The following is a 72,089-nucleotide window of genomic DNA, read 5'->3' as shown; positions in this document are numbered from 1 at the left end:
GGTAAATTTGTTTGCACTGTCATGGACCTTATCATGCCTAATAGTATTCTATTTCTCCTTTCTGCTACAACATTTTATTGAGGTGTGTAAGGAATAGTTAACTGTCTCGTAATGCCCTTTTCGTTACATAATTTTTCAAATTCTTTTGATAGTATTGATGTCCTCTATCGGTTCTTAAGATCTTAATCCTTTTGTCTAATTGATTCTCAACTTCATTCAAATATTTCTTAAAGCATTCAAGTGCTTCAAATTTATGAAAAATCAAATAAACATGACCAAAGCGCGTGAAATCGTCAATGAACGTAATAAAATATAAAGTACTAGACATAGCCCTTACATTCATTGGACCACAGATATCAGAATGATTTAATTGTAATGGAACATCAGCTCTCTTAGCCGTTCCAAATGGTTTACGTGTAATCTTTCCGGCAATACAATTTTCATAAGTTAGTATTTCAATTTTAGAGAAAGAACCTAAATTTCCTTCCTTAGCTAATCTATTCAATCGATCCTGCCCTATGAGACCTACTCTTACATGCCATATAATAACATCAATACCATTTTTACAATAAAATATGTCATACCACCACGGTCAACATAATTGTTATACGTAGAAGGATTATGTCACGACCCCAATTTTCCTCCGTAGGATATCGTGACGGCACCTAGTCCCTAAGACTAGGTAAGCCTAACCACATGCGAAAATTAGACTGAACATCTCTATACATTAGAGTCTAATAAAGGATAAGAAATAAAATAATCTAGGTAGAGGGGGACTCCAAGGCATGCGGATGCTGGCAGGTATATCCTGAAGTCTTCGCTTACGAGCTCAACTCACTACCTGGGCTGGTAGGAGGTACCTGGATCTGTAAAATGATGTGCAGAAGAGTAGCATGAGTACACCACAATAGTCCCCAGTAAGTGCCAATCCTAACCTCGGTAGAGTAGTGACGAGGTCAGGTCAAAACTCTACTGGAATAAATAAAAGACTGAACAAGTGTAAGGCAGTGTAATAATGGCAGTACATTTAAACAACAAGTGGCATATCAAAGTTGACTACACGGAACTAAAGCAATTTAATGCATCACAGAGAAAATAATTAATAATATGCTTAGGAAACAACAATCAAGAACAAGTGCAAAAAAATGGAGAAATGCCAACAAGAGCCATTACCGAGGTACCTCCTCGAAGTCTCAAATCACAAAAATAAATTACACTCTTTCCTTATATCATCGCGAGAGCCTTCATATTTAGTTTTAAAAATTATTTTTTCAAAATAGCATCCTGCGTTTTAGCCCACCTTATCACACTACATGACTTCTAGTAGTTCCCCTACTGGCTACGGGTATCAAGCCCACCTTATCTCACTGTATGCGTTTCAACCCCAAAACTTTATACCATCGCATGCGTATCAATATCATAATGCACTACAGATCACACCTCAAGTGCCCAATATCACAACTTGCCAAAAGAAAACAACAATAACAGTATTTTCACAGTAAGGAGCCCTGGCTCAATCACAATGTACACTGAAGTCTCAACAATAACAACCGAAAATGAAAAGCTCAACAGAATGGCATTTCACAACTTAACATTTTGCCTCAAAGTAAATCACAGCATTTATCTCAATACCAAATTCAACAACCCGGTATTCCAAGAATGACAACTTCAAGTAAAGAGTCCAACAGTCAAATAATGAATACAAAATAAGGAAGTAAGAACTTCAACTAAACACATAGAACAATTAGCAAGTAAGAGATTAGACAAGTAGAATATGTAAAAATAGACTAATGATGAAAAATATAATATGATATGATAAATTAATTAAGGCATAAAATAAATTTACATAGCTAAAATCGGCAATTTCTACATTTAGCTTATGTACACACTCGTTACCTTGCGTACACGACTTTCACATATCACAATTATCACAACCAACACAATTCCTACAAGTCACTTACCTCCAATCACACTAACTCGGTCGACTAGTAGGTCTTTCCCTCGATTATCCAACTCCAAGTGGCTCGAATATAGTAAAAAATAATTCAATAACATAAATAAATGCTAAGAAAATAATTCCATTCGATAATGCCACAATCTCTACAAAAAACGAGAAAGTCAACTCAAAAATTCAAATCTGGGCCCACACTCTGGAACTCGACAAAAGTTACAAATTTCAAACACCCATTCCTCCACTAGTCCAACCATACCAAAATTACTAAATTCCGACGCCGATTCGGCCTTCAAAACCTCAAATTAAGTTTGAAAAAATTTCTATTCTAATCCCCAAATCACAAAAATAGGTGCTGGAAATAGTGTTAGATTCATGAATAACGGACCAAATCAAGTTAATATTACTTACCCCAGTCCAATTTGTGAAGTCTGTCTCTGATAATCGCCCAAACCGAGCTCCCAACTCTAATTATGTAAAAGTGGTGAAACCCCCATTTTTAGAAACCTCTCCAAACAAGTTGCATTTGACATCTGAGATTTATAAATCGCACTTGATACCTGAGACTTATAAATCACATTTGACACCTGCGATTTGCCTCTGTTCCCTTAAACACCAAAAAAATAACAGTTTTTTCTGACACGAAAATGGGCATAACTCTCTCATACGACCTCGAAATGCGACCATTCTTGTTGCTATGGTTCTGCAATTACGATACGGATCTGATGGTTCAATCGAATCACCAATAAAAGGTCATTTGCACTATTTGATATCGTTTATGCCAAAAGAAATGATGCCGAAATAACAAATAAGAGTGCGGCACAATCAAAAGCCTTCCAAAACTCACCCGAGCCCTCGGGGCTCTAAGCCAAATATCCACACAAGTCTAAAAATATCATACGAACTTTCTCACATGAGCAAAACACCTAAATAACATCTAAATAGCATGAATTTCAAGGAGAATTTCAAGAACTTTAAAATTACAACTACGCATCTGATTCCTATCAATTCAACTCTAAATGACGCTAAATTTTGCAGACAAATTCTAAATGTCATAACGGACCTATTCCAAGTCCCAAAATCAATTTTCAAGCTCAATAGCTAAAAGTCAACCTACGGTCAAATTTTTCAACTTAAAATTGCCAAATTTCGGCAAATCAACGCAAGTCAACCTACGGACTTCCAAAATCAATTCTGGCATATGCCCAAGTCCGAAATCACAATACGAAGCTATCGGAATCATAAAAACACAATTCTGGGTTGTTTTCACAAAAGTCAAGGTTTGATCAACATTTTTAAATTTAAACTTCTAAGTCTTGAATCAAGGGTCCATATCAACCTGAAAGCCTCCCGAAATAAAACTAAGCAACCTCGCAAGTAATAAAAGCATAAACTCACATATGTGAAGCAATACAAGGGGTAACGGTCAAAATTACATAAATCGACCGATCGAGTTGTTACATTCTCCCCCTCTTAAAACAAAGGTTCGCCCTCGAACGTGCATAGGACATACCTGAAGTGGTGAATAGATGAGGATAACGACTCCGCATGTAGTGCTCAGTCTCCTAGGTCACCTCCTCGACCGGATGACCCCTCTATTGAACCTTCACTGAAGCAATATCCTTTGACCTCAACTTCTGGATCTGGCGATCCAAGATGGCTACTGGCTCCTCAACATATGACAAATCCTTGTCAAACTAGACTGAGCTAAAGTCTAACACATGAGACAGATTACCGTGGTACTTCCGGAGCATAGAAACATAGAATACTAGATGAACTGCAGCTAACTAGATGGAAGTGCAAGCTTGTAGGCCACCTCTCCAATCCTCTCAAATGTAACGACCCGACCGGTTGTATTAAGAATTAATGCCCTGATCCCCTATTAACTGCATTCCCCGTATTTTTTCTACTATTGTGAGTTGCCGGGAAGTTTTATTTGGAGTTTCGGAGAGTTTTGGGACACTTAGTCCCTAAATGAGAGTTTAAGTCTTAGAATTTGGACCTTAGTCGGAGTAACATGAAGACGGCCTCGGAATGGAATTCTGTCAGTTCCGTAAGCTCTGTTGGGTGATTTTGGGCTTAGGGACGTGTTCGAATTGTGTTTTGGAGGTCCGTAGCTTATTTAGGCTTATAATGCCGAAAGTAGAACTTTTGAAGTTTCCGGTTTGATAGTGAGATTTTGATCTAAGGGTTGGAATGGAATTCTAAAATTTGGAGTAGCTCCGTAGTGTTGAATGTGACGTGTGTGCAAAATTTTAGGTCATTCAGACGAGGTTTGATAGACTTTTTGATAGAAAGTGTAATTTGAGAGTTTTGGAGTTCTTAGGCTTGAATCCATGGTTAATTCGGTGTTTCGATGCTGTTTTAGGTTTTTTGAGGATTGGTATAAGTTTGGATAGTGGTATATGACTTGTTCGTGCTTTTGGTTGAGGTCCCGGGGGTCTCGGGATGATTTCGAATGGTTAACGGGAAGTTTGGAGTTGGGAATTTGCAGTTGACGCTGCTAAGTTTGTTGTCATAACCGTACCTGCGGCTTGGAGACCGCAGGTGCGAGCCTACAGATGCACTTGGAGGACCGCAGGTATGGTTTGAGGCATTTTAGGATTGGCCGCAGATGCACCCCAAGCACCGCAGAAGCAGCACCGCATCTGCGCAAAGGATATCGTAGGTGCGAAAGTTGTTGTTTAATGAATTGTCGCAGGTGCGACTTTAGTTTCACAGAAGCGGGACCGTAGGTGTGGTCCCATGGCCGCAAAAGCAGATTTGTTGGGCATAACATATAAATAGATGCCTTCGCGAATTTGAGTTATTTTTCATCTCTTTTCAAACGAGAAGAAGCTTTGGGGAGCATTTTCAAGGGGGATTTTCAGAAGGATTCATTGAGGTAAGGTTTTTGGTCCTTAAGCTCATTATTATGGTGATTTTTATCATCGTAAGTATTAAATTTGAAGGAAAATTAGTGGTAAATTGGGGGTTAGGGCTTGGTTAATTGGAGAGCTTTGAGTGGTGATTTGAGGGACCATTTGAGGTCCGATTTTGGTACTTTTGCTGAACTCGTGAGAGTATGGGGATTCCGAATTTGTAAATTTTACCCGATTCTGAGATGTGGGCCTGGGGGCGTTTTGGTCATCTTTCCTAATTTTGTGTATTAGCTTAGAATTAATTAGTGGAATCAGTTACTTGAAGTTATATTTACATTATGCAATTGATTTGAATAGATTTGGGTCATTTGGAGTCGAGTACTCGTGGCAAGAGCGTGGTTTCGGGTTGATTATTTGAGTCGGTTCGAGGTAAGCGGCTTGCCTAACCTTGTGTGGGGGAACTACCCTTAGGATTTGGTATTGTTGATATTTGAAATGCCTTGTACATGAGATGACGAGTGCGTACTTGTGCTAATTGTTGAAAATCTTGTTTTTGTTAATTAACTATAATTGTGTTTCTTTTCCTGTTTATACTGCTTGCAATTTAAGCCTACAGTTAGCTTAGGGAAGCATGTATAATTGACTTAATTACTTTATTTGCTCAAACTACCTTATTTGGATTCTGTGCAGCATGCTATATTAGAAATACCTGTTTTACCTTGGTATGAAATTTGAATTGAATTGACTATTCTTCGTGTTGCTGTTGTGTGTTTACTTTGGGACTACGGGACGGTATCCGGGGAGACCCCCCTACATGTTTACTTTGCGACTACGGATTGTATTTCAGGAGATCCTCCTGCACTTTTATATTGGAACTACGGGACTGCACCCAGTAGATTCCCCCAGTACTAGGTATTTACATTTGGGACTACAGATCAGGATTTCGGGAGATCCCCGCGCACTATGAGTTGGATTACGGGACAGCACCCTGGGAGATCCACTGGATATTTATATTTGGGACTACAGGACGGTATCCTGGGAGATCCCCGGTTGTTACCTCTGTGTTGAGCTATATTCCTTCTGTGATTATTTTTTCTCTATTGTAGTTGTTGTTGTTCTTACTATCCTGTGTTACTTCTTAATGTTTGTACTTAATTATATTGTTTTAATCTATACTGTTATATCTTGTTTTTCATCTAAACTCAGTAGGGCCCTGACTTTCCTCGTCACTACCTGACTGAGGTTACGCTTGGCACTTACTGAGTGCCGATGTGGTGTACTCATGCCCTTTCTGCGCATGTTTTTCATGTGCAGATCCAGGTACTTCGACTCAGCCCTACTACCCTTGAGGTGAGGCGATTCTCCAGAGATTTTGAGGTATATCTGCTGCATCCGCAGACCGAGGAGTCCCTTTCTGTTCTCCCTTCTAGTATCAGCCCTTCTGTATTTACTTTTGTTTAGACATTCTGGAGTTAGACACTTGTAGTTATTCAATAGCTTGTGACTTCATAAGATTCCGGGTTTTGGGAAGTTGTTCAGTTTGAGAGTTATATTGTATATGCCAAGTGGCATCTTTAAACCTTCACTATTATATTCCGCAGTTTTATTTTTTTTTATCTGTTGTTTTTTCCTTTTTCCGAAATTATTAGGCTTACCTAGTTGTAGAGACTAGGTGCTGTCACGACAGTTCACGGAGGGCGAACTTGGGTCGTGACATCAAGAATCTCAAAAGGCCCGATATACCCAAGGCTCAACTTACCCTTCTTCCCGAATCTCATAACATCTTTCATGGGTGAAACCCGGAGCAAGACCCGTTCCCCAACCATGAATGAAATGTCGTGAAACTTTCCATCTGTATAACTCTTTTATCTAGATTGGGATGTAAGAAGTCGATCATGAATCAATTAAACCTTTTCCAAACATTCTGAACCAAGTCTGTACCCAATAGCCTAGCCTCACCCAGGTCAAACCAACCCACGGGAGACCGACACCGCCTCCCATACAAAGCCTCATACGGAGCCATCTGAATGCTCGACTGGTAGTTGTTGTTGTAGGCAAATTCTGCAATGGCAAGAACTGATCCCAAGAACCCCCCAAACTCCATCACACATGCACGAAGCATATCCCCCAGTATCTTAATAGTGAGCTCAAACTTTTTGTCCGTCTGAGGGTGAAATAATGTACCCAACTCAACCTATATGCCTAGCTCATATTGTACGGTCCTCCAAAATCGCGAGGTACACTCTGCATCCCAATCATAGATGATAGATACCGGCACGCCATGAAGTCTATCAATCTCGCGAATATAAACTTGAGTCAACTGCTCTGAAGAATAAGTAGTCACCACTGGAATAAAATGAGCCGACTTGGTCAACCTATCGACAATCACCCATATTGCATCGAACTTCCTCTGAGTCTTTGGCACCGAACAACAAAATCCATAGTAATTCGCTCCCATTTCCACTCTGGAATCTCAAGACTCTGAAGTAATTCGACTGGCCGCTGATGTTCATACTTCACCTGTTGAGAATTTAGGCACTGACCTACATACCCACACGCCCGTCATGGTGACACCTGAGATTTATAAATCGCACTTGATACCTGAGACTTATAAATCGTATTTGACACATGCGATTTGCATCTGTTCCCTCAAACACCAGAAAAACAACAGTCTTTCCCGAAACGGAAATGGCATAATTCTCTCATACGACCTTGGAATGTGACGACTCTTGTTGCTATGGTTCTGCAATCACGATACAGATCTAATGATTCAATCAAATCACCAATCAAAGGTTGTTTTCACAATGTGGTACTCTTTATGCCAAAAGAAATGATGCTGAAATATCAAATAAAAGCGTGACACAATCCAAACCAATCCAAAACTCACTCGAGCCCTTGGGGCTCCAAACCAAACATCCACACAAGTCTAAAAATATCATATGAACTCGCTCATGCGATCAAAACACAAAACAATATATAAATCTATGAATTGGACTCTAAAATGCATGATTTTTCAAGGAGAATTTCAAGAACTTCTAAAATTACAACTCCACGTCCGATTCCTATCAATTCAATTCCGAATAACGCCAAATTTTATAGACAAGTTCTAAATTCCATAACATACCTATTCCAAGTCTCAAAATCAATTTCCGAGCTCAATAGCTAAAATTCAACATACCGTTAAACTTTTCAACTTAAAATTGCCAAATTTTGGCAAATCAACCTACGGACTTCCAAAATTAATTCCGGGCATACGCCCAAGTCCAAAATCATGATACAAAGTTATCTGAGTCATAAAAATACAGTTCCAAGGTCGTTTTCACAAAAGTCAAAGTTTGGTCAATATTTTCAAATTTATACTTCTAAGTCTAGAATCAAGGGTCCATATCAACCCGAAAGCCTCCCAGAATGAAACTAATCAACCTCGCAAGTCATAAAACATAAACTCACATATGTGAAGCAATAAAAGGGGTAATGGGGCAAAATTACACAAAATAATCGATCGCATCTTTACAGATTACAATCTAACACAATAAAACTATCATAACAATGTCCAAAACCATAAAAAGAATATTGTCTAGAGTAATTCTAAGACCATTGCGACTAAAGTTCAAATTGAAATTGAAATGTAGAAGAACAGACACATAGACTAAGTTTTGGGGGATCTAGAACATATAGGACGCCATGCAACATCAAAGATTGGCCACCATGCATGTCCATTCTGCAAGTACTTATCCTTTTGACTTCAAGCTTTAAATTATTTCCCATATATACATGTTTTGATCCATGTGGTACTCGATGAAACTCCATAAACGTTTCTCTATCATGGCTCACATGGTCGGTGACCCCTAAGTCTACAATCCACACATGATAAGATTCAGTTAGTAAAATAGCGCTAAAAATATATATATAGCAGTAAGAGATGCATTGTGAAATACTACCTTTTCGGCTCATTGCACTCACGAGGGAAATGCCTTGGAACTTGGCAATTGTAGCACTTCATCTTGCTCTTCTCTTTCTTCTTGTAGAACTATTTTCCTTTGTTGGAATTTGGCTTCTTTTTTTTCTTGGAGGATCCATCTCCGATCTCCTTACTCTTTCCGTTATTTTTCCAGTTTCTCTTGCGTTTGAAGCTTGATCTCTTTGTACCACTTGATTTTGTCACTAAGGCACTAGGTACAGCTTTAGCAGTACCAAGTCGCTCGTGTTCAAGCTCTATATGACGGGCAACATCAGCAAAGGTTTTGATGTTGTCATTGTGGGTCAAGTTAATCTTCAAATGTTCCCAATTATTGGGAAGAGACCGGATCACTTCCTAAACCTACTGGTCATCAGAAAGAACATGACCAACATCTTTTAGTTGAACAATCATATTTGACACCACCCTTAAGTATTGCTTGACAATGTGATCATGACGCTTCTTGTATGTATCAAACTTGATTGTCAATTGTCTAAGGCAAGTAACAGTTGTACCACCATATGTCTCTCTTAAATGTGCTAACTTGGCTTGAGCAGTAGGATATTGCCCACAGTCATGGATGAGATTACCAGCAACTGAACTTATAATAATTTCACGTGTAGTAGAATCTTTTTTTTTCAAATATTATAAGTTTTCAAATCCGTCATATGTTGGGCAGTGTTACCCTACTCTGGGTGACTCATAACATAGTTAATACTTTCAAGATCATTTTGTTCTTTGAGTACATACCATATATTACGGCTCCAGATGTCGTAATTTTTACCATTTAGTTTGTCACCCTTGTTCAAGTCAGTAATGAAACTTTTCGATGTCATGTCTGTTATTAGAGGCAATAGTAAAACTTTAACTCTTTAATATATACTTTAGTCAATTTATGCATGTGATTACATACTGAAGAAAATTAATTATAATATTAATTCTACATTTAGTATAGAATCGAAAGGGCATTACATTTCCATTCATCATCTATATCTAAATATTTTAATTAATATTAAAATCACTTCTTAGTATGTACTTCATTCAAGTCTCAATCCAGTATAAATAAAATAATAAATAATATATGTAACTTGTGAGACAAACAATATAATTTAAATTTTAATAAAATAAAATACATAATAACAATTTGCATATTTTCTAGGACATACATATACGAACGGAATACTAACTCTTGCATGTATACTCTAAAAGGTGAACTAGGCCAAATATCATGATAAATATTAGTTAAAACTTTACTGCAAGACCCTCGAAGAGAGTCCGCTAAAATAGCTAATGCTTCCCAGTCAGTAATCTCTATGTAATTAGACAATTTAGCTCTTTTTAATTGAAAAATATGTATATGTTCAGGAATGAAAATATCATGCTCCATTTTAAATTCCTTAAACTCCATAAATTTATTTTCTCATTCCCTTCGTTCAGCCCTTCGATTCCTTATCTCATAATATGTGATAGCATATCATTTTTAATTAATGTTTATCAAGGAATTTAGCTATAATTACTTAATAAGTTATCTGATTGCGTAAATATTTTTAAAGTGTAATGTCAAAGCAAGTTTACGTGCATCTTGATTATTCTGCGTAATAGTCAAAGTGAAAAGAAACCTATTACTAACTCATATAGTAGGTTGTGAATAACTAAGAAGCATCTCTTGCCATACATACAAGAATTTAATACGAATGTTCATTAGCTAGACAAAAAGAATAAAACGATGCTAACAAAATATAGTGTTCACCTCTGTGTCTCACTATAAATTAAAGTTGATTTCACCATTACTCAAAGACATGCATGTCACGACCCGAATTTCCCACCGTCGGGATCTTGATGGCGCCTAACTCCTAGAATGCTAGGCAAGCCAACAGATACAGTTCTAACAGATTAATCATTAATCAAAACAGTAATTAGCAATAATTTAAACTAAGCAAATATGAAGTGCGGAAATTTTATAACAGTTTAAAATACTAATATGAAACTGCCCAAAAGACCTGGTGTCACAATCCATGAACTTCTAAGAATTTTCTACAAACACATGTTTAAAATAAATACATTTGTTCTCGAAGTGAAAAGAGATAGGAAATCTAAGATAGGGGGAAGGGGACTCCAGGGTCTGCGAATGTCGGCAGATCTACCTTGGGTCTCCTGTGGACTGAAGGCAGCAACCCAAACTCTGATCAGTGCGGTCCAGTACCGGGATCTGCACAGAAAGTGTAGAGTGCAGTATTAGTACAACCGACCCCATGTACTGGCAAGTGCCGAGCGTAACCTCGACGAAGTAGTGAAGAGGCTAGGACACGACAAACAACATAAACCTGTGCAATTAAATCATATACAAGAAAATAATAATAACAGAAATTTAACAGATAATAACGGGAAAGGGGAAACATGCTAGGGGGGATGTCAAATTCTAAAAATAGTACAATACAGAAACTCAGTAAGTATCATGCTTTGAACCAACGGAAATAATAACAGAGCAACATGTGCACGGCATTACCCTTCGTGCTTTTACTCTCGTCCTCACCGCAAGAAATAAACAAAACGGCACGGCATTACCCTTCGTGCATTAACTCTCTCATAACATGGCACGGCATCACCCTTTGTACATTACCAATATCGGAATACGGCACGGCATCACCCTTCGTGCATTAACACTCACAGAATATGCAATGGCATCACCCTTCGTACTTTATCACTCACTCACAAAATATTGCTCGACATCACTCTTCATGCTTTACACTCTTCCTCACCCAAATAGCAGAAATAATGACAACCCTAAGGGAATCATCAATAAACAACCGCATTTCAACATTTAACTTCACAATACAAATCTCAACTTGAGTTAATACTCAGCAAATATCCAATACCAGGAAAACATAATAAGACTTGTCTAACATGAAGAATAATCAGTTTAAGCATGAACAGCACGTATAAAGAAACACAACAGTCACAAGTATTAGGCTCACTCGCATGCTAGGACCACAACATATAGATTTTCATCACCTCACCTATACGTCGTACTCAACAACTAAGCATGTAGCAAATAAGGCAACAATATTTAATCCCTCAAGCTAAGGTTAGCCACAATACTTACCTCGATTCCACGGCCAAAATCAAGCATCAATTACCGCTTTACCTCTTGGTTCTACCTCCAATCCACTCGTATCTAGTCATAATCAACTTAATAATATCAATTATCTCTAAAGAAATCAATTCCAATGCATAATTACAAGTTTCCCAACATTTTTCCCAAAAAGTCAAAAATCGACCCCAGGCCCGCTTGGTCAAAACTCGAAGTTTGGACCAAAAACCGATTACACATTCAACCCCGAGTTCGAATATACAATTGGTTTTGGAATCCGACCTCAATTTGAGGTCTAAATCCCTAAATTTTAAAATTCCTAAATTCTACCCAAAATCACCAAATCCCACCATGAAAAACCCTAGATTTGTGATTAAATCTTGTAAAAAAGATGAAATGGATTGAAAGAATAAGTTAGGAATCATTTACCTATGATTTGGAGAAGAAATGGTCTTTGGAAAATCGCCTCTTGAAGTTTAGGGTTTGAAAATTTGAGAAATAAATCAAAAATCCCATCCAAAACTCGTTTTGAATAGTTGTAGGTATCGCATTTGCAATCACAAGTTTGCAAATAATAACTCGCAAATGCGAACATTACTTCACAATTGCGAAGGTTAGCCTGGCCTGCTGGCATCGCAAATGCAAACAAATGTTCACAAATGTAGCCCTGTTCCAGTCGCAATTGCGAGGATGAGCTTCGCAAATGTGAAGGTCCCCTCCCAGCCTATTGATCGTAAATGCGATGCTCGCATTTGTGAAATGCGAACTCTGCAAACCTGCAACATACCAGAAATTTTTCTTAAGTTTCAAATCACTCTGTAGCCTATCCAAAACTCACCCGAGCCCTCGGGGCTCCAAACCAAACATGCACATAAGTCTTAAAAAATCATACGGACTTGATCATGTGATCAAATCGCCAAAATAATACCTAGAACTATGGATTCAACCCCAAAACACATGAAGTTTTCAAGATAGTTTCAAACTCCCTATTTTCTCAACCAAAGGTCCGAATCACGTCAAATCACTTCCGTTTTTCACCAAATTTTAAATATAAGGTTTAAATATTATAACGGACCTGTACCGAGCTCCGAAACCAAAATACGGTCCCGGTACCAACAAGATCAAATCATTTAAATTATTGCATTTTCAGTCTTATTAATTTTCTTCAAAAATTTATTTTTTGGGCTAGGGACCTCGGAATTTGATTCCGAGCATACGAATAGGTCCCATATTTTACTACGGACGCTCTGGGACTGTCGGAACACGGGTCCGGGTCCATTTACACAAAATATTGACCGAAGTCAACTAAAATCATCCTTTTAAGCCAAAAATCATCTTTTCTTAAGTTTCTCTCAAAAGGGCTTTTCGGATATACTTCGGACTGTGCACGCAAATCGAGGAGAGGTAAAATGAGGTTTTCAAGGCCTTAGAATTCGGAATCAGATTCTAAAACAAAAATACCTGAGTCGGTAAAAGATGGGGATATATGCTCATCATATCAGACTCGGATTCCCAGGTAGCTACCTCAACAGGCTGACCTCTTCACTGCACACAAACCGAAGGATAACTCTTCGATCACAACTGACGAATTTGCCTGTCTAAAATGGCTACAGGCTCCTCCTCGTAGGTCAAATCCTTGTCCAACTGGACAGTGCTGAAATATAATACGTGGGATGGATCGCATGATACTTCCAAAGCATGGACACATGAAACACTGGATGTACCGCTGATAAGCATGGTGGCAACGCGAGTCTGTAAGCCACCTCTCCCACTCGATCAAGGATCTCAAAAGGCCCGATAAAACTAGGGCTTAACTTTCCCTTCTTCCCAAATCTCATCACTCCCTTCATGGGCTACACCTGAAGCAACACTCTCTTTCCGACCATGAATACCACATCACGAACCTTACGATCGGTATAACTCTTCTGCCTGGACTGAGCTATGCGGAGTCTATCCTGAATGATTTTAACCTTATCCAAGGCATCCTACACTAATTCTGTACCCAATAACCAAGCCTCTCTCGGCTCAAACCATCCAATCGGGGACTGACACCGCCTACCATATAATGCCTCATAGGGAGCTATCTAGATGCTTGACTGATAACTGTTGTTGTAGGCAAACTCCGCTAATGTCAAGAACTGATCCCAAGAACCTCCAAGGTCAATAACACATGCATGGAGCATATCCTACAAAATTTGAATAGTGCGCTCGGACTGTCCGTCCATTTGAGGATGAAATATTGTGCTCAACTCGACCCGCATACCCAAATCACGATGTACTGCCCTCCAGAAATGCGAGGTAAACTGCGTACCTCGATCAGAAATGATAGACACGGTCACACCATGAATACGAACGATCTCACGGATACAGATCTCTATGAACCACTCCGAAGAATAGGAAACTACCATAGGAATGAAATGCGCTGACTTAGTCACCCTATCCACAATAACCCATACTACGTCAAACTTCCTCTGTATCCGTGGGAGTCCAACAATGAAGTCCATAGTGATATGCTCCCACTTCCACTCAGGAATCTCAACCTTCAGAAGAAAACCACCAGGTCTCTGATGCTCGTACTTTACTTGATGACAATTCAAACACCGAGCTACATATGCAACAATATCCTTCTTCATCCTCCTCCACCAATAATGCTGCCACAAGTCCTGATACATTTTGGCGGTTCCCGGATGAATAGAATACCGGGAACTATGGGTCTCCTCTAGAATCAACTCACGAAGTCCATCCACATTAGGCACACAAACATGACCCTGCATCCTCAAAACTCCATCATCCCCAACTGTAACCTGTTTGGCACCATCGTGCCGCACTATGTCCTTAAGGACAAGCAAATAAAGGTCATCATATGGCCGATCTCTGATGCGCTCAAATAATGAAAACTAAGCGACTGTACAAGCTAGAACACGGCTGGGCTTAGAAACATCCAACCTCATGAACTGATTGGCCAAAGCCTGAACATCCAAAGCAAGCGGTCTCTCACTGAATGGAATATACCCAAGGCTACCCATACTAGCCGACTTCCTACTTAAAGCATCAGCCACTACATTAGCCTTTCCGAGATGATACAAGATGGTGATATCATAGTCTTTCAATAGCTCCAACCACCTTCTCTACCTCAAATTTAACTCCTTACACTTGAACAAATACTGCAAACTCCTATGATCTGTGAACACCTCACACGACACGCCATATAAATAATACCTCCAAATCTTCAATGTGTGAACAATAACTGCTAGCTCCAAATCATGAACTGGATCATTCTTCTTGTGAATCTTCAATTGTCGCAAAGCATATGCAATAACCTTGCCATTCTGCATCAACACTGCACCAAGTCCTATACGAGATGCATTACAATATACTATATATGGCCCTAAACCTGTGGGCAACACAATATCGGCACCGAAGTCAAAGCTTTCTTGAGCTTCTGAAAGCTCACCTCACACTCGTCCGACCACCTGAACAGGGCACCCTTCTGGGTCAACCTGGTCATCAGGGTTGCTATGGATGAAAACCCATCCACAAACCGACTGTAAGAACCCACTAAGCCCAAGAAACTCCGGATCTGTGTAGCTGACGTGGGCCTATGCCAGTCCTTGACTGTCTCAATCTTCTTAGGATCCACCTGAATACCCTCTGCTAATACAACGTGACCCAAGAATGCAACTGAACTCAACCAAAACTCATACTTCGAAAACTTAGCATATAACTGACTATCTCTCAGAGTATTAAGAACAACTCGAAGATGTTGCTCATGCTCATCTCGCCTGCGGGAGTAGATTAAGATATCATCAATAAAAACAATCACGAAGGAATCCAAATAGGGCTTGAACACTCGGTTCATCAAATCCATGAACGTTGTTAGGGCATTTGTCAACCCAAATGACATCACTAGAAACTTATAATGCCCGTACTGAGTCCGAAAAGCTGTCTTAGGGACATCGGATGCCCAAATCCTCAATTGATGGTAGCCAGACCTCAAATCAATCTTCGAAATCACCTTGGCACCCTGAAGCTAATCAAACAAGCCATCAATCCTCGGTAATGGATATTTGTTCTTGATGGTGAATTTGTTCAACTGCCGATAATCTATGCACATCCGCATCGATCCATCATTTTTCTTTACAAACAATACTAGTGCACCCCAAGACGAGACATTGGGCCTAATAAAGCCCTTATCAAGCAAATCTTGCAATTGCTCCTCCAATTATTTCAACTCTGGCTGGGCCATATGGTATGGCGAAATAGAAATGGGCTGAGTGCCCGGAGCCAAGTCAATGCAAAAGTCAAATAGAAAATGAGGTTCATGTAGGGGCTAAACATGATGAAGAACCAGTTCATGAAGAAAAAGAAGAAGAGGAAAAAAGTGTAAATGGAGAGGAAACTGTTACAGTCACAAATAAAGAAGAAATTGCTGCAGAAAAGAGGAAAACTGAAAGGGACAACAACAATGATGAAACAGTTGTCCCAAAGGAAAAAATTGATGCAAAGGAACAACACACAACAAAACAGATTCAGGAAGGCAACACAGATCAGTTACATATAAAGGAAGGAGTTGGCACTGATGCAAGTGATCCAGGAGGAACTGGGGATGGTGTAGTTGTAACTGGTAACTTGGAGCAATCTAGAATGCAGGATATGAAAGAGCAGACTTTGGTGCCTAATCTGCAACACAAGCATGATGTTAGTGTTGCTGATGCTCAGAAGTTTAAGGAAGTAGAAGATAAAGATGCAAGGGCAGGCCAAGATCTAGATGAAGAGTCCACAACTCAAAATTTCCAAAATGTAGCCAGTCAAGGTGATTTGTCTCCTAGAATCATTGAGAAGGCCAAATCTGCAGCAAAGGGGAGGAAGAAACATCAGAAAGAGAACCCAACTGTGCCTGCAGGAGGAGTTCAAATAAGGAGAAATTTGTCACTTTCTTTATCCAAACAGTAATGGATGCTCTCATATGGAATATTAGATCAGTTAACACTCAGCAAGCATTTGAGATGCTGATCAAATCACATAGAAAGAATCACTATGAATTCATTGGTTTAATGGAGCCTATGCAACAAGCAAGAACTTTGGAAAAGTATAGAAATAGAATAGGCTTTGCTCAGGCGATTGATAATGTATCAAATAAGATCTGGGCTTTCATAGATGAAGTATATGAGGTTACAGTTATGTATAACTTGGTGCAGCAGTTAACTCTAAGGCTATATCACACTGAGACTCATGTGGAATTTGTTCTAACTCTGGTACATGTTAAGTGTGATGCTATTGAAAGGATTGAACTGTGGGATTCATTGTATTATATGGCATCAGATATGACTATTCCATGGTTGGTAGGAGGTGATTTCAATGTTATATGGGATGAGGAGGAAAAATTTGGAGGTCTTCCAGTACACTTTAATGAAATAGATGATTTCAGGCATTGTATAAATACTTGTAACCTGTCAGATCTTGGTTTTAAGGGTAGTATATTCACATGGTGGAATGGCAGGGCAGAAGAGGATTGTATTTTAAAAAGGCTAGACAGATGTATGGCCAATGTAGAATTTCAGCAGACTTTTCCAGGCAACATTTGGCAAAGATAGGGTCTGATCATAGCCCTATGCAGCTTAGATGTGATATAAAGAATCCCCCGGTCAAGAAACCCTTCAGGTTTCTGAATTTTTGAGTGGAACATGCTTCATTCAAAGAGGTAGTAAAGCAGAACTGGAATGCTGACTTCAGTGCAAACCCATATGTTCTGTTCAATCATAAGCTGAAGAAGGTCAAGAAGGCTCTATCTGGATGGAGTAAATCAACATATGGGGACATATTTTAAAAAATAGCTAGTTTGGAGGAGGTTGTAATTATGCATGAAGTAGAGTTTGAAGCTAACCCTACAAAACAAAACAGACAAAGGTTGCAGAAGGTACCGCCTGAATTGATCAGATATCTAGCACTGGAAGAAAAATACTGGAAGCAAAAATCTGGAATGTCCTGGTTTAAAGATAGTGACAGGAATACTAAATTTTTCCATGCTCAAGTTAGAGGTAGAAGAAAGAAGTTGCAATTGTCCAGAATTCAGAACAGTTAGGGTATGTGGATAGAAGAAGAAGAAGAAGAAGAGATAGCTGCAGAAGCAATTCAATTCTTTCAGGATCAGTTCTCAGAATCTGCAGCACCTACATCTTTTGATATCATAAGTCATGTGCCTTCATTGATAGATTTAGGCCAAAATGAAGATTTGATAAGCAGCCAATGTTAGAGGAGGTAAGGGCAGCTGTATTTGGGCTCAATGGAGACAGTGCAGGTGGCCTAGATGGATTCACAGGGAAATTTTATCAGTCATGTTGGGATATTATAGGAGATGACCTGTTTGACATGGTGAGAGCATTCCTTAATGGGCATGAATTGCTATAATGTGTGACCCATACTAACCTTGTGCTTCTTCCAAAGAAAAAAGAAGTTTGCACCTTCTCAGATCTTAGAACAATTAGCCTCAGTAACTTACTAATAAGGTAGTGTCAAGGGTTATCCATGAAAGGCTTGTGGGGCTGCTACCTAATTTGATATCTGAAGAACAAGCTGGTTTTGTTAAAGGGAGGAGCATTGTAGAAAATATTCTGTTAACTCAAGAGATTGTCACTGATATGACACTAAGAATTAAGGCAGGTCCAAATGTTGTATTAAAGCTGGATATGACCAAAGCTTATGACAGGCTTTCTTGGTTGTTCTTGACTAAGGTTCTGAGAAAGATGGGCTTATCTGAAAGATTTATTGGCATGGTTTTTGGCATAGTTTCAAATAACTAGTACTCAGTGCTGATAAATGGTCAAGCACATGGTTTTTTCAAATCATCAAGAGGGGTAAAACAAGGAGATCCTTTGTCTCCTACTTTGTTTATCTTAGCTGCTGAAGCACTCTCAAGGGGTCTTAATGCTCTGCATCTGAATTTGCATTTCTGTGGATATGGTTTACCTAAATGGATCCCAAAGATAAATCATCTTGCATATGCAGATGATACAATTATTTTCTCCTCATCTGATGACACCTCCCTTAGGCACATAATGGAGGTACATGCAGCGTATGAAGAAGCATCTGGGCAGCTAGTCAATAAGGCAAAGTCAGCCGTGTATCTCCATCATTTGACTGATAGTGAAGTAGCAGAGAAGGTGGAGAGAGTTACAGGAATTAAAATGCAGGAATTCCCAATTGTGTATTTAGGATGCCCTATTTTTTATTCAAGAAGGAAAATGGAATATTATCAGCCAATGATTACTAAGGTATTGGACAGATTACAATCATGGAAAGGCAAGCTATTGTCTATTGGGGGAAGGGCAATTCTCATTGCACATGTGCTTTAGAGTATGCCAATTCATTTGTTATATGCAGTCAATCCACCTGCATATGTGATTAATAGACTTCACAAGATTTTTGCTCAATTTTTCTGGAGCAGTTCAGTGACGGGTAACAACAGGCATTGGGCATCATGGAGTACCTTATGTATGCCACAGGAAGAAGGGGGTATTGGTTTTAGGTCCCTTCATGATGTAGCAAAAGCTCTATTCTACAAACTGTGGTGGAACTATAGAACAAAACCTAGTCTGTGGAGCTCATTTATGAGTCATAAGTATTGCAAAAAGATGAATTCAGTGGTAGTGCCATGGAGAAAAGGATCACATGTTTGGAGAAAGATGTTGGAGTGCAGAGACCTTGTTGAACACCTGATCATTTGGAAACCAAGGATGGGTTCTTCTTTGTTCTGGTATGACAACTGGACAGGCTTAGGGGCTTTGTATTTTTTGATTCCTCAAAATTTTGGAGTTGATGAATCAGTCCATAATGTGTGGGATGTGGTGGATGGAGGAGAATGGAATACACAAAGGCTTTATGAAATATTACCTGAAGAATTTGCAGAACACATCATAATAAACCTTCAGCCACCTGCAGCTCAAGGAGTCTTGGATGTACCTGTTTGGAGTTTGGAATCAAAGGGTCAGTTCAGTGTTAGAACAGCATGGGAGTATGTGAGGAACAGAGCTGAACCAATGTCAACTTATAAGAAAATTTGGGTGAAAGGTCTGCCATTTAAGATAGCTTTTTTCATGTGGAAAGTATGGAGGAACAAGCTGCCATTGGATGAGTTTTTCAGAAGACTTGGCTATTAGATGGCATCTAAGTGCTGGTGTTGTGCAGATCCTTTGGAGGAAACAATACAACACTTATTTTTTACACCATATGCTGCAAACAAAGTATGGAGGTATTACCTTGGGCATGCTGGTATTGTAACAGAAGGACTCACACTACACCAGGCAATTGTAGTACCTCGACTGAAGCCAATTTTGCAAGCCTTGCCATCAGTTATAGTATGGGAATTATGGAAGAGGAGAAACAGTTATAAATATGGAGATGCAGTCACTATTAACAGGGTGGTGTACCAGATCTCTTCTACTCTGCAGTCATTGATTAAAGTAAGGAAGCCAGGAATTAGTCAGGTTTCTCATAGGTGGCCAGATATGTTGAAGATGATGGAGCAGTTCACACCAAATCTCAGGTATACAAAGGTGAATTGGGATTTTTCAGAACAAGGTTGGGTGAAAGTCAACACAGATGGAGCTTCAAGAGGTAATCCGGGAAGGAGTTCAATTGGTTTTGTCCTTAGAAATGAGGAGGGTGATGTCCTGTATGCATGTGGCAAGGAGATCCAAGAGGGCGCAAATTCAGTTGCTGAAGCTAAAGCTATCTCTGAGGCTTTAAAATTTTGTGTACAGCATGACTATGTCTTGATTGACTTGCACACAGACTCTATGGTGCTGCAGAAAGTGATTACAGGAGAATGGAAGCCCCCTTGGGTCTTGGGAAGTCTGGTAGAGGAGATTATAGATTTGATGAAGAGGGCTAATGTTAAGATATCTCATACACTCAGAGAAGGAAACAAGTTAGCAGATCACATTGCAAATTATGCCCTGGACAATGGCCTATTGGAGTGTTATGGATTTGAAGATTTGGATGTTCAGGGGAGAAAGTTGGTGAACTCTAATAAATTACAATATCCATACATAAGAGTCTCAGTTTCAAGGAGATAGGAAGAGGTGGAGGAGCTACATCACCTGTAGAGGGGGATCAAAGGAGTCTGTATAAACATCATCATACTCAAATCCTTTTGGAGGAGAGTATGATGAGATTTTTATCTAACAATTTTTTCTTTTTTGCAGGTACAGATGTTGCAGCTATGTTTTGGATCTTGAGGGAACTTTTTATGGTGGTATTAGTGCTTTGCACTCAGCCCAGAGAAGGAAACTCAAATCCAAACATAGCTACATAAGAAAATCAGAAATTTCTGATGTCACTGAAGGTTTTCAGCAAATCTAAGGTCACAACAGGAGCTTTAAAGCCCAGAATATCTAATCGAAATGGGTTACCTGATCTTGGCTATGTCACCAGCAGGGGGTACACTTATTAGAGGGGATAGGAGCATGGAGTGCATGTAGAAGGAAGGATCAGGTGGAGGAGCATTTCAGCAGAACAAGCAGGGTCCAGATTCTTAATCTGGTCTTGAGCAGCAGGGCATTCTCAGAGATAGGGAGTAATTGGGAGTTCAGAGGTTGGAAGGAAGGGGTCTAATCTAGGGATCCACAGCAAGAGAGGGAGTAGTAGACACACATTAGGATTCAGGGAGCCAGGCAAGTTCTAGAGGAAAAGGAATGGTGACAGAAAATGAAAAGGTGAGGAAAAATAAAGTGCAGCAGCATAGCAGCTGCAGGTTATCTGTATGGCCTCAAGAAATACAGGATACCTTATCATATGATTTGGTGTTGTCTGAACGCAGTAGAGGGATGATATTAGGGTGCAAGGAGCAGGTAATGAGGAAGGGTAAGGAGATAGGCAGAAAAAAAGAATATACTCCAAGAGAAGATGGGGAACAAAGATGCTACTATGATGAACATCATGCTCAAATCCTGTTGGAAGAGAGCATGATGAAGCTTATTTCTAACAAAGTGTTCTTTTTTGCAGGAACAGTCTCTAGGCCCTATTGTTCACTGAAGTTCTTACTAGTGGTATTGGTGATTTTCACCCAACCTAGTGGAATGAAGGTAGAAATAGGATACAACCTAGAGGAACCAAGGTACAAAATTCAGATATTAAGCAACAGGACATATAGATCATTATGGCACATTAAGTCAGGGGTGTACAGCATAAAAAAATTCACAAGGAAAGGAAAACTACAAGCAATCGAGAAAAGAAGCACTCAAATGGTTGGGGTCACACCTAAACACACATTGTGGACAGTTGAGGTACATAAGCTCAACTGGATGAAACAATCGTGGACATCATACAGTGGGAATTGGTTAGCAGATCTTCAGTTTACATGGATTTTACACGACCTTATGAGGAGCTTGTTGCTGGTGGTATTAGTACTTTGTACTCAGTCCAGCACAAGTGAATTATGGGGGAGTGTAATTACAGTTCAGGAATGCATAGGTACTCAGTCATTAAGCTGGTACTGTTCTCGACTTTTGGACTATAGCAGAAGAAACATTCAGGAAATGGAGCTCATGCAATGCTCGCTGCAACTAAAATGGATAAGGCAAGGCACAGGGCAACCTTGGTTAGGTTTTTCAAACAGGAGAGGATCAACAAGGAACAAGAATACAGCACATCAACACAACAGAAAATGCAAAGAAGGAATTCAGAAGTGGAAATTAAGCAGACATATCATAATGGCGGAGGAAAACTACAACAAAGTAGAGGCAGATGGACGCGAAAAGCTGGAACATTGTTACATTGGTAATGATCTCAGAAGGACATTTTGGCACTCACCCTTGATCTGGATATCATTTACAAATATGGCTAGATTAGTTACACATTTTGTGATGCCAATGTTGAATTCACTACTCAATATTGGTAATAGGATTAATGTAATCTTCATTTGTTATTACTTTCATAGCTTAAGACCTCCTGACAAATTCATTGTATTCTTTTGATTTTTATGAATAAAACCTAGCCCTAGGCCATGCCTAGTGGATTGCTTAAAAAAATAAAATATCCCTATCGGGTGGCATCCCCGGCAGGTCTGCAAAAAATACCTCTGGAAACTCACGAACAACTAGTACATAATCCATGGAAGGAACCTCTGCACTGGAATCGCGAACATAAGCCAAATATCCCTTCTCAACCATACGTCGAGCCTTCATATAAGAAATGACCCTACTGGTGGAATGAACGGGAGTCCCTCTCTACTCCAATAGAGGCAACCTCGGCAAGGCTAAGGTCATGGTCTTGGCGTGACAAGCCAGTATATCATGATAAGGTGATAGCAAATCCATCCCCAAAATGACATCAAAATCGACCGTATCAAGAAGTAGGAGATCTACACGGGTCTCAAGACCCCCAATAATAACCATACACGAGCGATAGACACGATCTACAACAATAGAATCATCCAGCGGTATGGACACATATATAGAAGCACTCAAAGAATCACGAGGTACAACCAAAAACGTAGCAAAATAAAATGATACATAGGAGTATCTAGACCGTGGATCAAATAGAACTGAAGCATCTCTACTGCAAACTGAAATCATACCTGTGATAACGGCATCGGATGCCTCAGCCTCTGGATTGGCTGGGAAAGCATAACACTAGGGTCGGGCCCCACCGCTCTGAACTACATCCCTGGGACGGCCTCCTGCTGGCTGGCCTCCACCTCTAGCAGCTTGACCTCCACCTCTAATATCTCGACCTCCCCCTCTAGCTGCATAACCCCTACCTCTAGCTGGCTAAGCGGGTAGTGGAACACCTGGTGCCGGAACTATGGCACGAGAACTCTGATGTTGAGAACGGCTCGATGCTTGAGTGCAAAATCTAGCAATGTGCCTTGGATCGCCACAAGTATAAGAAGACCTCGACTGCTGAGACTGCTGACCCTGACGCCCTGAGTAACCCCCCTGAAAACTTTGGAGTGGAAATGCACAGATAGGAGCTGGTGATGTATTGTAGGGTAGTTGGTCAAAATACTGCATATGATAGCCACGACCACTTGAAGCACCGTGAGAAGCCTGAAGTGCTGAATGAAAATGGTCTGGGAGGATGGCCTCTACCAAAAGAATCCCTGCCTCCAGACGAGGCACCATTGAACCTACCAGAATGACGAGGCCTCTTGTTAGACCCCTGACCAGTCCCCTAAGCTAGAACCATCTCAACCCGCCTGGTCACATTGGCCGCATCCTGAAAAGAAATCTCGCTCCCTGTCTCTTTAGCCATCTGCAATCTGATAGACTGAGTGATTCCCTCAATAAACCTCCTCACTCTCTCTCTCTCCCTCTCTCTCGGTGGGGAGTATAAGAAGAGCATGACGAGCCAAATAAATAAACCTAGTCTCGTACAAAGTGATGGTCATAGAACCTTGCTGAAGATGCTCGAACCACCTGCGGTAGTCCTCTCTCTGAGTGATAGGAAGGAACTTCTCGAGAAATAACTGAGAGAACTGATCCCAAGTCAAGGCAGGTGACCCAGCTGGTCTAGTCAACACAAAATCATTCCACCATCTCTTAGCGGACCCTATCATCTGGAATATAGCAAAGTCGACCATATTGGTCTCTACCATCCCCATGTTTCGCAACACCTCATGGTAGCGGTCAAGATAATCCTGGGGGTCCTCAGAAGCTGCCTACTATAATAAACCGGGAAAAGCTTGGTGAACTTATCCAACCTCAACAAAGCCTCAGAAGACATATATGATCCACCAGCGGCCTGAGCCATAATAGCTGGCTGAGCTACTCCCACGGGTTGAGCTGCTGGAGTCCGGAACTGAGGAGCCATCTGCTCTGGAGTGTGGGTAGCGGGAGTCTCGACTCCTCCCCCATCCTGAGAGACGACTAGTGCTACAGGGAATGTGCCAGTCTCAGCTACGCTCTCCATAAGGCCCACTAGACGGACCAAAGCATCCTGAAGTACCGGGGTAGCAATGAACCCCTCGGGAACCTGAGCTGGCCCTGCCGGAACGGTCCGAGCTGGAACCTCATCATCGAACTCCACCTGAGGCTCCGCTATTGGTGCTACTACTCGAGCTCTAGGCTGAGCCCTGCCCCTACCTCGGCCTCTAGCACGGCCTCGGCCTCGTCCTCTAGCACGGCCTCGGCCTCGTCCTCTGTCCCTCATAGAAGTTGCCGCTAAGGGCTCGGGTTGTTGATCAGTTGATAAAGTGGTACGTGTTCTCGCCATCTGCGAAAGAGTAGAGTAGATGTTTAATTAGCATTGAGAAATCCAATCGCACGACAGAGAAGAATAGATGTGAATTTATTCCTAAACCCTATAGTCTCTAGGGGATAAGCATAGACGTCTCCATACCGATCCCTCAAACTCTACCTAGTTTGTCCGTGAATTGTGAGACCTAGACAATATAGTGCTCTGATACCAACTTGTCACGACCCGAAAATTTCCATCGTCGAGATCGTGATGGCGCCTAACTCCTAGAATGCTAGGCAAACCAACAGATACAGTTCTAACACATTAATCATTAACCAAAACAGTAATTAGCAGTAATTTAAACTAAGCAAATATGAAGTGCAAAAATTTTATAACAATTTAAAACACTAATACAAAACTACTCAAAAGATCTAGTGTCACAATCCACGAACTTCTAAGAATTTTCTATAAACACAGGTTTAAAAGAAATACATCTATCCTCGAAATGAAAAGAGACAGGAAAACTAAGATAGGGGAAGGGGACTTCAGGGTCTACGAACACCGGCAGATCTACCTTGGGTCTCATGTGGACTGAAGGCAGCAACCCAAACTCTGATCAGTGCGGTCCAGTACCGGGATCTGCACAAAAAATGCAGAGTGCAGTATCAGTACAACCGACCTCATTTACTGGTAAGTGCCGAGCCTAACCTCGGCGAAGTAGTGACGAGGCTAGGACACGACAAACAACATGAACTTGTGCAATTAAATCATATACGAGAAAATAATAATAACGGAAATTTAACAGCTAATAACGGGAAGAGGGAAAACATGCTGAGGGGGGATGTCAAATTCTGAAAATAGTACAGTATAGAAACTCAATAAGTATCATGCTTTGAACCAACGGAATTAATAACATAGTAACATGTGCACAACATCACCCTTCGTGCTTTTACTCTTGTCCTCACCATAAGAAACAACAAAAATGGCACGGCATAACCCTTCATGCTTTATCACTCACTTACAAAATATTGCACGGCATCACCCTTCGTACTTTTCACTCTTCCTCACCCAAACAGCAGAAATAATAACAACCCAACAAGGGAATCATCAATAAACAACCTCGTTTCAACAATTAACTTCACAATATAAATCCCAACTTGAGTCAATACTCAGCAAATATCCAATACCAGGAAAATATAATAAAACTTATTTAACATGAAGAATAACCAGTTTAAGCATGAACAGTACGTATAAAGAAACACAACAGTCACAAGTATAAGACTCACTCGCATGCTAGGACCCGACAACAACGTATAGATACTCGTCACTTCACCTATACGTCGTACTCAACAACTAAGCATGTAGCAAATAAGGCAACAATACCTAATCCCTCAAGCTAAAGTTAGCCACAATAGTTAACTCGATTCCACGGCTAAAATCAAGCCTCAATTATTGCTTTACCTCTCGGTTCCACCTCCAATCCACTCGTATCTAGTCATAATCAACTTAATAATATCAATTATCGCTAAAGAAATCAATTCTAATGCGTAATTATAAGTTTCCCAACATTTTTCCCAAAAAGTCAAAAATCGACCCTGGGCCTGCTTGGTCCAAACTCGAAGTTCAGACCAAAACTGGATTACCCATTCACTCCCGAGCCCGAATATACAATTGGTTTTGTACTTCGACCTCAATTTGAGGTCTAAATCCCCAAATTTCGAAATTCCTAAATTCTACCCAAAAACACCCAATTCCACCATGAAAAACCCTAGATTTATGATGAAGTCTTGTAAAAAGATGAAATAGATTGAAAGAAATAAGTTAGGAATCATTTACCTATGATTTGGGGAAGAAATGGTCTTTAGAAAATCGCCTCTTGAAGTTTAGGGTTTGAAAATTTGAGAAATGAATCAAAAATCCCGTCCAAAACTCATTTTGAATAGTTGCAGGTAGCGCATTTGCGATCACAAGTTCGCAAATACAGACATTACTTCGCAATTGCGAAGGTTGGCCTGGCCTGCTAGCATCGCAAATGCGAACAACTGTTTGCAAATGCGGCCCATGTTCCAGTCGCAATTGCGACGATGAGCTTCGCAAATGCGAAGGTCCCCACCCAGAGACCTGCAACATACCAGAAATTTTTCTTAAGTTTCAAATCACTCTGTAGCCTATCCTAAACTCACCTGAGCCTTCGGGGCTCCAAACCAAACATGCACATAAGTCTTAAAACATCATACGGACTTGCTCATGCGATCAAATCGCTAAAATAACACCTAGAACTATGAATTCAACCCCGAAACACATGAAATTTTCAAGATAGTTTCAAACTCCCTATTTTCTCAATCAAAGGTCCGAATCACGTCAAATCACTTCCGTTTTTCACCAAATTTCACAAATAAGGTTTAAATATTATAACGGACCTGTACCAGGCTCCGGAACCAAAATACGAGACCGGTACCAACAAGATCAAATCATTTAAATTATTATATTTTCAGTCTTATCAATTTTCTTCAAAAATTCATTTCTTGGGCTAGGGACCTCGGAATTCGATTCCGGGCATACGCCCAGGTCTTATATTTTACTGCGGACTCTTCGGGACCTTCGGAATACGGGTCCGAGTCCATTTACCCAAAATATTAATCGAAATCAACTAAAATCATCTTTTAAGCCAAAAATTATCTTTTCTTAAGTTTTTCACATAAGGGCTTTCCGGATACGCGCTCGGACTGCACACGCAAATCAAGAAGAGATAAAATGAGGCTTTCAAGGCCTTGGAATACGAAATCGGATTCTAAAACAAAAGATGACCTTTTGGGTCATCACAACGCAACACTATACTTTTTGATCCATCATAAAAATCAAACAATCAATCCCTAAATCGAAGAAGATTTAGGGGAAAATACATAAGTTGCTCCCTATATTTGTTCCGAAAAGTGAGTTTCCCGCTCAACCTTTACGGGTGTTGTTTTTTCTCTCTGTACTTGTCCAAACCGAATTTATTTCCTCCTTAATAGGTGACATGACAGAAGAGTTATTTTCACGCCTCAAAGGGCGCGTGACAGATAGAAAAATGGTCAAAAAGTGATTAAATAAGTGACATGATAGAAGAGTTATTTGGCAAAAATCATCCTTGAACTATAGCCCAAACTTAAAGTACATCCATATGATGCCTTAATGAACAAAAAAATCCCTGTACTATTTAAACGGTTGCAAAAATTATCTTTCCATTAATTTTTGTCAAAAAAACTAACAGTAGAAACAAACGTGCATACCAAACACCCCTAAAGTTTCCAAAACTGCCCCTCCTGCCAATCATCTTCCACCTTCACCAAAAAAGACAAAGGCTTCAAAAATAAAAGTTATATTAGCGAGTAGATCCAAACTGTAGATCCAGCTTGGTGCAGATCCAAAGTTATATTACGGGAAAAAGGTCGGTCATGCCAGCTTGGTGCTTGTTGATGAAAGCAAGTGAAGAGAAAGTATGAAAAATAAGCTGCATTAAGAATAAATGTAACCATGGAGTGTAATATATTTGTGAAGCAGAAGAAACAATCCCAATTAGTTATATGTTCATTGTCAACAATTCTTTAAATCTTGTGATGAATGATCGTTTTGTGTGATACTTTTAGCTTCAAGATCAATTCTATTTACCTTTACTTGAACTATTCCAACAAGTTTCAGACAGGGCAACAATCAAATAATACTTTTATTAAGATAATACTCACATTCAAGAAACACTATGTAACAGAATCAGGAGTCAGATAAGAGCATGCTCCATAGTTAATTGCGCAAAGCCCACATGTCTAAGAGATGCAGCCAAATGAGCATCTGAAGCACGAATTTGCGTCAGTCTTTCTTGCATATTCTGGAATGAAGGACTATTTAACAAACTGGTATTCTATCACCCAATGATGGGTCCTCTAGAAATTGACAAGTGCTTCTGCAGCATTATCTCTCATTTCCTCTGACTCATCATGCAACATATCTACTAATTGCGGTATAGCCCCAGAATTTGCAAGAGCAACTCTATCTGCTTCATTGTAACTCAAATGGGCGATAGCTCCAGAAACCTTCTCCGTCACATCACTATTTTGGTCTTCCAACAGCTGAACCAGAATCGGAATTAGGAGTAAATCCAAAGTTATAAATTATATAAAGGTTTTGTGGAGCTTGGTTGTATTTTAGAGTTTAATCTCCAATTCTGTAGTTTGGTTTTGTGAACTTTTATTTTTGAAGTCTTTGTCTTTTTTGGTGAAGGTGGAAAATGATTGGCTGGAGGGGAAGTTTTGGAAACTTTAGGGGTGTTTGGTATGCACTTTTGTTTCTACCGTTAGTTTTTTTGACAAAAATTAACGGAAGGATGATTTTTGTAACAGTTTAAATAGTACAGGGATATTTTCTGTTCATTAAGGCATCACAGGGATGTACTTTGAGTTTGGACTTTAGTCCAAGGATGATTTTTGCCAAAAACTCAATCTTGTTTTCATCGGAAGTTACACTAATTATATTAATTAGTTCTATTAAAGAAAATACTAACCTTTTTTCTTTTCTTATTCTTTTTATCTTTCTTCTTCTCTTTCTCTTTCTTCTTTTCTTCTTCAGCTATCTTTCCTCCATTTTTGCCCGATCTGCTTACTTTGAGTGACCAGCCGTGACAAAAAAGTACTCATTTATGACAAAAACTGTACCTTATTTACTTATAGACTAACAAAGTAAAAATTTATTTTGAGATTGAAAAATAAAGAATAAAACTTGGAAGTCTTAATTATCACCTCATTTTTTCAATTCATCTTCTTAAAATCACAAGTTATACCATACACAAATTCATCATTCACGTCAAGATTATAGTTCACTGCCAAAATGCCCTTCATTCTCTCAATTTTGCTCGAGTAATATTTCTTTATCTAATTAACCCAAAAGAAAATTTTCTTTGGCTTATTAATTGACGAGACCCAAATAAAATTGCACACGGAATAATTCAACAAGAACCAAAGAGTAAGTGAGTTCATGCCGATATTCAACCGCTCAGCAGTGCTCTTTTAGGGAATATTATTTTGGATTTCTTTGGTGTGTGGGGGGGGGGGGGGGAATTACGGTGAAATAAAATAAAATAGAGTAAACGGGTTAGAGTAAATATTTGGGGAGTCCGAAACCTTTTTAATTATTTTTTGGACAAAAAATACTTTTGTACTACTTTAAAAAAAAAAATTACACAAATGAGTAAAATGCAGTATTATACTGCGAATTACTTTAACGGAAATTTTGCCGTTAAAGTAATTCGCAGTATAGTATTGCGTTTTACTTTAAAAAAATTGTAAATCGCAGTACTATACTGCATGTTACTAAGATGTTGGGCTCAGCTATATTTTATTAAAGCTGTTCGCAGTATTATACTGCATTTTACTTAAAACGCAGTATAATACTGTGAACGACTTCAATAAAATATAGCCCTTCTTTTTCCTTGGACCACTGAACCGAAGGAAACCAAAAACCTTCGATTCTGCTGGTCCCCCCCCCCCCCCCCCCCCCCCCAAACTTCAAAAAAAAAAAAATTGGGCCCACCCGTCACCTAAAGAGCAAGGAGTATAGGTCCCACATACAAGACAAGCTTTGGATTCCTTCTTTCGGGTGCAAAAATTCGATTTCAATCAAATTTAAAAAACTTAAATCGAGGTATTTCAATTTTGTTTATGTCGAAACTCGTATAGTACATGCATATTTGTATTGTTTAATGTGTTTCCATGTTAATTTGTGTTATGTTTGTGTTTAAATTTGTATCTTATTTATACCCGGATTGATTTATTAGCTTTGGTACAAAAAATTGTTAAAATTTGATAAATTATTTGTATTGTTAAAAAATTAATATTATTTATTTTGTTTGTTGTTCATATTTGTATTTTATGTTAGTTGTTTTTATATGTAATAGTGACCTTTTAGCGTAGTAAAATAAATAGCCTTTTAGCGTAATAAAATATAGAGCCTTTTACTTAGGTTTACTTAGGTTTTTAGTTTGTGTAAATAGTGCATTATGTATATAATGATAACAATTATCGTTTAACAACATTTATATTTTAATTGCATTTGAACAACAGTTTTACTTAAACAGTACACAAGAAACACAAACATTGCAAAACGTAGTACTATACTAGAACTAAAACCATCACTGCACAAAGGATAGCAGTACACAGAAAAACAAATAATAGAACTAAAACCATCACTGCACAAAGGATAAGTAAAACCAGCTTTTTCACATGGTTTTCATCTTTTTCAGAACGACAAGACAACTCCATAAAACGTAGTACTATACTACGCTTTATGTGTTAAATTTTTTTGCAATAAACCAGCTTTTTTCACATGGTTTTCATCTTTTTCAGAATGACAAGACAACTCCATAAAACGTAGTACTATACTACGCTTTATGTGTTAAATTTTTCTGCGATAAACCAGTTTTTTCACATGGTTTTCATCTTTTTCAGAACGACAAGACAACTCCATAAAATGTAGTACTATACTACGCTTTATGTATTTTGTCTCGCCTATAAATAACGGCATCATTATAGTTATTTTGTGTGCTCAAAAATTAGTAAAAGCAAATATTTCATTAAAAGTAAGGTTTTTTTTTACTAAAAGCAAATATTTCATCAAATGGCTCAACTTCTTCGTGCACCAAAGTGCAACTGTGGAAAAGAATGCTCGATGCAAAATTGTTGGGACGATGGTGAAGTTGGACGCCGCTACTGGTGCTGTATGAACCAGTTATACAAGGTTTCCGGCGAACCTATTTGTGATTTTCAAGGAATGGGTTGATGAACCATGTTATCAGGAATGCTACAGAGAACAACTGCAGTTTCTTCATAATATGTGTTTATGCCAACGGGAAACACAAAGAGAAAGCGATAGAATTATTGTAGAAATGAGGGCGAAACTGAAGGAGGTGGGAGAAGAAAAATGGAAAGCACAATGGAATTGTGAAGCACAAAATAAACGGGAACTTGCGAAGGTGAAGGCGAAACTGAAAGAGGTAGAAGAAGAAAAAGAACGAATGGAAGAACGATTTAAGTGGTTGGAGCGGAGAATAAATGGCAACCGGGACTAAACATTTGCTTGTATGTGTTTAGTGTATTTTTCATATTTCATGTATTTTTATTATGTTGGCCTGTTATATTTGTGTTTGTGCTGTAGTAATGCTTTATTTTAATTGAAGTGCAAGTTAAGTTTAAGTTCTTGTGTTGTTATATGAAACTACCAAACCACGCTTTACATATTACATTTCCTACAATTAAACAGCTTTTTCTTCACTCATTTCAAATTGTGGAACATAATTTTATTTGATATATATTGCAACATACACAAGTAAAAACATGTATTACAAAAAACAATACCAAAATAAAAGATTAGGGGTATCCTTGATAGTTGGGTACATTCGACGAACTTGCACCAGGAGCCGGATTACCACCGCCATGCACACCACCTGAAGGACATTTACGACGGTCGTGTCCTGTTTGCGAGCATATGCCACATTTACGCGCATAAACGGTGTCACCAACATCCATTTGATTCCGTATACGCGTTCTCTTTTGCACTTGCAGCTTGAGCAAATAGTCCTTGTTACATACCATCTTAAAAGGTTCCGGCGGCCAATAATGCTCAGCACCTAATGGCTGCAACTTCCTACTATACGTGTCTATGTATGCAGCAACACTGTATTGCCTATCAATATAGTTTGTTGCCCCATATCCAACTTGTTGAAAGCACTTCAACGCATGTGCGCACGGCATGTGGTAGATAGTCCATTTCCCACATGAACATAACCTTCTATTTTCATTCACCGTCTGTAAATTATTCCCACGGTATCCGCGGATAGCGGTCTTAACTTCAAAAACACCCCGTTCATGATCGTACTGAAGAAATGAATGCCACTGTGCTCGCCTCCTGGACCTTTCAAATCTTCTCATGGGTATTGGCATAAATTGAACACCTCTGTCCATCAATGCTGATGCAGCTGCATGCCTTTCAACAAACCTCTCTGCACTCTGTTTGAATGTCATGCGGACCATGGCAGTGACAGGCAGTCCATGGGCAGACTTCAACAAGCTGTTGAATGACTCTGGCACGTTTGTAGTGAGGGCTCCCCATCGTCTGCCGCCATCAGCATGCAATGTCCACATGTGAAGCTCATGCCCCATCAACCAAGTATAGGCTCGTGGTTCTAACTGTCGGATCGCTTCCATGCGCCTCGTGAATTTGCACTGCTGGTGCTCAGTTGCAGCCAGCCACATTAAGTCATGCAATGCCTTGTCAGGATATTTCTTCTGGAAATTGGCCTTCAGGTGACGCACACAGTAGCGGTGGTATGCATATGGTTCCTGCCATTCAGGCAAGTGACATACAGAACTTAAAATACCACCATGCCGATCAGATATTAGACAAATACCTGAACGCTGTTTGACAACGTGCTGCTTCAAGTGGTTCAAAAAAAGCGTCCATGTCTCTTCACTTTCGTTGGCACATATGGAAAAAGCTAGTGGAAATATTTGCCCGTTGGCATCTACTGCAACTGCAATCAAAAGCTTAATATCATACTTTCCATAGACATGAGTACCGTCTATGGAAATAATAGGACGACAATGCACAAAATCATCAATTGCTGGTTTAAATGACCAGAACACATAGTTGAAAATATATTCGGGTCTGTCCGAACTCCGCTCACGCCTCCATTCAACAACAGTCCCGGGGTTAAAGTGTTGCAGTGCGGCTATATACCTGGGCAGATTTGAAAAAGACTTATCCCAATCGCCATAAATAAGTTTAAAGGAACGTTTGCGACCGAGATATGCCTTTATTTTGGTTATAGTACAACCATAGTCCTGGTGGACGGCTGTAATACACTCTTTAATCTTGAACCTAATGGACACTTCCAAATATGGAATCAAGACAAGAGAAATCAAGTCCACATCCAAGTTGAAGTGATTCTCATTGTATGTGTCCATTTCACATCTGTGCTCGCTAATAAATTTACCCACTTTCCACAAACCTGATTTCTTCTTGGTGGCACGCAACATCCAGTGACAACCCATAAAGTCTCTACGACATACAGCCTTGTATTTCTCCCTAGTTGATTCACTTACCGTCATCTCACGGCACTCTCTTATACTGTAGATTTTTACAGCCCTAATTAGGCGAGCTTTATCAGGGAAATACATGCCCTTTGTCAGAACAGCTAGTCTAGACTCATCCCACATCGCTGACCGAAATTCATCATCATCCCTTGTGAGGGCATCCACGTTCGGCATGCTTGGCAAATTATCAAGGTAGGGAATACTCCGCTCATGAAATGGCACGTGGGACTTGTACACTCTTGGTCTAGCTGGAGGTGGAGGAACATGTTCCCTCGTCAACTCAGGTTCAACATTCACTTCCTCCTCTTCATCACCCTCATCATGGAAGGGTGTGTCATCCCCAGACTCATCCGCATTGTTGTCATAATCACTATCATCTTTCTGACTCTGTGCATCTGCCAAATCACGAGTAAATACGTCATCTATGGGCAATTGTGTGAGGTCATGAGCTTCAAGAAGCTCGTTTTCACTGCACATAAAGAACAAAATGATAAGTTACTCAACTAGATAAATACTTTAAATATAGCTATATCACTTTACTTACAAGTCGTACTGTCTTGACGTTTCATGATAGATATTTTCTTGTTGGTGATGACTCCCAGATGGACCACCATGGTCCAATACTCCAGAACTACGCATATTCCAACTAGGGGCAGAGTCATAACTTGTAAAATTCATATCCGGACGGTACCCCTATGAAAAATATGAGTGTTAATACAAATCCAATTAAAACATAAATTAAACATCGCTAAAGCGTAGTAAAATTGAAGTTTACCAGTCGTCTTGTTGATTATCTAAAGTCAAAAAATTATTTTGTGGCTGCTCATTCGCCGGTGGTGACAAGTTTAAATCAAGGCAAGCTCTTTCATCACCAATCTGTCCGGCAAAAACTGCTCCAGAATAACCACCCGATGACTGAGGGTTATCCCTGCTATGCACGCCCTCATTATTGGGAACGTCTTCCACCTTGACGTACATTTCCAATAATTTTATTACAATAAATTCCTTATATTCATCTGGAATCAGCAAAAAATCTCTAAGAGTTTCATCATCTTCGATGTTAAACTCAGAATAATAAGCAAACCCCTGCGGAGTCACTGAATACGGAAATCTACCGGTTATTTTAAGGTTAACTGAACGCCTCCTCTCATTCATTTTTTTACGTAACAACGATACCAATTTATCGTACTCCATAGTAAGCGGCAATTTAACATGACATTGTGGAGGTGAGCTATACCTCACAGAGTTATTCTCCAACACAACCTCACCCCCCAACCTCACCCCCCAATATAGTGAAACCCTTATTTTTGCCACTTCAGACATTGTAAAAAAATAATTGATAAGAAGAAGAGAGAAGTATGAACGTAAGTTTGAAATAAAGTATTGAATGAATTTTTATAAAATTGAAACGCCTTTAAATAAGGCAAGTCCGACGTTGGGGTGTAGAATTTTTCTATGTAAAATGCAGTACAATACTACGTTTTATGTATTGAATTATTGTTATGTCAGTTCATTATTGGTGGGGGCAAAAACCAGAGTACAACGCAATTATTTAATGTAAAACGCATTATTATACTGCGTTTTACAAATATATCTTAGTAAAACGCAGTATAGTACTGCGATTTACAGGAAAAAAAATTAAGTAAAATGCAGTACTACACTGCGAATTACTTTAACGGCAAAATTTCCGTTAAAGTAATTCGCAGTATAATACTGCGTTTTACTCATTTATGTAACTTTTTTTTAAAGTAGTACAAAAGTGTTTTTTGTCCAAAAAATGATTAAAAAGGTTTCGGATATTAGGTAGAATGTTATTATCTTAATTAATTAAATTATTAGACTAATAATTATTTAAGAATAAAATTTAATATGTGGCATCACCAGAGGGAGAGTGTATGCCACACACTACATACATCTTGGGAGAGGGCTTAGGAATGGGGAAATAAATTTAGTTTGGACAAGTACATGGAGGGAAAACGACATCTGTAAAGGTTGAACGGGAAACTCACTTTTCGGGACAAATATAGGGAGTAATTTATGTATTTTCCCAAGATTTAGAATGTCTTTCTTTTTGGTAAAAATAGCACGGTATAGCCAGTTTTCGGACTGGTCATTCAAAAATAACCACCGTTTACGAAGTCAATGAAAAATAGCCACTATTTTGCTGCAACAGAGACTGGTCCAGCATAATATACTAGAGTTCGGTGCACCTGTGTATGAACTCCAGCATATTATGCTGGACCGATATACTTTGCTGACTCCAGTATAATATACTGGAGACTGGAGCACCGGTGCTCCAAACTCCTGTATATTATACTGCACAATTATACTTGCTGGAACTCCAGTATATTATGCTGGAGTTCTAGTGTACTTATGATGGAACTCCATCATATTATGCTGGAGTTCCAGCATACTTATCTTGGAACTCCAGTATAATATGCTGGAGTTCAAGCATACTTATGCTGGAACTCCAGTATAATATACTGGCGTATTTTTCGGGTTTTGAACAGTGTTTCCGCTCAAATTTATCTTTACATGAAAAGTGACTAAATTTTGATTACTTTTGAAATTGTGCTATTTTTGAACGATCACTCGTACATCTAGCTATTTTTTAATTTCTCCCTTCTTTTTGTCATTTCAAAAATGTTGTCCAATGTGGCCTGCATCCAAGGTTTCTAACGAAAATCATCTTCCTCATCAAATGAATAAAAAAAGAAATCCTCAAAGAAAGCACCTATTGTAGTTCCCTATTTTCCTACTAGTTGAAGTTATATTACTATTTGAAGTATTTCAATGTTCATAATGATTGATTTGGTAATGACATGTTGCTAGTATTTCTTTTTATTTTTCCTATACTTTATTTTAAGTTAGGTATGTACTCCCTCCGTTCACTTTTACTTGGCACATTTTGACTTTTCACGCCCTTAAAAATAATAAATCAGAATTTCGTACGTGACAGTTAGTATGTGACAAACAAGTTCAACAAAACAAGTTCAACAAAACAAGCCAAGTATATGACAGTTAAGGCATACACATAAGACAATTAAGGTAAGTAGCAATTAGTCATGGAGTCTTTGAAGGAACAAACAGTAAAGATCCGGCCGGTCGTTTCATGAATTACCGCTCCGTTTTCCCCATTTATGCTTCTTTATATCTTTTTTTCAGATGTATTATATGGTATCGGGTTGGTTGGTTCGGGTTCAGAGTGGTTTTGTAGAGAAATGAGACACTTAATCTCTTTTGAGTAAGCTTAAGTTGGAAAAGTCAACCGGATATTGACTTATGCGTAAAAGGTCTCGGATGTGAATTCCGACAGTTCGGATAGCTTTATTAGGTGATTTAGGACTTAGGAGCATGATCGAAATGTATTTTGGAGGTCCGAGGTAGATTTAAATTTACCATGATACTCATATTAATTGATGCATATTCCTTATGGTTTTGAGAAAATGATTTGAAATGAGTATTAATGTTGTGGGTATAATAGGAAAAAAGAAATTGTCTTCTCTTAATATGCTAAAAGTGACAAGTAAAAGTAAAAATATATTTTTAGAATATTGGACAAATAAAAATGAACGAAGGGAGTATCTTTTAAATACTCTATAAAAGTAAAGGCAAAACAAAATTTCGTAGTTGGACCACCTTTTGTTTTGTTCTATCTCCTGTTGAGTTGGCAAATAGATGAAAGTGTTTCTTATGTGGCTTTATTATCTTTTTCCTTTTTCTTTTGACTTTTAAATTGTATAATCGTTCTCAAAAATAAAGAAGTAGGAGTACTCACAAAATCTATATATTTATATATAAATGTAGGAATAGAAAATGTGACTTGGCACCTCTCTTTGGCCAATGATCCTATTTATCTTTTTTCTCCTTTTTTTACCTTTTCCCCTTTCATTCTTTTTATTAAATTATTTAATAATTGGAAATTGATTATTTTCTATAGTATTAATTACATCAGTTAACCATTCTGCCCATAGTTAGGTTCATTACAATTATTAATACACCTATTATCCTTTCTATTACAATTATTCAATATACGTTACATTTTCTTTTCCTATGCTCAATGTAAGTTACTGCTTTTATTTTGGTTACTATAAATAAAGCATATCTTTTCCTTTGCATCACTCTCATCTCTTCTTCTTTGATCATTCCTTCTCCTTTTAATTTGAATTTTTTTGTACAGAAGTTCTCTCTTTTTTTTTTCTTCTTCTTTTTTATCGACTTTTTCTTCATATTATTGGTGTTTTTGTGAGAGTTATTTATTCATACACAATATTGGTGCATAACTTTCATTGGTTAGGGAGTGAGCAAGAGAAGAACATATGGCATTATTTTGTGGGCAATATTTAGGATTCAACTTCAACCTTGATAAGTACACTTCCATTTGCTCTAGGCTTGTAGTTATAATGTGAATTTATATGTAATAAGCAATGACTCTGCTTTTTTATCTTGCATTAAAATACTTTTTATTTAATTTTAGGAATGATTGTAATAAATTTCACATTGAATTTTGATTATTGTTTTATTATTTTTAAAAGAATTGAGAAAGTATGGTTACATGCTCAAACAAATGACAATTTGAGAAAATAAGATTATTTTTCTCATCTAGAAACAATTGATAAGGTTTGTGTCATGTCACCTTTTAATGGCCTTTTGAATATTTTTAAAGAGATTGTCTCGCCATTTTTTTCAAATCTATTATGCTTCTCTATATAGTTTACAGCTATGGATCTCTTAAACGGTATTTTATTAGACTCCTCTCTGTTATGTTGTAATGGCAGAAATAATAATCAAGAGAGTTAATTTTGAGATTTTTATAAAATTAGTAGGAAAAAAAGGATAATTAATTTAATTGGATAACAATTTCTCATTTGTTGGAGAGTTTGAATATGAGAATGAAAAAGAAAAAGAAAGAAAGAAAAATAACACTTGAGAAATATCCAAGCATTCGATTATGCATTTTATTGGTATGTGATTTTTATAAGTTTATGCATATAAAATTTGACTTTATTATATCGATTAAACCATAAATACAATATTTTTATTGGAATTAGAGGTTGTATGAACAAAAATTCACATTTAAATATGTGTGTATGTCTTTTTTCTCCTATTCAAAAAAAGAAAAGAAACATGAAATGGAATTAAAGAAACTAAAAACATAAAGAAAATCGAACAACCAATTCATTGTTAGTTATACCTTTCTTGAAGATTCACAATTTTTTTTGCCAGGTGAAGTACGTATAATTACAACTAACTGTATAATTTTTTCATCAACTCAAGTACCTATTCATAGATATTGAAGAAACTTTTAACATTCCTTGAAAATAAAGAACCTTTAACATTCAAGAAATGCTGAAGGCCCTTGTATCAGTGAACATCAATTCGAGAAGACTGACTAAAATGAAAGAAATATGGAGAGTACGAACAACAAAAGGAACAGCCTCATCTTCATGGAAGTTGTTTTTTCACGTAGCTTTAGCATATCTCTAAGCACAAGCTTCTGAATATTTCCGACTGAAATTCTTGAAAGCTCTTCCTTGAAAATCAATATTTGATACCATATATATAGTATGCAATTTAGCTCTACAAACTCTTTACTTTGGCCTTTGTTTGCCAAAGTAAGAACACTATTTTTCTGGATTAAAGTTATATGGCCGGATAATATTATTTCTTACGTAATTAATACTATGATTTAGTTTGTCTAAGGCTACCGATTAATGATATTTATTAGAGTTACTTTTAATTATTTTTTAAAGGATTTGATTGCGGAGATATTTTTACACCTTTAATATATAGAACTTAAACTTATTTTTAAATTTATTTATTTGACTTTAATTTATGTACATTGATACTAAAAAAGAAATTTGAATCACTCTACATTATCGATTTATATAAGACTAACTCTTTACTTTTTTATGTTCTTGACCTTTTTGAATTTTCACAAAGTTCTTAAATTATGTGCGCAAAGAATGTGTATAAATTTTTATAAATTAAACTAAGTTGTCCACTTCGTATAAAAACACACTTAATTAATCAACAAAGATTGATTTTTTTAATAAATTATGATATTAGACATATTTTGATTTTTTTTATAACAATTCACTAGTTAATGGATAAAGTATTGTTTTTAGCCTTTGCAATTTTGCACAACTTATGGAACATAACTTATTGGTCAGGTCATATCAAAGAGCTTATGGTTAAAACATCTGGTATCTAAAATACTAAATTCGTATGGTTAATAACCCTCATAATTTTAATTGAATGAATTTGGTTGAAACTGGGGCTTCATACAGACCAGTACACTGTGGCCTCTCTAGCCCCACCCCCAACTTTTCCTCGCCGCCTCCAACCTCTCTTCCATTTAGCCGCTTTTCATTTTCCATTTTCAACAGCTTGTTCCAAAGGTCAAATCTTTCTTTACTACTTGGGGCTTTCGCCAATCATAGCCCCAAGTTGTTTCATCATCTTTACAAAATTTCTTGAAATTTCTGCGCTTCTTAATTTTGTATTCTTTGCTTGTCTTTTTGTTTTTATATTGATTTGTTTTTTTTTCTTCAAATAGTAGTAATAAAATAGAATCTCAAGCCTCCTAAAGAAAGCTTGTCCCTTTCAAAGCATCAAAAGCTACTGAAATTGCCTTCTCATGACCCTTTAAAGCTCAAAATAAAAGGTCCCCAATTCAAACCCAAATACCCCTTTTGCCCCCATGCACTTACATACATATATATCCCCTCCAAAATCTACATTTTTGAGAAAAAGTTTACACCTTTAAGGGCCATTCTTTTCTTGAGAGAAAAGGGTATGGCTCTTGTGAGTAGAATTCCTTCAATTTCTTCATCTTCTGGAGCAACCCAATTGAGAAAAATCAAATCTTTTGTTCTTAAACCTGTTTCTTGTATCATCTATGCATCACAATCATCTTCCCCCTTTACTGAGAAGCATTCAATTGAGAGATACCAAAGGGACAATTGGATTTACAAGAATGAATTGGAGGAGAAATCTGGTTCTTGTCCAATTCTACCTGATCCCAGCTATGTTAGGGACTATGACATAGCTTTACAGCTACCTGAGCTGAAGAAAATGCTTCAGGTGTTGAAGGAGAAGAGGGGAAGTGAAGGAGGAGGGAGTGATAAAAGAGGGCCTGGGAATGTGTACTTGGTTGGTACTGGACCAGGGGATCCTGAGTTGTTGACACTTAAGGCTTTGAGAGTTATTCAGAATGCTGATCTTTTGTTGTATGATAGATTGGTTTCTAATGAAGTGTTGGATTTGGTTGGTCCAGATGCTAGACTTCTCTATGTTGGTAAAACTGCTGGTTACCATAGTAGGACTCAGGTTGGTGCAATTCCTCTGTGGTTTTTGAACATTTATACTTGTGTTTGTTTGATTTACTGAATTATAGATTCACAGTTGAATAAATTTGGGTAATCTTGATCCTTGGATAGAGAAATTAATTCTTGGCTTGATGCATGAATTTCCTTCTATTGGAATGATGCTTCTATTGGCAATTTTGTGACATATGGCGTTGGAATTTAGTGGGAACTTAATCATTTGGAAAATGCTTGGGATGATTAGAAAGTGAACTCATTCTTAGATGATAACTTAGGTAAAAATGGGGCTTTCCTACCTTTTTTTTCCAATGCTGGAAATTTCACAACATATAGTTCTGAAATGCAGTCTTAGATTCCGATAGATTGGATTTTATTGTAATGGTGGAAAAGCTATAGCCTTTCTTCTATTCTGTGTTTTAAGTGATGCCTGAAATTAGCCTAGATTTGAAAATTGCTCAAATAGTTGAATTTAGCGGTGCATTAAGTAGTGGGTAGTCGATGGTTGAAAATCTCTGTGTTACAAGCTCCTTAGCTGAATGTTCGCCTTCTCCATGTCATTGCAACAACTAGCTAGCTTGCATTGTGCATATGACCTCTGTGTATATTTGCTAGCAGACTTTTTGAAAGATAACAGTCGTATTTTGCGTTTTGCAGGAAGAAATTCATGAGTTGCTTCTGAGTTTTGCTGAAGCTGGAGCAAATGTTGTGAGACTAAAAGGCGGTGATCCGTTGGTATGTCTCTGGCTTAGATGTTTTGTGTAAATCTATATATTTGTATATAGTTGATTTTTTACAATTCCAGAGTTGAAAATTCGGGGCTTTTGTTGGATCAGGTATTTGGACGGGGTGGAGAAGAGATGGATTTTCTTCAACAACAGAGAATTCAAGTTAAAGTGATTCCAGGTATTTGATAAGTTTGTGAATCTCACAAATGCTCGATTGAGCTATATAATCACGTATTGTTATTATATCTTCCCAAGTTTCATTAAGTTGGCTGGCGTGCTAACTTAAACCCACTGGAAATATATCTTAATTACGAAGAGGCGTTTCAGTGTTGAGAAGTAGCAATATGCAGAGTGGTCGGGGAAAGTATATCTTCTTCAGTATTTACTTGGGGAACAAAAGCAAGTCTCTCTCTAATAATCATAAGCTTGCAATTTACTTAGTAAATCATGTCTTCTTTCTGGAAGTTTAATCTGTAATTTTAAGATTTTTCCTTTCAGATTAGATGCTGAGAGTTTTTATCTTGGCCCCTGTTGAATAGGACATTATGTATCCTGAAAGAAATATGAAGTCTCTCTTGAGAATCCAATATCTATGTTATTTGAGCAGATTTATATGCTAAATTCTGATCTTTTTAGACCCATCTTCCAACATTCAGAAAGACTTGTGCAGTTATATGTTTACCAATATTATGGTCGCTGGTAGTTTCTCTGTTGATAGAAAGGATTTAATTTCCAAATAGACTCCATCTACACTTTGTAGTTGCTCTATAAATTTTCTGTATAGGTAAGAGTGGGCTAGTTATGTGTCGTGCATAAGTTAATACATAGTTGGAAGAAGTGTGACATAGTGGTTAAACTGGAATCTCATTCTGCATTGCACAACTTGATGTAGGCCTCATTGTGGTCATTTCATTTCAGGCATTACTGCAGCTTCTGGTATATCAGCAGAGTTGGGAATTCCATTAACCCATCGTGGTGTTGCAAATAGTGTTAGATTTCTCACTGGTCACTCAAGAAAAGGCGGAACAGATCCGCTTTTCGTTGCGGAGAATGCAGCTGACCCTGACTGTACTTTAGTTGTTTATATGGGCTTGTCAACTCTTCCTTCCCTGGCCTCAAAGCTGATACATCATGGGTTGCCAACTGACACACCAGCTGTTGCCATTGAGCGAGGGACAACACCCCAACAACGCATGGTAAGCGAACCCAGTTGCTTCTCTTTCTCTTATTCCTCCATTATTTGCCAACGTTGTTGATTTGTCAGCTACGTTTGAGAATAAATCATTTGTTATTTGATAACTGCACGCGACAAAATTGGAACAACAGTTACACACATGCATTTAGGGAGAGGACATTTACATGAGTATTCCTGCTTTATGAAATATTTCAACCCCTCTTCCTGAGAATGAAAATATGCTACCTCCGTTTGATCTGTTGTCTTCTTGATGGAAGATTACAAAAAGGTATTAGAAAAAAACGAATGTTGCAAGGAAAAGTCGTTATGCCAAAAGGACCTCCATTTTCCCCCAAGGTTCTGAGATTTTATTCGTTGAACTTCCAATTGAGAGCAAAGCACTTTTTGGTGTACAGATATTGCAACACTGCAGTGAAGGATCCTTGGTCCCTGAATGGGGCTTATTGGCGTCATTACCACCAAGCTTCGAGCTTTCTTTGGTTGCCTTTTCAAAGACGACATTAAGCTTGGCCTTAGTGGGTAACTCTGAATGTTATTGTTTTTTGGATAAATACTCAAGATAGTCTTTCCTAGTCACATTACCAACCCATTGGTTTCAGAGCTATCTGGTATTAGAAATATTGGGCTCATAACCTTTGCGCTAAAACTACCACCTTTGTTCTCACATCATGCTTAGCTTCATTGGTTACTATAGTCAACATGATCATGAAAGCAGCATTTATTTGAAGTTGAGAAATGTGCTGGGAGGTTGTTTATATAAAGTGAGAAAAACAAGTGAAAGACTGAGCCTTGTCTCAGATCTCTAACTTGGAGAAGCTATCTGAAATAAAGGTTTGAATTGATTCAGATAATAGCAAATTCTGCATGTAGTGTTCATTTGTAAACAATAGGAATAAGGGTTTCCAGCCTTCTCATTCATGGATTGGATGAGTTATTCTTTGCTATTATACCAATGTTTCTTTTCTGCCTATTTAAGCATTCAACTTGACAGGAACTTTGGATTGCGTGGCTGATTGTAGTTGCCCTTGTAATTCACTCAGGTGTTTGCAGAATTGAAGAATCTTGCTGGCGATATTGCATCAAACCAGCTAGTGTCACCAACCTTGATTATCATTGGGAAGGTTGTGGCGCTTTCACCATTATGGCCACATTCTGCTGAAGAGAATCCCATCTTGGTTGAGACTAGATCTTCAACCAACACAGTGCAATAGAGCAGCCTCGCTGAAGGGATGATTATTTGTGATCCCAAAACCTCTTCTCTTTCCTGCAGCCAAGCTGGACATTGCTGCTTGCTAAAAGATGTGCCACCCGATCACTTGTCTTTCAGACTGAAAGTCTAGCACAATAAAGGCGGTCTCATTTCTGGTGCTGTGGCGATATTTGGAGAAGAATCCCCAGCCAGCCTGAACATCAACAGGTCGAATGTTTACTCTCATTCCAAAAATCTGGCAACTCTTGCTCTGTATTTTCAAGAGGCAAGCAGAGACATTGAGATTTTGATGAATATCAAATTTTTTAAAGCAAATATTAATCCATAAGCATTCGCACAATGTATGTATCGAATAATTGATAATTTTGTAAATTGAGTTGGAAGAATATTGGTTTTTAGTGTATTTCTGAAAATTGCTGCCTTTTGGGCGATCATTGATTGTATCTATTATTCTCTTGTTGAGCAATACTGCCTTTTCTACGAGGTGTTTCAGCTGTTAACGTGTATGAGGAGAGTAAAATCGATTCTAGCTAGTGTTACTCAGATGATAATTTGAAGAATTAACTTATGAAATTTGTTTCCAAAATGTTTGTACCAAAAGAGCTGGAAATATTCAGGTTTACATTGAGCAAAATATTGTTGTCACCTGATCTTGACGGCTTGGACTCTTTGTTTGTAATTTAGGGGTAGGAGTGGAGGATGCACTTTGGAAATATTCAGGTTTACATTGAGCAAATTCTATAGATGTAAATGATAAGTTGGCCATTGTTGATTTCCTTAGTGCATTACATGACTTGTAATGGTTCAATTTTTTTACTATAAACTTTTCCCAGCATTACCTTTTTTATGCTACTTCAATGTACATTTCACCTACCAGGAAAAAAAATTATTCTGTTTCCACTTTTTCTTTTCTTTTTAAAGATACTAAGGGGTCGTTTGGTATGAGGTATAAGAAGGTATAGGGTGGTATAAAAATTTAATACCATCTTAATATTATGTTTGGTTAGCAAACCAGGTATAAGTAATTAACACCCGGATAACTTATACCTTATAGAGGGTGAGGTAATTAGCACCGGTATAACTTATATCTTCTTAGAAATTATACAATTGTCATTCTTAATACAACATATCAAACGGTGAATAAACAACAATCCCAGCATATCTTATCCCAACATAACTTATTGCCTGTTTGGCCAAGCTTTTTTTGGGCCAAAAGTGTTTTTGTTTGGCCAAAAGCACTTTTGGCCAAAAATTGAAGTGTTTGGCCAAGCTTTTGGAAGGAAAAAAAGTGTTTTTGAGGGGAAGCAGAAGCAGTTTTTGAGAAGCAGAAAAAAGTAACTTCTCTCCAAAAGCACTTTTCTGATAAACACTTTTGAGAAAAAATACACTTAGAAGCAATTTTCAAAACCTTGGTCAAACACTAATTACTGCTCAAAAGTGCTTTTTAAATTAATTAGTCAAACGCAAACTGCTTCTCACCAAAAGCAATTTTTTTGAAAGTACTTTTGAGAAAAGCACTTCTCAAAATAAACTGATTTTAAAAGCTTGGCCAAACAGGCTATTATACCGGCATAACTTATACCGGCATAATCCGTATTATAACCAAACGACCCCTGAGTTGTACAGTAGAAGTTAGGGCCACTAGAATTTGCTCTTCAGAATTTAAACCAAAGCTGCATTTTAGCCCCATTTTAAGGCAGCTTTACCCCACCCCATTCCATCCAAATCTATACATGCTCCACATATATTCCGACATTCTATTATTCTCAAGCAAATTTGTTATTAGGGTTAATATTTGAAGATATGACATTTTTCGACTGCTCAATGTTTAACATACATATTATGAAGGATTCCTGCCATAAGTTAAAGAGAGAATTTATCAACAGGCTCAGAAAGATACACCAATTAAAATGGCATATATACCTCAAAAATTTGTATGATTATATACATTAACACATATATTACATATACATTGATACAGTGTAAAGAATGAATGAATAAAAATGTGTTCCTTTCCCAGAGCAAATAATGCTCCTTTACCTTTGCTCCCCACTTCAAAATTAGGAATTGAACTTGTATAATATGTATCAGAGAATCACCTTCCCAGTCTCATGTTACTAAAAGTTATAACCACCAATCATTCTCCTCCAAACCGAGTCGAAAAAACACTACTGTACCTCAAACCACCTTGTCTGCTCTTCAAAATCATAGCGAGGCTAATCCAAAATTCTCAGAATGTTGCAAGAATGTACGATTTATCACGTGTTGTTCCCTCGTAAGGAGTAGTTACATTACATCGACAAATGGCTCCTAGTACCATTGCACATGCACTCTGGGACAGGGTATTTTGTCACATCCCTTCCTGCTTTCCTCAATTCTGGCTGACCTAAAGAATCTCTATGCAACTCCAGTATAATTCTGTTGAATTCTGTTTCAGAGAGAGATGAATTCAGAAAATGTCGAAGCATCTGTCTTTTGTTGGGAGTAATAGTCTTTTTGTGTCCTGCATAAGCCCTGTGTCCCTATTATAATACAAATTACAAACACTAGTTAGAGAAAAAATCTCAGAACTAAGTTCCCAAACTAGTGTGTCCTGAACTATAACAAGCAACTGTAGTGAAAGGTAGGCGACAATACCTGAATAGCGTGGCCCATGTTTCCGCCATGAGAAGGCATGAAAACATTGCTGTTCGCGGATACTATGTAGTCAAGAGCAGCCATAAGGGAGGCTTTCTTTGCAAATGGCTCAAGTTCCCCGGGCAATGCAAGATCCTCTTTGTTATAGAAGTGAGTGAATTCACTAGTCAATGGTTGCAATGCTTCTTTCCCACCCAAAGGAAATCCTCCTGCCCAATAGATTCTTGCACTCTTTGGTGCTCCTAGAGCTTTTAGCAACCTAACCACAGATTGTCAATTTGTTTAAGTAGGCAATACTTTAGAAGTGCATAAGCAGAATAAAACTTTTATGAAGGCTAATGCTTGCCTTGTGACCTCTAAGGCATTCAAGGGACAGAGACCAGCAAGTTTTCTGGTATGGTAAGTCATGTTTGAACGTGAAGTTAAGAGCTCGGGCCTTTGCTTTCGCTCATTGTTGATCATCTCATCATACTCATGGCTTAAACCGGGAAGACAACCTGTTCTCACCCACACATCCTTCTCCATTCTCAAATGAAGAGCAACATATGGTCCCTTACTCCTCATTCTCTCAGTAAGCTTGTTACCAAGTTCTAAGATTGATGGAGAAAACCTCAAAGCATGAAATGCCACCTACAAGTTTACAAACCAAGAATTTTGTCAAATTGACAGCTAATGCCTTAAGAAAGATTTAGCAGTTGTTTTGTTCGAATAATAGTATTCTTGCGGACTGCAGTTGGTATTGTATTTTATACTACCAAATACAACGTGAAATAAGAATACACGTACCAATAATATCTGCATAATAGAAAAATGAGATTAAAATTTACCTTGCAGCGAAGTTTTTGAAGATCAGAAGGAAGATCCTTAGAAAGCCTCGAGTCAAGGCCTCGCAGAAGTAGAACACCATCCCTCCTAAACTGCAGGAAGATCAATTCAATAATCAAAATCAGATCCTCTGTAATTTCCGAAAACTTGCTTTCAACTTCAATTCACCAAAGACTTTTCTTAGATAAAACAAAAAAGATCAAAACATCTACATGGATAGTAAACATCCTTATGAAAAAGTCTAACAGTTGAATTGGTATTTGCAATTTTGGGTTCAGGTATCTATTCAAGAATATAGTAATTCATTCAAGCTGCCATAGAGTCAATTTCAAGACGTCCAACTAGCCAACTTGAAAGATACTACTTCAATATCTTCCAAAGATCTCAACTTTGGTATTAACCAAAGAAAAAACACCAATCTTGATTTTCTCCATATATTTACAATCTTGATTTTGTCTAACTGCATGGACTTACTAAAGACTATTAATCATACACTGAACCTCAACTACCAAAGTGAAAAAAGAAAAACATTAATATTTTTTTCTTCCCATTTTTTGTTTATTGCTTTCAATTATTTTAGTATTTGAAGGGAAGTCTTGGAGCAACGGTCAAGTTGACTCTATATGACGTATAGGCCACGGGTTCGAGCCGTGGATTTGCATCAGGTTAGGCTGTCTATATCACATCCTCTTGGGGTGCGGCCCTTGTCTGGACCTTGCTTGAACGCGAGATGTTTTGTGCATCGAGCTACCTTTTTTAATTATTTTAGGCTTTTGGACCAAACACCTATTTAACCAAAACAAGGAAAGTAACTTGATAGAAAATTGAATGAATCTTCTTACCTTTCTGGTATAATGTGAACGAATCCATTCAGGGGAGGCATGGAGAGGAGTCCTTGATTCCTCTACTGGTCTACTCATCACATGTGTAGATGGAAGTGATGAAACTATTCTTACATCATTTGCTAATACTTCCTTAAAATGATCCAAATCAAATATATCAGAGAACTCACTGCAAACAAACACCAAAAAGAAACATAAAACATACGTTAAGAAATCAAAAACATCCCAGAATAGCATAAAAATCTAACTTAGACCAAACATAATGTCACTCTATGGAAATAACCAGTTTTCCACCAAACTCAGAAATAACCAGTTTTCCAAATAGATGAAATAGGCTTGTCAAGCTGATAAAGTTGCCTAAATTCAGAGAATTAGGCAGGAAATAAACATTTTCTCAACTGAATGAATCAAAACAGACAAAAAAGATAAAACTTTTGAGCTGGAAAACAAAGAAAAATGGTTCAAAAATAGAAAAAGAACAAACCTTTCATCACCCCAAATGACATTAACTTGTAAAATAGGAACAACAAGAGCAGCACCAAGAATCCTAGCAATTACCACAGCATCCACAATCTGATTTCTTTGCTGATTCATTCCACCAGAAACCACAACCATTAAATATTTTTTCCTACCTTTTACAATATCTACACTTGTTTTCCTATACTCTGCACTGAAATCCAAGCAAGGCCTATAACCCAACCCATCAGGTTGTTGCCAAAACTCACTGTTTTCATCCCCTTCATCTTCTTTTTTCCCCACATTTAAAGCTCCAATACTGAGCTGAGAAACTTGTTCGTCATTTGAGAATGAGCTCTTTTCTTGAAAAATCTCACATGGGTTTGGTGTAAAAGGAATTAAAGTTTCAAAATTAAACCACATCTTTAACATACCAACAAAACCAAAAGCAAAAAGAAATAAAACCCAGAATTTTGGATTATTGAGCAAAAGCTTGAGCTTTACAGAAAAAGATGGATTCTTTTTCTTGGGAGAAAGTAACAGAGACTGAAGTCCTGAAGAAGAAAGTGAATTTATTATTTGAGATGGTACTGCTATGTAACATTGCTGCTTCTTCTTGTTACTCTTTGACACTGCCATTTTAACACAAAAACAATGAAAACAAAGCCTTATTTTCCCTTTATATATGTGTAAATTGTAGGTGTGTTCAAGTTTAACACAAGAATTTTTCTCAGACTTTCTTAGAAAGTTTCTGCAAATAGAAAAAGAACATAGTAAGGGTGTAAAAGAAGAACGGCGGGAACACGAAATACGATGATTAAATGCGCGTTTGGTATTGGATGTAAAATGGTGGAAGTCAGAGAAGGTGTAAGCGTAGTGTCAGATTTATTTTTCAATTTTTTACTTAGTAGGGAATTGAAGAGTTGAGGGTATTTATATAAGTGTGTGAAGTGGGGAGAGAAATTATTTATTAATGTGTTTAGTCTAACATCTTGGTTTTTCAAATTGGGAAGCAATTATAGTTTTATTGAAATGACGATATTGCTCTTGGTCAAAAGTATAATAATAGACTGTTTTGTCAAGCTTTTTTTTGGTAAAAAATACATGATTTTTAATTGAGGTATTTGGCCAAGTTTTTAGAAGATAAAAAAAGTATTTTTGAGGAGAAGCAAAAATAATTTTGGAAAAGCAGAAAAAAGTAGCTTCACTCCAAAAGCACTTTTTTAAGAAGCACTTTTGAGAAAAATACACTTAGAAACAGTTTTTTAAAGTTTGGCCAAACACTAATTGTTTTTTCAAACTAATTAGTCAAACACAAACTGCTTCTCTACTTTTGAGAAAAGCACTTTTGAAAAAAAATACTTCTCAAAATAAGCTGATTTTTGCAATTTGGCCAAACGGGCTATAAGAATTATAAATAAGAAAATCTCAGTCCATGCGTGAATTTCACTCCTTTTTTTTTTTTTTGAGGTGTTGAATTTCTTAAACTGCTGGACTAGTATTACTCGTGAAAAATGAATAATTGTGAAGTTGTGACAACGATATGTCTTGAGTTATTTAAGAGTTTTCATATTTGTTGCGATGCTAAAAACCAAGACAAAGTCAATCCTCATAAACTTGGCAATATTTTTTTTTTCAATTTGAATATATCGATCTAGAGGAAATGGTTCAAAAAATATACTCATATATCTAACGAATATGGATCATTAAGGGATCATTTGGCAGGATGCATAAGAATAATGCTAAATATGATGTATTAGTAATACTGGTATTAGTTATGCTTGCATTAGTTATGATGACATATTTCTTATCCATTGTTTGGTTTGATATATTAAAGCATTGCACAATTTCTAAAAGAATTGCTTGTTTACAAAAATACCCTCAAAACCAGTCCATCACTTAACTTTTTAAAAGAAACATATGTTGAGAAATGTTTTTATATGAAAAAAATTTAAAAAAAATATTTAATTTGTCTACCTATATTATAATATAAAACAAAATATTTATTTATAAAAAAGGTAATATGCTAAGTATTTATTTATTTACTAGCGATATAATTTTATTTCTCACTATTTGGATTATTTTAAGCCTGCATTAATATAATAACTGACATATTTTAATCAAGCATAAATTTTGAAGGATAATTTTATTTTTAACTAAGCTAATGCATGCATTAAAACCCATTGCATTACTAATATCATGGTTTTCTATGCATTAGTTATGCATAGAATAATATCAAATAGGATGTATAACTAATGCTTGCATAACTAATGCATAGGTTCAAAATATCTACCAAACAAGATATTATTAATACACAAAGTTAATGTATGCATTATTTTATCTAATGCATCCTACCAAACGACCCGAGTGAAAAGGCCGATAGAAAAAATGAGCTTTTGAATATATTTGGTAGAACTCTTATATGTTACATAAGTTACCATATTTAATTCTTTATTAATTCTCACTGCCCAAGAACCATCCTCGCTCCCCAAAAAAAAAATTAAAGTTTGAAAAAAGAAGAAGAAGGAATCCAAACACAGAAACTGGACTGGAAATAGTTTATTGTTACTTGTAAACTCAGTCTTACTGGTTGCCAAATAGCACTTGTTGTTTATGCAATAATACCTAACATTAACAAATAAATGAGTAGATAAGTGTTGCACTAAACAGTTTTAGCCACGCAAAGCAGCTACTTCTTTCTTTTTTTTTTCTCTTGCAGTTTTACTTTCGCATTTCACCTTGTCAAAACCTTGTTCTCATAATTTAGTAGAATGAATTTGAATTAGTCGGATAAATTTTGAATAACGAGTGGTTCAGCAAAAAAATCGCTTCTCTCTACTTTCCATTCAAAAGGACGCGAAAGATGTTGGATCTTAGAATTTTTCAACAACTATTTTAGATAGTCACGTTTGAAAACCAAAAAGTTTTCTAATGTATGTAATCAATAATCATCACTTCAGGAAAAAAAAATATATATATATACTATTTCCATGCCATCCCTCCACCACCGCCCAACTCTGAACTCTTCTTTATTATTTTTTAAAAACCATTGTATTGTTATTGTTATTACTATAGTTATTATTATATCTAACATAGCATAAAATTAGGATAACTATTATTTCCTTATGCAGATTTGGACCATTCTAAAACATACATAATTAATTATCAATATATTTATTGCTTATCTGATTACTCCCTCTAATCTAAATTTGTGCGCTCTTCCTATTTTGGGATGTTCAAATAATTAGTGCATTTTCATTTCCATACAACTTTTATAAGAATTCAAAATCGTTTAACCTATCCAACTTATGCTTTCTGTGATGTTTTATCAGGACAGTTAATTAAGTGACCCCTTTTAAGTCTTCAAATTGGAGAAGATTTTTCAGTTAGGTGGATAATCCTTTTACTACATTCCACAATACTTTTTATAAAAGGTCAAATTTTCTTTTGCTGATGTTTGGATTAAAATTGACCGGTGATTGTCGATCAACTCTCCTCCTTTGATCGATTATCAATTTATTGTCGATAATCGCCCCTCTATTCTGTGGCTACCGCCTGTGGCCGATATCGACCTATAGTCAATAAATTGACCTCCTTCGTGGTCGATCATCAACCCATTTTTTCCGATAAACAACCTCCTTCTTGATTGTTTATCAACCCATGATCGCTAATTAATTTTTTTCTTGATTGATTATCCACCTTCTTCTTGGTAAAAAAAGGCATTTATGTGAATGAGTAAGCCGAACTGATGTCAACTTATGATTGCTAGTCGACTTCCTTTTTAATCAATTAAGGTCATTTTTTAATTTCAAACATATAGGAAGAAAAAAAATAAAGATCTTTTAGTTAAATCCGTTGAAGAATCAAATATGAGCCAGAACTGTCAAGCAGCTCCTCCGTCTCATTCTGTTAGGCAGTTAGGATCTTAGGTGTGTGTGTATATATATATATATATATATATATATATATATATATATACACACACACACACACACACACATATACACATAGCTCTTGTACAATAGCGAGCAGCAGATTTCATTGTATGAAATGAGTTAGTTCTTTTCTGCATTGCTCAATTTTCACTTCTTCTCTCTAGATCGATCAACTAGTTCTAGGTTTCAACATGGTACCAGAGCCTGTGAAGACGATCAATTCACGCAGATTGCTCGCAATTGATTTCTGTTTCTAGAACTCCTTAATCGTCTATGTAATTGCTTCGATTTACCTCATCCTAGGTTGAGTCGTCTTTGAGCAATTGGGTATTTTTGGAATTCTTTGTATTCTATTCTATCCTAAGCTCTCGATTTTTAATCTTCAATGGCGATCGGAGCTGTTGGTACTAGCTCAGGCACAGGAATTGAAGATACGACTACTGATGCAACTCCAGTGGTAGATCCAGGTCGTGTGGGTGCTATAGTTATCGATGAACATCATCCTCTATTTCTCCAATCTTCTGATACTCCGGGTAGCTCTCTAATCTCAATCAAGCTAACTGGACATGAAAATTATGCTCTATGGAGTAGCTCTATGCGTATGAGTCTATTGGGCAAAAGCAAACTAGGTTTTGTAGATAGAAGATATTCTAAGGATAAATTTGATCCTTCTCTTCATGATTTGTGGGAAAGGTGCAATGCTATTATGCTTTCATGGATAATGAACTCTGTGAGCACTAAGCTATTAAGTGGAATAGTGTATGTTATAAGTGCTCACAAGGTGTGGAGTGACCTTAGAGAAAGTTTTTAAAAGGTAAATGGCTCGAGAGTCCTGTACTTGCACAAACAGATTGCCACTCTGTCATAGGGCATCTTATCAGTGTCCTCTTATTTCTCAAAATTGAAGGAGTTTTTGGCTGAATTTGATGCCCTTATGCCTTGTCCTAGTTGTGGCTGTGAAAAATCAAGAGAAATGTAGAACACTTTGAGTATCAAAGGTTGTTACAATTTTTAATGGGACTGAATAAGTCCTATGCACAGTATGTCACATATTCCCTCCATAAACAAAACCTATTCTATGAGCATTTTATAAGAAAGTAGAAGGTCCTTGGTTAATCATTCTTCAAATGTAGCAGAAGTTTATGAGGGAACAACCTTATTCACTAATAAAGGTCACCCTAATTCATCTCAGTTTGCCAATAAATTTGTTCCCGCTTCATACCCCTCTAATCCTACCTCTTATTCCCCTGGCCTTTACAATCATAATCAAGTGATGTTCAATAATAAAGGAAACTCATATCCTATCAATGATTTTAAGCAGGGGATGAATCAGTTGTATTGTGACTACTACAATTTCACAGGTCACACTAGGGAAACCTGCTATAAACTTAATGACTATACCTCATATTTCAAATCCAAGAAGAAACATCCTTAGGCAAACTCAGATGTTTATACTGGAGAGAATCAATTCTCCAACAATGTTATACCAATCTATGGGAATTCTTCAACTTCACAAGCAGTAGGCCACCTCACCAATAACCATCTTGCTTAGAACCAGCTTGCTCAAGCTACAACAAGTGGAATTCCTCAATTTACACAGGAACAGTACAATCAAATCCTGCAGATGCTTGGAAAAGGAAGTGAGGATAGTGGCTCAGCCATAGTAGCAGGTATGGTACATAATGCAATTCTTCCGGAATAAAAACCTAAGTGGATAATTGACACCACAGCCTCTAATCATATGGTGCATAGGATTGATATGATGTTTGATCTAAAATACTTGGGACAGACTAAAGTAGGGAAAGTATGTAATACCTATAGGAGAGTTAGCCACTATAAGACATCTAGGCTCACATGCATATTTCCTGGTCATAAGATAACTAATGTAATGCATATACCTGAGTTCAATACATTCTCTTATCTGTCTCAAAGATTACAAAAGAGCTAAAGTGTGTAGCTATGGTCTTTCTTGATTTTTGTATATTTCAGGATCTCTTCAGTGGACATGTGAAGGGGATTGGTAAGGAATATTGCGGACTGTATGTGCTTACCTCTGGGAGTATAATACAAGTAATGGAGGATGCACCTACTACAAGAAACTCAAGTTATGTTCCAAAATCTCTCACTGTAAATACCACTGAGTTTACTAGAATAAATGTTGCCCTATGGCATAGGAGGCTAGGTCATGTACCTTTGGATATACTAAAGAAAGTAAGTGAATTTCAATCTGTAAAATTTGATGATATTGAACACCATTGTATTATCTGCCCAATTGCTAAGCAAACAAGATTACCCTTTCCTTTGAGTACTTCTACTGCTCATTCTAACTTTGATATCATTCATGCTAATGAATGGGGCCCTTACAGGGTTCCTACCTACGGTGGAAAGAGGTATTTTTTAACCATAGTTGATGATCACTCTAGATTCACATGGCTGTATATGTTACCCTCAAAAGATAAAGTAATTGTGGTTCTTAGGAATTTTTTTTAATGGTTAAAACTATTCATTCCTTTACTGTTAAAGTCCTAAGAACAAACAATGGTTGTGAGTTCTTTAATACTGAAATGACAGAACTACTCATATCACTAGGCATCATTCATCAAAGCTCTTGTGTTTACACTCCACCAACAGAATAAAGTGGCTGAGAGAAGGCATTGGCGTATACTCAATGTAGCAAGGACACTCATATTCTAAGCTTTAGTTCCACTCAGATTTTGGGGAGAATGTATTACTACTGCAGTTTATCTTATAAACAGGCTACCTACTTCAATACTCAAAGATAGAACACCATATGAAATATTGCATGATGCTCCTACTTCTCTCACTCATTTGTGAGTGTTTGGATGCCTAAGCTATGTGTCAGATGTAAGGAGAACTAATTATGCTCCTAGAGTTGTTTCTGCAGTTTTTCTTGGATATTTTATGGTTCAAAAGAGCAGTAAGATGTATACACTAGTCTCTAGGGAGTTTATAGTCAGTAGGAATGTGGTGTTCAAGGAGGATGTCTATCCTTTCAAACATACTATCTCTCTTCTATATCATCAGTATTCCCTATTTTAGAATTCTCCCTTGACAATAATTCTGAAAGCAATATTACAGTATCTCCTTAAAATACTACAGGCTTATCTAATGCACAACATGTTGATCCCTTAATATCTGTTGAAGCTCCAAATTTATCAGCTGCTTTAGAAACTAGTACATCACTAGATGTAGAGTCTTCTATTGAGACTTCAGCACCAGTGCCCCATCATGAAGTACCTGAACCTAGTAGAAAATCTCTAAGGGTGTCCAAATCACCACTGTAGATGAAAGACTTTTTGGTTTCAACTCATGGGAAGTCCAACTGCTGTTATCTCATATCAAACTATATAAACTACAACATCTCTTCTGCCCATAGTGATGCACTCAGTGCCTACTCATCTATTACCGAGCCATAGTCCTACAACGAATCAGCTCAAAATCCTAAGTGGATTGCTGCTATGAAGTCAAAAATCACAGCACTAGAGGAGAACAAGACTTGGAGTATTGTTGATTTGCTAGATAGAAAGGTGCCTATTAGATAGAAATAGATTTTTAAAGTTAAATATACAGCCTCAGGAGCAATAGAAAGATACAAAGCAAGGCTAGTGGCTAAAGGTTACATCCAGCAAGAAGGACTAGACTATACAAAAACTTTCTCCCTTGTGGCCAAGATGGTCACAATCAGGTTAGTTATATTGCAGCAGCTAAGTATTGGCATATCTTTCAAATGGATGTACACAATGCCTTTCTTCAAAGAGATTTGCTTGAAGAAGTATACATGGGCATCACACAAGGTTTTTCTACCCAGGGAGGGACAGACAAAGTCTATCGATTATACAAATGTTATTTGGTCTCAAACAGACAACACGACAGTGGAACAAGAAGCTAACAGATTCTTTGCTACATCTTGATCTCACTCAAAGTCATTTTGATTATTCCTTATTTACTAAGAAAGTACAGGACATACTGGTGCTTGTCTTAGTATATATTGATGACCTTTTGGTTATAGGGATATGTCCTCAGCTTATTCTCCAAGGTAGATGTAATCTGCAACTCATGTTCAAGATGAAGGATCTTGGTGAGCTCAAATTTTTCTTGGGCATTGAGTTTTCTAGATCAAGAGAAGGTATTATCATGAATCAGAGAAAATATGCTCTAGAGCTAATTGCTGAGCTGGGATTTGGAGGAGCTAAACCTGCTAGTGCTCCATTAGAGCACAATCAAAAGCTCACCTCTGTAGACTATGAAAACTTCATCAACACTCAAAGCACAGACAAGGACAATGCAGATATAGATCATCTGCTACCTGATGCTAGCTAATATCAAAAGTTAGTAAGGAGACTTTTGTATTTGACAATGACCAGAGCAGACATTGCCTTTGCTGTTCAGGTCCTTATCCAGTTTATGCATAAGCCCAAGCAATCTCATATGGAAGCTACACTAAGGGTGGTAAGGTACATCAAGAATGCACCTGGTTTAGGATTGATGATGCCTTCTAAAAGCTAAGGGAAATTAAGAGCCTACTGTGACTCAAACTGGGGAGGTTTTTTGCAGACTAGCAGGCTATCTAGTGAAGTTTGGAAATGTCTTAGTCTCTTAGAAGTCAAAGAAGTAAGAGACTGTGGCAAGGAGTTCTGTAAAAGCGGAGTTCAGAAGCACGACCTCGGTGGTGGATGAACTAACCTAGTTGACAGGTCTATACGAAGAATTAGGAGTGGAGGTTGAAATGCCTATTGATCTATACTGTGACAGCAAGGCTGCAATCCAGATTGCAGCCAACCCCATATTCCACGAACGTACAAAATACATAGAGATAGATTGTCACTTTGTTGGAGAAAAAATTATTCAGGGATTGGTAAAGACACACTATGTTTCTACAAAAGAACAACAAGCTGATCTACTGACCAAAAGTCTGGGAAAGCCACAACATGATTATTTACTATCCAAGCTGGGGTTGAGAGATGTGTTTCAACCATCAGCTTGAGGGAGGGTGTTGAAGAATCAAATATGAGCCATAACTGTCAAGCAGCTCCCCCATCTCATTCTGTTAGGCAGTTAGGATCTTGGGTGACAGTTGTCACAAGCTAAGTTAATAGAAGTGTGTGTGTATATATACACACACACATAGCTCCTGTACAAGAGTGAGCAACAAATTTCATTGTATGAAGTGAGTTAGTTCTTCTCCGCATTGCTCAACTTTCATTTCTTCTCTCTAACTCGATCAACTAGTTCTAGTTTTCAACAAAATCAAAACTTGCAGAGGGATCATAGATCAAATCTTCTATCTAGTTAAATTTTCAACCATACTTATTTCATGTTCCAATCAATACTATCATTTTAGCGTAACATACGATAAGTAAATTGTTGAAGTTTCTCATTTAGGGATTAAAAAAATGAAGTTCGATTCTCTACTAGTTTATTTAATAAAATTGTAGCTTACAGGATTTTGCACATAATTTTAAATATATAAAGTTATAAATAAATTAATTGTCTAATTAGCTCTAAATAAATTTATATTCGATAAGCGAAAATAATAACCAAAAGTGCAAATTTGGTAATACTAGCTCGTTTTAATAGTAATATTTAAGATGAAAAAAGGGGGGTCACCAATAATAAATTTTAAAAAAGAAGGAAAATATAGGACGAGCAAAAATGTTCATAGGCTTTATCATCGGATTTTCCCAAAGGAGCATGAGTTCACCTTCAAAATGTCTGCACTAGGGGTGACAAAATGGTTAAAAGAAAACAATTAGCCACTCATATTATTCACTAAAAAATGGGTTGAATAATGAACTATTTAAAAACGGGTTAAATATGGATAAGAACCATATTATCCATTTAGAAAATGGATAACCAATGAGTCTAACTTTTATATTTGTAAAGCCTCGAATTGGGGATTCCTCAAGTTAGGGAGACTAAGAATTCTCCCAAAAGTGATCATATACAAGAAGTCATGAATAATATGGGTAACCCATATTATCCACCGATTAACCCATTTTTTATCTGTATTAAATATGGATCGGGTCGGATAATCGATCCGTTTTTTCATTACTCGTTTTTGACCCGAACCATATATCTGACCCGACCCGCCCATTTGCCACTCATAGTCTGCACCATATATAATGATTAATGATGATTTATAAGAGAGTTGATCGAGTCTAAAAAATACCAATAGTAGGAAAGCCTAACAAAACAAGCAAATCAAAACAAGGAATTAATTTGCGAGGTAACGTGTGGGGCAAGGGTTCTCGTGTTGCCTTGTGGGTGGGGTGGGGAGGGACTTTCATTTTTTTTATTTTTTTGTTGTGTGTGTGGGTAAAATCGAATTCTCATGAAAATGTTTGAAGTCATTTGGTCATGAGGATAAGGAATTATTAATAATTTAATAATATAAAATTAGCTTTAGAGTAACTATAAAGTTATCTCGTGTAACTTATAAGTCACAGGTTCAAATCGTAAAAACAGTGAGTAATACTTACATTGGAATAAATTGTTTACATCACAATGTGGGTGCGGCCTTGTTCGGATGCTTTGTGCTTTTGAAATTTGTTAGTCACAATTATAGATTATTATGTTTTTTTCAAAATTGAAAATATTGTTGAAAATGGTGGGGGAATTGGGATAATGACTATCTTCGTGTCGTGTAATGAAGTAGCCAGCTGAGGTATTAAAAAATGGTGGCTAAAAGGAACATGTGAGCTGCCGCCTTTGCTCTTTTGACAGCCTGTTATCTATTGTATGCTTTCTTTCCTTCCTTTGATAAAGCTAGGAAACTCCCTCTGCGTATGATAGGCTTAGTTCCCAATAATTTGCTACTACTAATAATACTCCAACAATCAGATAGTACTAGTCCACTTTCCTATGCCAGCTAGACAACTACAGTATCTTACACGCTGGCATTTTGGCCACCGTGTTCGATGGTGACCTTTCAACATCCTGCCACGTTGGTTGGAACCAACAAAAGGCCACTACAATTGCTTCTTCTGTTTGTGTTTGTCTTTGTTTTGGGGTGCAGGAGATTAGGCTTTTTAGGGGCTTGAATTAGCTAGCTACAATTTCCTTCATTTTGCCCATTTGATGGAAAAGGAAAACTTGTGAAAAAGTTATCGCTAAAAACTAAATTTCACAACCTCGAATTAGTTGACAGATTCCTGTTGTCCCCTATGTGCATATGATATGGGCAACTTTATTTTCAAAATAACATTACTCTTTGCAAAATTATGATCTTTTAAGGTGTCTAAAGCATTCGTCTTGGTTGGTAGGTGGAGGCGAAGATTTAAAAGTGGCGAGGTCACTACTACCGAATAAAACTTTCGTAAAATGTTGGAGTGAGAATCAAATTCAGACAATAGACTAAAAGTCAAATTATACCCTTTAAATCGATCGATGCAACTTTGAGTTTTAAGGTACCAATTAATATATGTTATTTAAGATATACATATACATATATTTTTTTTCTGAAATTACCAGGGATCGATGACTCCTGCCCTAAGGGTAGGTCCTCCTCCGAGTCCATTGAGAGTTCGAGACCAACGACAAGGGTTAAATAAAAGAGAAGTGGGGTTTAGTGTGTTCATTATAATTCAAAAATCAGAACTTCGAAACCAATTATTAATTTCAAAGTTGGCTATGAAATATGAACTTCCCCCTCCTTTCCTCAGTTATTATTCATTTGTTTTTTTAGAAACCAAAAATGCATGTGTTTTTTAATAAATTCATATACCATTTCAGAATATATAGCTAGTGTACGCTTGAAGCAAACATCAAGTTTTCAGTGGAAAAATTATATTAAGTCTTCAATTTATTGGGACATGGTTTTATGACCATGTAACATTATTAATATGCTGCCACACATTTGGTTGGGAGCAGATAGGGTTTAAGAACAAGGCGTCCCCTTCGACATGTTAATCATATGTTATTGTTTCTTTTTCATTATTCTTGGGGCAAGGAGGGACCGTACTCGACATTGTGTACTGTGATTCTTTAACTTACCTAGTGATTTTATTCAACAAAGTAATTATTGAGAGAAATAATTAAGCTCCTCATTAATTTTCACTAGGGCACCAATCCATCATCTCTTTTCCTAACAAACTTATCATAATTACGGATTAATTTAGAAGTAAGAATTTAAGATTCTGACTTGACTAACCCAAAAAGGCACAATCCGTTTGCTTCCTTAACAACTCAACTATGAAACATTTTTATTTAGTTACTTACTTTTTATTTTAATCTAAAAATTCTGATGTTTCATTTTTTTCTTTGTTAATGCTTCAGTTAATTAATTAAAACTCATTATTTTAATACTGAAAGTCAGAAGCTCTTTGGCTCTTTTCATGCTCCACTAGAGGCTAGAGTAGAGTACAATAAGAAAGTGATTGTAGCCATTTTTTAGTTGCGTTTACTTTCAGATAAGCACCAAAAAAAGAAAAAAAATGATTTCATTAATTATCATGAGCCCCCCCCCCCCCCCCCTTTTTTTTTCCATTTCATGTTTCTTTTAAAGAGTATTTTTTGGAAAAAAAGGAAAACTAATATGATAAGTTATGTGAATTAGGTTACAAGGAAAATGACTTCCTACTTTCTCACAATTATATTTTCCACATGGGGAATGCCCTGTTAGAAGTCAATTGCAATATAATTTTGAAGTGGATTGTATTCATTGCAGATTGATTTGTGTTCAAGCAAAATAAATTTATATATTTGAGAAATTATGACTCAAAATCATGAAGATCCATTAAAGAAGCTCTCAATCTCCAATGAAATTGTAAAGATATAGATTATGCTGCGTTTTTGGACCGAATTGCAATGGAAGTTGGAGTAAATTTCAAATATTCTTTGCGTTACTTAGTAGTAGTTCTTTTTCTTGTACGTTTCTCTTTTCGCAAAATTTGCTTAAACTGAAAGAAAATTTAAATGTTATTATGTAACGACGTAAAGAGTTTTTATTATTTCCATGATTGAAAGATTGCAATATCTTGTAGAAGTAGCAATCCAAGCTTAGGACAGTTTTCTCTTCTTTTTTTTTTTCCGGGGAAACAAAGCATGCATTAGTCAAACCCAATAATCAATGGTACAAAATCAGATGAAGCCTCGTTGACAATCCAAACAGGAAAGTTGTCAAACTAAGAGACTTCACTAACTAGCGCGAAAGAAAATTTGGCTAACTTATGATTACAAGTATTGAATCCTCTACTTAGATATTTAAAAGATATATCACTCAAATGTTGCTGAAGTGCCCAAATATCTTCGCAAAGAGTATTAACCTCCCATGAAGGACCTCTGCTTTCATTAAGCATTTGAACCATTATTAAGGAATCAGATAAGATATCTATATTCTTCCGGTCATACTTCACCGCCAGTTGAATTGCTTTTTTTATTGCGCACGCTTCAGCTATTATGGCTTTTCCAACAAAAGGAATTGGACTACCATAGGTATAAAGCACGTCACCATTAGCCTTTAAGGCTACCATTCCAATACTCGCTTTGCAAGTCTTTGGATCCAGACCTGCATCCACATAAAGCAACACTTTTTCTGAAGAAAGAGTTAGTAATGGTGGATTAGTAGAAGTATCACTCATAGTGTTAACATGTTCCTTTGCAATTGTAAATTTATTAAACTCAAATAATGCTTTAGATAAAATCTCATTTTCATTCCATATCACCGAATTAAAAATATACTCATTCCTACCCTTCCAAATCATCCATAGAAAAAATACTAGTTGCAATAAGGTATTAGTTTTCGAGAATCTTTTAGTGTCTAACACTAATTGATGATAGGCTATATAATTACGTATTTTAGTCGCTTATTACACTCAAAATTACTGCACTTTAATTGAGTTCGAGTTTTAATCGCTAGTGTCTTGCACTAATTGTGTGTTTTATGCCATGTAGGAGTGATTCCGAGCTATGTAAATGTTATGGAATGAATTCAAGTGATTTGGAGCTTTGAAGTCTGAGTAAAAGCCCAATAAATTAAGCCGGGATCGTATTCGGGGATCGACGGATGATAGAGCAACAAAACGAAGAATTGAGTAGGCATATTGCGCACTATCTAGTAAAATGTACATAACTTTTCGCTCAGAACTCTATTTGGGCTTCATAATATATGGTCGGAAAGCTAACTCAAAGGAATATAATTTTGATGTTTTACGTTTTTCCAAATTTTAAACAGAACAGGGCGAAAAATGCAGTCGAAACTGCGGCTGCGAACCTGACGCGGACAGAAGCAGTAGCCTTGCAATGTACCGTGCCCGTACCGCGGTTGACCGCGGCCGTGGCTGTCCAGACGTGAAAAACTATCCTTTTTCGCGTAGGAAAAGGTATAATTATTTGGGCCCGACCCTACTTGGTATATATACATGGAAAAACGGTATTTTAAGGGTCGGGACACACTTTTGACATAATTTTAGACCTAAGGAGGCGAAGGAGACCAATTTTTGATACAGATTCGACCTAAGGAGGCAGAGACACAATAGGAGCAAGGCGGGAAATCCTTCTACGAGTTTTTCCTTCCTCTTCCTATTTTTCATTGTTGGTTATGACTTTTAGTATTGTAGTTTTACATACTATTATGAATAGCTAATTTGTTATCTAGAGTTTTGATAGAACCTTTTGTAGGATAAATTCTTGTTATGTTTTTATATAATTGAGCCGTAGCTTTTCTCTATTTGTTCAACTACGTTTATATTGTGGTTGGTTGAAGAGCTCTCAATTATCTGTGCCTATTTAGTATGTATTACTCGGGAGAGAGTGCATATTTAGGTAGTTGTTGAACAACATCACTCCCGACGTATGTGAGGAATCAATAACCAAGGATTTAAAGGTGGGATTATGGATAACGAAACCTTGGGTGCGATCTAAGTGAGCTGTAATTAAAGCCAGCTAGCGTAACTCGGGAGAGTATGTCTAGTAAATTGTCGTAATTACTCGGGAGAGAATTACAACACGCAGAGCGCTCATGATCGGTAGAGAATACTTAGGCGAAATTATAGAAGACATAGCGGGAAGGATTCCGACAAATGGGGAAATCATAACTCTAGACCTCCTTAATCTTTTCTCCAACCCGTAGTATTTTTAATTGTTAATCTACTAATTTAATTATTTAGTTAATTTGATATAAGAATCTTAATATTTATAACTTAGGAATTGTTCGAACTTGTATTCTTGGCGATAGTGAACAGTTGTAGCTAAGCCTTATCTGTGAGATTCGACTCCGGACTTGTAAACCGGATTATATTTGTAACGACCGCATTGTCCTTTTTATAAGGCATAGTTGGGCGTGATCAAATTTTGGTGCCGTTGCCGGGGAACTAACGGTGTAGCTGTAGGTGTACATATTTCTAGGTTGCAAGTTTGAACTGTTATTTTTGCTTTCTTGTATTTACTTTTTATTTTTATTTTTTTACTTGTTAATTTTTTTTTTAAAAAAGAACATGGTATCTTGGAATGATGAGAGTTTTGATGTTGGTAATTCTACTTTTGATCCTCATTATGCATATTGTGGAGGAAACCACGTAGGGCAAAATTATCAAAATATTTCCGAGAGCGAGTTATGTGCACCAACTCAATCTTATGTGTGGAATGTGTGTGATATGTGTGGTGGTCAAGATGGTCACTTTCATGGTTGTGCTTATATTTCTTATCTTCCCCCAACCCCTTACTTTGATGGTTCTTCTTTTTCTTGTGAAGTTAATAGGAACAAAGAACCTAGGTATGAGGACCTGAAAGAGATCGAGTATATGCTAAAATGCCTTATGGAACAATATGATGAAATACAACTGCGGGTACAAAGGCAAGGGGCAAGTATTCACAACTTGGAGGCTCAAACGATAAAATTAATTGAACCTTGTAAAGCGCAACAAGTTGACATTGTGGATAGTAGCCAGTATGAGCATGAATTGGCTGCAGAAATTGCCATTATACTGGAAGATTTAAAAAAATATGAGGATGAGCTAGAGGAGGAGGCCAGAGTAGAACACCAACAATCAATCGCACTAGATTTTGAGGATGTCGATGTTGTAGAAGAGATACTAGAGTCAACCAAGGATATTGAGGATGCATATTTAGTTGACTCTATTGTCATTAGTATTGAGAAGGTAGACAGTCTCAATGTTCATGTAGTTGAGCGCATTGGGCCTCACTCCAAGCATTTTTCCATATTGTGTTTAGATGATGATATGGAAATAGAGTCGTTCGAGCCATTTGAGGAGTCAAGGAGTAAGGAACAAGGTGCTTACATTATGGAATTCTTCTTGCGAGAAAGTCGGGATCACACACCTCATCCAAAGGCCAAGAAATGCAGAATACTATATTATTTTGTTGGGCCAGTCAGATTCATTCCACCACCCCAGGAGCATAATCATAGAGCAGAATCAAAACTTGGGGTTCGATTCATAAGTTCAAAGTGGAGGCAGAAAGTGATTCACGTCGTGCTGCGACGTTAAATCAAGCTCTTGTTGGGAGGCAACCCAGCTTTACTGCTTTCTTTTATTTATTTATTTTTAATTTTTTATTGTATTATTTTTGTAGTGCCGATTTTTAATTTTCTAGGAGCATGGAAACTAAAGCTATTGGAAGGATGCAACAACGAAGCAGATGGTTGGAACTAAGTGTGAGGTACCCGCACGAAGGACCAAGCCTGGGAGAAGTCTGAGTATCCCATGAGCTGCTAGTGCTTCGGCCTTTGACCTAACATAGAGCTTCTTTTACCCTCTTTTTAGTATGGTTTGCATTGGGGACAATGCAAAATTTTAAGTGTGGGGTGAGGAGATTGTCTGGGTGACTTTCTATGCTATTTTAGTTGTGCTAGTTTAATTAAATAATATTTTTTTAAAAGATTGGACTTTTCCCGACGATGGATCTATTAGAAAATTTTCTTGAGGAATTTAAGTCTAAAGAAAAAAAACAAAAAAGATTTTCTTTTGTTAGGTAGTATAGCAATTACCCCTTAGTTTTTCTTTAAACCACGGTTCTTTTCCAAGGGTTTTGTTTGAACCAGGTATAGTTAGTTTTTTTTTAGGAGTAGGAGTCATTGTGTTGTGTTTTGAATTGAAGCAATATCTCTTGACTTTGTTATGCCTTGAGAATAGTGAGTACTTTGGTTGTGACGCTTAGGCTCAGTTTTTGACTCTTGTATAAGTTCCTTAAATTGTATGATCTTAACTTTTCTTAACTGCTTTGACTAGAGTGTCTATGAATCCAATCCTGAGTGAGTTATGTGCCATGTTTGTGTAAGGTTTTGCGTTATTCAGTGCATTGCATTTGATGTCTAGAACTTGCCCCGTGTGTTTGCAAATCGAAATAGTAGTTTTGTTCCGTCTTGGAAGTGATATAGGCATTTCTTTGTTGAGCCAGATATGTATATTTTACCCACCTAATTGTTATGTATCATAGTTAACCCCTTTGAGCCTGTAATCCTGTTTCTTTGACAACTACATTACAAGCCTTACCCTTTTGTTTGAATTAAACATCTATTCGAACATTCTAACCTCTCATGAGCACTTGAATTGTTATGAATGATATAAAAGTTAAAGTGTGGGGTGGTTGGTTTGGCTTTTGGGTGGAACTAATGAAATCAGGAGAAATGTGCACTGTTTTGAACAAGTAAGAGCCACTTGAATTGAAAAAAAAAATAGTTGTATTGCTGTGAGAAAAGTATTCCTTAATAAGTGGTGACTCTTGATGTAATTGTGCTTAAAGAAGTATGAGATAATATACATTGATGTGAAAGTGGAGTTTGGTTTGACATAAGTATGAGGTTTGAATGTTAAAGTATATGTATTAAAGTGTTTAGGGAGGTGTAGTCACTCTTATATCTAAATGTATCCTACCCGTCCCATAGCCTACATTACAACCAAATAAAGTCCTAATTAATCCTAGATTGAATAAGCTCGATTAGTGGAGTAGTACACTACGGGCAATCTTATGGTGCATCTTTTGTGGCATATGAATGTTATTTCTGAGAGTGAGTGAATTCTTTCTATCTTGAGTTCCTAAGTGTTCTTAAATTTTATTGTGTGGAACTACTCTCTTTTGTTGTGTGAGGGCACTTGATTCATGAAGGAAAGGTAATGTCAGTGACCTCTATGTTAGAGTAAGTGGGTGAGTTGTGAATAATGCATGGTATTTGTGAGTCAAATCTTGAGGTGAAGATGTTACACTTTTGTGCTTAGTCTATTTTAAATACTCTTGGTGTGATAAGTTAGGAGAATTGTTTAAAAATGTCGTGTCTATAAAAAAAACTACAGTTTGATTGCTCGAGGACGATCAATGGTTTAAGTGTGGGGTGTTGATGATAGGCTATATAATTACGTATTTTAGTCGCTTATTACACTCAAATTTACCGCACTTTAATTGAGTTCGAGTTTTAAACGCTAGTGTCTTGCACTAATTGTGTGTTTTATGCCTTGTAGGAGTGATTCCGAGCTATGTAGATGTTATGGAATGAATTCAAGTGATTTAGAGCTTTGAAGTCTGAGTAAAAGCCCAAGAAATTAAGCCGGTATCGTATTCGGGGATCGACAGATGATAGAGCAATAAAACGAAGAATTGAGTAGGCATATTGCGCACTATCTAGTAAAATAAACATAACCTTTTGCTCAGAACTCCATTTGGGCTTCATAATATATGGTTGGAAAGCTAACTCAAAGAGATACAACTTTCATGTTTTACGTTTTTCCACATTCCGAACGAAACAGGGTGAAAAATGTGTTCAAAATCGCGACTACAGACCTGACGCGGACAGAAACAGTAGCCTTGCAATGTACCGCGCCCGTACCGCGGTTGACCGTGGCCGCGACTGTCCAGACGTGAAAAATTGTCCTTTTTCGCGTAGGAAAAGGTTTAATTGTTTGGGACCGACCCTAATTGGTATATATACATGAAAAAATGATATTTTAAGGGTGGGACACACTTTTGACATAATTTTAGACCTAAGGATGCGGAGGAGACCAATTTTTTATACAGATTTGACCTAAGGAGGCAGAGACACAATAGGAGCAAGGCGGGGAATTCTTCTACGAGTTTTTCCTTCCTCTTCCTATTTTTCATTGTTGGTTATGACTTTTAGTATTGTAGTTTTACATACTATTATGAATAACTAATTTGTTATCTAGAGTTTTGATAGAACCTTTTGTAGGATAAATTCTTGTTATGTTTTTATATAATTGAGTCATAACTTTTCTCTATTTGTTCAACTACATTTATATTGTGGTTGGTTGAAGAGCTCTCAATTAGCTGTGCCTATTTAGTATGTATTACTTCGGAGAGAGTGCATATTTAGGAAGTTGTTGAACAACATCACTCCCGACGTATGTGAGGAATCAATAACCAAGGGTTTAAAGGTGGGATTACGGATAACGAAACCTTGGGTGCGATCTAAGTGAGCTATAATTAAAGCCAGCTAGCGTAACTCGGGAAAGTATGTCTAGTAAATTGTCGTAATTACTCGGGAGAGAATTACAACACGCAGAGCGCTCATGATCGGTAGAGAATACTTAGGCGAAATTATAGAAGACATAGCGGGAAGGATTCCGACAATTGGGGAAATCATAACTCTAGACCTCCTTAATATTTTCTCCAACCCGTAGTATTTTTAGTTGTTAATCTACTAATTTAATTATTTAGTTAATTAGATATAAGAATCTTAATATTTATAACTTAGGAATTGTTCGAACTTGTATTCTTTGTGATAGTGAACAGCTGTAGCTAAGCCTTAGTTCTCTGTGGAATTCGACTCCGGACTTGTAAACCGGATTATATTTGCAACGATCGTATTGTCCTTTTTATAAGGCATAGTTGGGCGTGATCACTAGCTTATGCCACCATGTAGCAAAATCAGAGATCAGATGCAAATTTGGACAACAAATCAGACTCATTTTCCACACATAAATTGATCTAGGACATTGAAAGAACATGTGCTCTAAAGTTTTAGGTTCCATCCCACAAATAGGACAGATGTCATCCATAGAGTGAATTCTTTTTTTAATAATATTTTTAACAGACAATGTATTTTAGACACACTTCCTTAAGAAATGTTTGAGCTTGTTTTTAATATTTAAAGACCATAAATGGTTCAAAAGAATTTCGGGAACACATGAGAACTACTTTTCACACGATTAGCCGAACTTCTATCATTTGTGAGGAGCAATTCGCCAAATAATACCCAAACTTTACTTTGTATTTACCTGAATTAGTAAAATGCCAAATTAGTCGATCATTTCCCTTTACGGAAGAAAGTGGAATAGTTAAAATAGATTCGACATCATCTTCACTAAATAACGTATTCAAAATCTGCATATTCCATGTGTTAGTACTGTCATCAATAAGTTCTGATACTTTCATATTTGTCGTAGTACCACTCATCATACTTAAGGGGTTAAAGGAGCTATCTCGTGTCAGCCATGGATCTCTCCATACTCTTACAGATTTACCATTTGAAACATTCCATCTAACACCTCTACTTAATAGATCTCGCCCCCATAAAATATTTTTCCATACCCAAAATGTATATCTATTGGTCGGTGCCTGTAAGAAAGATTCCTTAGGAAAATATTTACCTTTAAGGACTTGAGAAACTAACAAATCCGGTTCAGTCTGAATTCGACATGCTAGTTTGGTTAAAAGAGCCATATTAAAAGCCTTAAGATCTCGAAAGCCTAATCCCCCATTAAATTTTGGTTTACATAGTTTTTCCCACTTTTCAAAATGCATCTTTATCTTTTATCATCATTCGTGCCCCACCAAAAGTTTGAAAATAAACTAGTGATTTTCTTACATAGCTCATCGGGTATCTGAAAACAAGACATAGCATATGAGGGAATATTAGCTAAAACAGACTTTAATAAAACTTCCTTCCCTGCTTGACTTAAAAACTTTCCTTTCCAACCCTTTATTTTAGATAAAATTCTATCCTTTATAAAAGCCGATATTTCTTTTTTAGATCTTCCCACAATAGCAGGCAATTCTAAATACATCACCCTTTCACACATTCATATATTATTCAAAAAAGAGCATATTATAACTTTTTCCTCCTCCATAGTATTCTTACTAAAAAAGATTGCAGATTTCTCAAAATTAATAATTAGGACTGTTTTCTCTTTCGTTCATTTAAAATAAAACAATTTAGTTATGCTACGTGGGTATATATATGTTAGTTATTACAACATGGCTAAATTTACATGCCAAAGTTATACATTGGCAGCTTATTCTCATTTTCTTGGATCAGATTGACCATTTTATGCCTTTTTTATTTTTTATTTTTTGTGATACATAAACATAATTGAGTTATTTCTCCTATTAGAAAATTAGTTTTATAACTTTGATGCATGTAATTGAAAGTTGGATTACTAGTCATGGAATTGCCCCATAAATGTTTTCTATATACCTTTGTTGGCGTTGAGTTACTTTTTTCTTTATTTAAACAATTGTAAATTTTCTATGAACTTTGAAAAAAATTACTAGGGAAAAATAAATTATACTCTTTGCTCTCAAGTCTCAAGTCTCAATTTCTCTAAGTTATGTTAACAAAATTCAATAATTAATTTCCTTTTATATGTCTGATAAAACAGTCTTTTACATTCTGGATTCAAACTATAAACAATTTTAAAAAAAAAAACAGATTCTGATTCCCAAGCTATTTGGGTGTATTTTACATGAGTAGTAGCTCAGTCGAGGGAAACAACATTGTGCATGCGATTAACAAAAAAGAAATTACTTATAGTTCTTCTGTGCAAGAATATTTTCTCTAGTATTTTCTTTTTCATAAGTTATTTATCCTTACTCATTGGTGGACTCGTGCGTTGGACGTGCAGTATTATTCCTTTTAAAATAATATAAATTGAAAAAAGTGCCCTTCGAACTAAATTTCTTTTGAAAGCTAGCAGTCACAATGATCTCCAATTATTTCCTATATATTCTCTAATTCTATAAAATGGTGTTGTGGTGGCAATGTTAATATCTAGCAATACTATATTTAGGTTTATTATTAGAAAATAACGTTTTCTTCATTTAATTGTTCTAGAAGAGAATAATTCACACCCTTGTAGTTTTGTGTAGGCTTTTTAAATTTTATAAATTATAGCTTTTGCAATCAAAATTAATCCCTTTTATCGCAACTGTATTTGTTTGCTAACAAAAGTAGCTACATTAACTAAAGTACAACCCAAATGCCTTAAGCTTGTTTATCTTAAGAAAAATTTTCTGACGTATTTTTATATTTGAAAAGACCTAAAAACATTTTTTTTATATTGGGTCATCGAAGAAGAATTTTAACACTTAAAAGGATCAAATCAGATTCTCAACAGACGTACAACAATTAAGGTACAAATTATTGACAAGATTGTAAGATTTGTTAACAAATGCAAAAATTAGATGGCTTTATTGATAATTAGGCAACGATTATTCCGAGAACCATATGCTGAGGCTATCGAATCGTAGAGGTTAATTAAAAATTATTAGAAGAATTAGGTATGCAATCTTTTCTAGATAAGAATCCATGGAGTTGGAAGGAGTCAGTTCCATAATATTCCTATCATTTAAAAAAAAAAAACTTACTAGCTAGTATTTATCAAAATAAAATTTAAGTTGTTAAATTATCATAATTTTTCTCATAAGTAGCTGGAGCCAGAACTTAGAGGCAAACGCAACTCCTTAACCACTTCAATAATATGTGGCTTTTAGTGTTTAATCAAATGGCTTGATTAATCTTCAATAATATTCTCCAAAATGATTGATACCTTATAAACCTTATTCTTTCATGCA

General features: G+C 36.9%; 5 protein-coding genes across 5 annotated transcripts; 3 read left to right on the top strand and 2 right to left on the bottom strand.

The window, feature by feature from the left end:
- Positions 1-16,813: 16,813 nt before the first annotated feature.
- Positions 16,814-17,943, top strand: LOC138878140 (uncharacterized). Its single transcript, XM_070157802.1, has 2 exons — positions 16,814-17,375; positions 17,696-17,943. Exons 1-2 carry the CDS (start codon positions 16,814-16,816, stop codon positions 17,941-17,943), a joined length of 810 nt encoding a protein of 269 aa, XP_070013903.1.
- A 2,074-nt stretch (positions 17,944-20,017) lies between these two features.
- LOC138878139 (uncharacterized) lies at positions 20,018-21,221 on the top strand. Its single transcript, XM_070157800.1, has 2 exons — positions 20,018-20,874; positions 21,065-21,221. The coding sequence occupies exons 1-2, from the start codon at positions 20,018-20,020 to the stop codon at positions 21,219-21,221; spliced, it is 1,014 nt and encodes a 337-aa protein (XP_070013901.1).
- Positions 21,222-40,534: 19,313 nt separating this feature from the next.
- On the top strand, positions 40,535-45,094 carry LOC104227843 (S-adenosyl-L-methionine-dependent uroporphyrinogen III methyltransferase, chloroplastic). The gene is made up of 5 exons (XM_009780193.2): positions 40,535-41,488; positions 42,139-42,216; positions 42,318-42,387; positions 43,128-43,405; positions 44,445-45,094. Exons 1-5 carry the CDS (start codon positions 40,955-40,957, stop codon positions 44,613-44,615), a joined length of 1,131 nt encoding a protein of 376 aa, XP_009778495.1. The 5' UTR covers positions 40,535-40,954; the 3' UTR covers positions 44,616-45,094.
- Positions 45,095-46,511: 1,417 nt separating this feature from the next.
- On the bottom strand, positions 46,512-50,307 carry LOC104227842 (O-fucosyltransferase 20-like). The gene is made up of 6 exons (XM_009780192.2): positions 49,403-50,307; positions 48,919-49,087; positions 48,079-48,168; positions 47,598-47,881; positions 47,252-47,510; positions 46,512-47,136 (listed from the first exon to the last, which is right to left on the bottom strand). The coding sequence occupies exons 1-6, from the start codon at positions 50,011-50,013 to the stop codon at positions 46,906-46,908; spliced, it is 1,644 nt and encodes a 547-aa protein (XP_009778494.1). The 5' UTR covers positions 50,014-50,307; the 3' UTR covers positions 46,512-46,905.
- A 12,145-nt stretch (positions 50,308-62,452) lies between these two features.
- Positions 62,453-62,908, bottom strand: LOC104227847 (uncharacterized). The gene has a single exon (XM_009780195.1). It carries the CDS (start codon positions 62,906-62,908, stop codon positions 62,453-62,455), a length of 456 nt encoding a protein of 151 aa, XP_009778497.1.
- Positions 62,909-72,089: the final 9,181 nt, after the last annotated feature.

Source organism: Nicotiana sylvestris, chromosome 9 (genome assembly GCF_000393655.2).
Source record: "Nicotiana sylvestris chromosome 9, ASM39365v2, whole genome shotgun sequence".
NCBI classification, from domain to species: Eukaryota; Viridiplantae; Streptophyta; class Magnoliopsida; order Solanales; family Solanaceae; genus Nicotiana; species Nicotiana sylvestris.
This window is presented reverse-complemented; position numbering and strand designations above follow the sequence as displayed.

What these genes read in the sequence shown, in the direction of transcription:
- LOC104227843 (XM_009780193.2), top strand. Translation starts at nt 40,955, where the DNA reads ATGGCTCTTGTGAGTAGAATTCCTTCAATTTCTTCATCTTCTGGAGCA. An exon ending in GTTACCATAGTAGGACTCAG is followed by an intron (nt 41,489 to 42,138) that starts GTTGGTGCAATT and finishes TGCGTTTTGCAG; the next exon opens with GAAGAAATTCATGAGTTGCT. An exon ending in CAACACCCCAACAACGCATG is followed by an intron (nt 43,406 to 44,444) that starts GTAAGCGAACCC and finishes TAATTCACTCAG; the next exon opens with GTGTTTGCAGAATTGAAGAA.
- LOC138878140 (XM_070157802.1), top strand. Translation starts at nt 16,814, where the DNA reads ATGGATGCTCTCATATGGAATATTAGATCAGTTAACACTCAGCAAGCA. An exon ending in TGGCAGGGCAGAAGAGGATT is followed by an intron (nt 17,376 to 17,695) that starts GTATTTTAAAAA and finishes TTTAAAAAATAG; the next exon opens with CTAGTTTGGAGGAGGTTGTA.
- LOC104227847 (XM_009780195.1), bottom strand. Translation starts at nt 62,908, where the DNA reads ATGAGTGATACTTCTACTAATCCACCATTACTAACTCTTTCTTCAGAA.
- LOC138878139 (XM_070157800.1), top strand. Translation starts at nt 20,018, where the DNA reads ATGGCATCTAAGTGCTGGTGTTGTGCAGATCCTTTGGAGGAAACAATA. An exon ending in TTGGATGTTCAGGGGAGAAA is followed by an intron (nt 20,875 to 21,064) that starts GTTGGTGAACTC and finishes TCTTTTTTGCAG; the next exon opens with GTACAGATGTTGCAGCTATG.
- LOC104227842 (XM_009780192.2), bottom strand. Translation starts at nt 50,013, where the DNA reads ATGGCAGTGTCAAAGAGTAACAAGAAGAAGCAGCAATGTTACATAGCA. An exon ending in GTTCACATTATACCAGAAAG is followed by an intron (nt 48,169 to 48,918) that starts GTAAGAAGATTC and finishes ATCTTCCTGCAG; the next exon opens with TTTAGGAGGGATGGTGTTCT. An exon ending in AATGCCTTAGAGGTCACAAG is followed by an intron (nt 47,511 to 47,597) that starts GCAAGCATTAGC and finishes ATCTGTGGTTAG; the next exon opens with GTTGCTAAAAGCTCTAGGAG.